General features: G+C 43.1%; 1 protein-coding gene and 1 pseudogene across 1 annotated transcript; both read right to left on the reverse strand.

Annotated features, from left to right (window-relative positions):
- Positions 1-4,866: 4,866 nt before the first annotated feature.
- LOC101113344 (large ribosomal subunit protein eL13) lies at positions 4,867-6,916 on the reverse strand. The gene has a single exon (XM_027975491.3). The coding sequence runs from the start codon at positions 6,880-6,882 to the stop codon at positions 6,247-6,249; it is 636 nt and encodes a 211-aa protein (XP_027831292.1). The 5' UTR covers positions 6,883-6,916; the 3' UTR covers positions 4,867-6,246.
- A 6,519-nt stretch (positions 6,917-13,435) lies between these two features.
- LOC105606875 (keratin-associated protein 10-5-like) lies at positions 13,436-56,202 on the reverse strand (annotated as a pseudogene).
- Positions 56,203-60,427: the final 4,225 nt, after the last annotated feature.

The raw sequence follows: 60,427 nt of genomic DNA on the forward strand, positions 1-60,427 counted from the left end.
GATTTTTCCCAATCCCACATCTAAAATGCCAGGGGAGAGAATTTCCTTGGCCTGGTTTGAGTCAGGTGTCACCTCCATCCCCTCAAACTAACAACACAAACAAAGCTGCTGAGGACTGTGTGTGTGTATGTGTGTGTGTGTGTGTGTGTGTGTGTGTGTGTGTGTGTGTGTGTGTGTGTGTTGGAGGGGGATTCAGGGAGACATTATAATTAGGAAAACACACAATATGGTTTCCAATACATATAGCATTATTGCCATTTTACAGATGAGCAAACTAAGTCACGGAGAAGTTTATTAACATCCCCCAAACAGCATTTTAATGGAGAACCAAGCTTAAACTTCAAAGATAGCGCTCTTCTCTAGAACTCATTACCATCGGGTTAAGTCCAGATTCTTAGAAAATTTCCTCTATGTGGCACAGATAAATGAGCTTTGAGGACACAGAATTCTACTTCACCTCATAGGGAATAATCGTCATGCTTTCATTAGCAGAGCACAGCAGCTCTGAGCTAGAGAAGATTCTGAGCACACAGTCAGATCAAAGGGAGGGTTCATCCGCCTAAAACTGTAACTTTGATTTTAGGAGAGTTGAGGAACAACAGATGGGCCTTATTCGTGGCTCTTCACTCGGTCATTCTGAGGTTGTGAACATGAGACCAATGCTTATACAGTAGTGTAGGTAAGAAAGAGGACTCTAGAGTATGACGGATCCAATTTACATGTGGCTCCACTACCTGCTAGCTGTGTTTTTACCTTGGGAAAATTGCCTTCCTTTTCTGGGTTTTGCTTCCTCATCTGATAAGCAGGCATAGGCAACAACTCCTCATAGGGTTGTTGGACAGACTGATGTGTACGGATTTATATGTATACAATCCTCAGAACTGGCAGCTACTATTATTAATTTCTGTGAAAGAGAATGCATGCCTTTCTATTTCCTATATTAGGGCACCTGCAGACAACTCAGGCCAAAGTGTATCAGTTCATTAAGGAAATACCACTAAAGAAAGAGGAATCAGAATCTTTCCATATTTTATTCTGCTGGGAATTATAGACTGAATCATGAAGAGACTCCGGGGCTTAAGCTGGTATTACTGTCAGCACAGTGACTATCTGTGAGTTCATGATTCTGGTATGGAGGTCAGGAAGCTTAGCAGGTGACCAATTTTTGTCTAAAGAGTCATTAGCTAGAGGAGGGTCAGTTAAGTCACAGACAATCATCATTTTTCCAAAAGATGCTCAAGAGCCTGGCCAGTGTCTGGAAGGATTTGTCCCCACCCAAAGAGTTCCCACTCCCAATAAGAGTTTTCATAACATTATGATCAGCAACAATAGCGGCTTCTAATCAGCAATGACTGTTCCACATACCAGATATGAGTGAGAACTCAATTGAATAATTATATTCAGAACAGTGCCTGGAAGATAGCAAACACCCATCAAATGTTGCTGTTTTCAAGGATTCAAGAGAGTTTTATTTTAAAAAGGAATCTTGCTCGTAACTCAAGGAACCCAGGCTTAATTGTCCGAGTCACCACTGTGTGTCCTTGGATTAACTCATGCCTTCTCTAGGGCTCAAGATTCCTCATCTCTAAGAAGGTTGTTAGTTTAAACCTCCACAGATGTGAGAGCTTTTCTGTTTATTTTTTCATTTATTTTTTTCAGTGTTGGCCTCATGGTATGTGGGATCTTAGTTCCTGATCAGGGATTAAACCTGTACCCCCTGTACTGGAAGCATGGCTTCTTAACCACTGGACCACCAGGGAAGTCCCCAGCAGCTTTTCATTTTAAAGGATGCTTCTCCTTTAAATGAAAGGAACTCTGTATTATTGGTATTATTGGGCATTCATTATGCGCCTGGCAAGACAGCTTGTTGAATACAGATGTGTGCAGCAGCAAAGGAGGCTTGCAGGAAGGGTGAGGAGTGCATTTGGAGGGCAAGAGTGTGAGCAGGCACAGAGCTGGCACTTGAGATGCCCCCCTGCACTTTTTCTTCCTATACAATGTGCCCCTTGATTTTCCCACTTCTTTCCCCTTCTTGCCTTTGTCCTGGGTCCCTGACTTCCTCCTCCTGATGGTAATAGGTAGTTGCTGCTGTAAGAGAAGGGAAAGGGGCATGGCACAACTTTTGAAAGAATGACACAACCCAAGAACACAACAGTATGAAAAGGCAAAAGATAGGATACTGAAAGATGAACTCCCCAGGTCGGTAGGTGCCCAATATGCTACTGGAGATCAGTGGATAAATAATTCCGGAAAGAATGAAGAGACAGAGCCAAAGCTAAAAAAAATGCCCAGCTGTAGATGTGATTGGTGGTGGAAGTAAAGTCCAACATTGTGAAGAACAATATTGCATAGGAACCTGCAATGTTAGGTCCATGAATCAAGGTAAATTGGGAGTGGTCAAGCAGGAGATGGCAAGAGGGAACATTGACATTCTAGGAATCAATGAACTGAAATCGACTGGAATGGGTGAATTTAATTCAGATGACCATTACATCTACTACTGTGGGCAAGAATCCCTTAGAAGAAATGGAGTAGCTCTCATAGTCAACAAAAGAGTCCAAAATGCAGTACTTGGGTATAATCTCAAAAATGACAGAACAATCTCTGTTTCCAAGGCAAACCATTCAATATCACTGTAATCCAAGTCTGTGCCCCAAGCACTAATGCCGAAGAAGCTGAAGTTGAATGGTTCTATGAAGACCTACAAGACCATCCAGAAATAATACCAAAAAAAGATGTCCTTTTCATCACAGGGGACTGGAGTGCAAAAGTAGGAGTAATAGGCAAGTTTGGCCTTGGAGTACAAAAATGAAGCAGGGCAAAGGCTAACAGAGTTTTGCCAAGAGAACGCGCTGGTCATAGCAACCATAGCAACTCCCTTCCAACAACATAAGAGACAACTCTAACATAGACATCACCAGATGGTCAAAACTGAAATCAGATTGATTATATTCTTTGCAGCCAAAGATGGAGAAGCTGTATAGAGTCAGCAAAAACAAGACCAGGAGCTGACTGTGGCTCAGATCGTGAACTGCTTATGGCCAAATTCAGACTTAATTGAAGAAAGTAGGGAAAACCACTAGATCATTCAGGTGTGGGCTAAATCAAATCCCTTATGCTTATACAGTGGAAGTGACAAATAGATTTAAGATATTAGATCTGATAGACAGAGTGCCTGAAGAACTATCGACGGAGGTTTGTGACATTGTACAGGAGGCAATGATCAAAACCATCCCCAAGAAAAAGAAATGCAAAAAGGCAAAAGGTTTTCTAAGGAGGTCTTAGAAATAGCTGAGAAAAGAAGAGAAGTGAAAGGCAAAGGAAAAAAGGAAAGATATACCCATTTGAATGCAGAGTTCCAAAGAATAGTGAGGAGAGACAAGAAAGCCTTCCTCAGTGATCAGTGCAAAGAAATAGAGGAAAACAACAGAATGGGAAAGACTAGAGATCTCTTCAAGAAAATTAGAGATGCCAAGGGAACATTTCATGCAAAGACAGGCACAATAAAGGACAGAATTGGTATGGACCTACAGAAGCAGAAGATATTAAGAAGAGGTGGCAAGAAAAGACAGAAGAACTATACAAAAAGATCTTCATGACTCAGAGAGCCACAATAGTGTGATCGACGTCCTGAAATGTGATGTCAAGTGGGCCTTAGGAAGCATCGCTGTGAACAAAGCTAGTGAAGGTGATGGAATTCCAGTTACGCTATTTCAAATCCTAAAAGACAATGATGTTAAAGTGCTGCACTCAATATGCCAGCAACTTTTGAAAGCTCAGCTGTGGCCACAGGACTGGAAAAAGTCAGTTTTTATTCCAATCCCAAAGAAAGGCAAGGCCAAAGAATGTTCAAACTACTACACAATTGCACACATCTCATAGGCTAGAAAGTCTCAAAGCTAGGTTTCAACAGTACATAAACCAAGAACTTCCAGATGTTCAAGCTGGATTTAGAAATGGCAGAGGAACCAGAGATCAAATTGCCAACATCATTGGATCATAGAAAAAGCAAGAGAGTTCTAGGAAAACATCAACTTCTGCTTTATTGACTACACCAAGGCCTTTGACTGTGTGGATCACAACAAAATGTGGAAAATTCTGAAAGAGATGGAAATACCAGCCCAACTTACCTGCCTCCTGAGAAATCTGTATGCAGGTGAAGAAGCAACAATTAGAACTGGACATGGAGCAAGAAACTGGTTCCAAATTGGGAAAGGAGTACGTCAAGGCTGTATATTGTCACCCTGCTTATTTAACTTATATACAGAGTTCTTCATGCGAAATACCAGGCTGGATGAAGCACAAGCTGGAATCAAGATTGCTGGGAGAAATATCAATAACCTCAGATACGCAGATAACACCACCCTTATGGCAGAAAGCAAAGAAGAACTAAAGAGCCTCTTGATGAAAGTGAAAGAGGAGAGTGAAAAAGTTGGCTTAAAACTCAACATTCAAAAAACGAAGATCATGGCATCTGGTCCCATCACTTCATGGCAAATAGGTGGGGAAACAGTGGAAACAGTGACAGACTTTATTTTGGGGCGCTCCAAAATCACTGCAGATGGTGATTGCAGCCATGAAATTTAAAGACGCTTGCTCCTTGAAAGAAAAGTTATGACAAACCTAGACAGCGTACTAAAAAGCAGAGATACTGCTTTGCTGGCAAAGGTCTGTCTAGTCAAAGCTATGGTTTTTCTGGTAGTCATGTATGAATGTGAGAATTGGACCATAAAGAAGGCTGAGTGCAGAAGAATTGATGCTTTTGAACTGCGGTGTTGGAGAAGACTCTTGAGAATGCTTTGGACTTCAAAGAGATCAAACTGTCAATCCTAAAAGAAATCAGTCCTGAATATTCATTGGAAGAACTGATGCTGAAGCTGAAACTCCAATATTTTGGCCACCTGATGCCAAGAACTGACTCATTGGAAAAGACCCTGATCCTGGGAACGATTGAAGGCGGGGGAGAAAGGGATGACAGAGGCTGAGTTGATTGGATAGCATCACCAACTCAATGGACATGAGTTTGGGCAAGCTTGGGGATTAGTGATGGACAGGGAAACCTGGCATGCTGCAGCCCATGGGGTTGCAAAAAGTCAGACACGACTGAGTGACTGAACTGAACTGACTGAAGGACACAACATACACCTATTAGAATCAAATGGGTCCAAAATGGCAGACAAGTGGACTTTGGTTAGACCTTGATTTTCAATCAGCAAGCTACATGACACACCCGGAGGCACCATGACAGTTCCAAGGCACTGTCAAAAGGCCAAGTAGTGGGCAGTGGCCCAATTCCTGGAAATCTCCACCCCTTCCCAAAAATAGCTGGGGTAATCTCCCACTCATTAGCATATGAAATTACCCAGCCTATAAAAACTAACCTGCCACACTCACCCTCTGTGATGACCCACACTCTGTCAGTGGAGTGTGCTCCTCTCTAAATCTGAATAAATCAACTACTTACTTATCACTTTGTCTCTCACTGAATTCTTTCTGCAATGAGACATCAAGTACCTGAGCTTCTTTAGCTCCTGAAACCAGGAACAAGGTGGGGTTTTGGCTGGGTTTGAGTCCCAGTCATGCGGCTTCAAGTCCCAAGCAGGATTTTGGCCGGGTTCAAGTCCTGGCTGCTGGGACCAGCCCAACAACAAACTGACCTGAGGGAGTGGTGCCACGGAAGAATAAGGAAAAATAAGACTCAAATAAAAGTGGGGATCAGGGGGCTGATGCCATTCACAGGTAAATCCCAGATCCTAATCCTTGCATGTCTTTTATTGCTAACATCTACTTCCTTGTTAATGCTCTAGAGACATCTGTTGTTTACAATCTCAGATCAGAGATAAAGATATACAATGCACAGTCCTCAATGTCATTTCTCAGCAACTCCCTCAAGGCTCTGGTTACGAGAACAGTTACTAATGGTTTTCCATCAGTCACATCAATATGTCAACATCTTGTTTTCAAGATGTCTTTCTTTTTGTTTGTTTAGATGTGAAAATAATATTTTAATAGTAACAGGAACACGCAGCACCTCCTGGGCTGGAGGGTCCAGACAAGAACACTAAGCACAAGCCTCCCAGGTACCAAAGCTGCTTCCCTCACGGCTCTGTTGCGACAAAGGTCATACACACCCCAGGTCTCCCTCAAGGAGGGCCCCCCCCCCCCGGCCCCGCCCCAGGCCCTGGCTCCTTACACAAGGAAGGTTACATGGACACTGCAGGTTTATTATAAGTTGCCAACAGCACTTTATTTTTTCCTTTCAACATCCTGTTCTGCGGCTTCCTTGGCTCTTTTGGCCTGTATACCGAAGAGCCGGGTGTTGGCACGGGCCATGCGGAGACTGGCAAATGCCTTAAAGTTCTTCCCCTCCTCTGGGATGACTCTGGCTTTCTCCTTCTTATAGACGTTCCGTATGGGCATAACAGGTCCGGTCAGCTGAGTGGCCAGTTTGAGCTCTTCAGCAGAGCTGTCTCCCTTCCTGGGGGCCGAGGACTTCCTGGGGAACAGGATAAGTTTGGAGCAGTACTCCTTGAGCCGCTGCACATTGGCCTGCCCGGACTCCGTGCACTTGTTCCGCCGCCTCGGGTCCACCGAGATCCCAATGGTCGGGGCCACCTTCTTGTGGATGCCGGCCACGCTAAGCTCCTCCAGGCTGAAGCCCCTGCCGGCACGAACCTTCCTGTGGTACCTGACCGTTGGGCCTCTCACCACCGGCTGGAGAGGACCGGACGTGGGGCACCGGGCGATGCGGCGCGCCTTGGCCTGCCGGGCCTTGCGTCTACGGATCTTGCGAGCTGGCTGGTTGAACCATGTGGCCACGCACCGCTGCCAGTCCTTGCGGAAGTGGGGCTTCAGGATCAGGCCGTTCTGGCTAGGCGCCATGGCTGCGGCCGGAAGGCCTCCTCCGAGGGCTCACGGCCAGGAATAAAAAAGCCAAGATGTCTTTCCACGATGTACATTTTACTGCTCCCAGCCCTTTGACTGGAGGTGATGAGAAAGTCGTTCTTATTTTTCAAAGAAGTCCTGTTAATTATAGTACAGGCCTGTGCATAGCATATTCCCTACACTGGCCACATGGGTTGACGTGCCAAACAGGATTTTGGTGGAGTTCGAGTCCCAGTTTAAGGGTTCAAATCCCAATCTAAGGTAAACAGTTTCACTGCCAGGACGCCCCAATCACCTTGAGTGTTTTGAGGGCAGGCCCTACAGCTCTGTGTTGATGGTGGGGAGGATAACAGGCTGGAACCCCAGCATTCACATCCTGCTGCTGAGTGGACTCTCCTTTGAGGCTGCGAGTTATACTCATTCTCTCTGAGCTCTGGGTCATGGAACCTGGATCAGGACACAGGTAACTGCAAGTGTAATCCCTGATAGGCAGCTGTCCTTTCTGGATTAATCAGACCTGGGTTTAGCATTGAGTAATGTTGTTCTTTCAAATAAGCTCTCTGAGGCAAAAGAAATAGCTTGTTCTGCCTAATCATCAAAACCACTCAAGAATGGAGGCCACTTTGAGTGACAGAGGAAAAGGAGGTGGGAAGAAAAGGACCTGATATACACTAGGCACTTCTATGTGCCAGATTTTATAAATAGATGCACAATGATACATATATGTATTTTATTTATTTATTTATTTATTTGGAGGCTAATTACTTTACAATATTATATTGGTTTTGCCATACATTGACATGAATCCCCCAGGGGTGTACATGCGTTCCTGTATTTTAAATGCATATAATTGTGTGTATGTGCTCAGCTGATCAGTCACGTCTGACTCTGCAACCTCATTGACTGGGCCCTGCCAGGCTTCTCTGTCTATGGAATTTTCCAGGCAAGAATACTGGAGTTGGTTGCCATTTCCTATGCCTGGGGATCTTCCTGGTCCAGGGATAAAACCTGCATCTCTTACATTGGCAGGCAGATTCTTTAATACCACGCTACCTGGGAAGCTCCAATATATATACAATTACATGTTCATATGGTGACTGCAGCCATAAAATTAAAAGACGATTACTCCTTGGAAGGAAAGTTATGACCAACCTAGATAGCGTATTCAAAAGCAGAGACATTACTTTGCCGACTAAGGTCCGTCTAGTCAAGGCTATGGTTTTCCCAGTGGTCATGCATGGATGTGAGAGTTGGACTGTGAAGAAAGCTGAGCACCAAAGAATTGATGCTTTTGAACTGTGGTGTTGGAGAAGACTCTTGAGAGTCCCTTGGACTGCAAGGAGATCCAACCAGTCCATTCTGAAGGAGGTCAACCCTGGGATTTCTTTGGAAGGAATGATGCTAAAGCTGAAACTCCAGTGCGAAGAGTTGACTCATTGGAAGAGAGTCTGATGCTGGGAGGGATTGGGGGCAGGAGGAGAAGGGGACGACCCAGGATGAGATGGCTGGATGGCGTCACAGGCTCGATGAAACATGAGTCTGAGTGAACTCCGGGAGTTGGTGATGGACCGGGAGGCCTGGCGTGCTGTGATTCATGGGGTCGCAAAGAGTTGGACATGACTGAGCGACTGAACTGAACATGTACATATAATTATATATATATACACACACACACATATTATCTTCACTCCTTTTCAAGATCAAAAATACTCTTTCAAGGGTTATCTCCATTTCGCACATGGGGAGATAATCACTCTTCCAGATTCACACAACTTCTTAATTACCCAAGTCTTTCTGACTTCAAATCCCAAGCTCTCTCCTCCACCCGACACTGTTTCTGCCTTTTCCTTACATATTTCCACTCACTAGATTCTAGACCCAAATATTAATTCTACAGGGCTCAAGGCTTGACCTAAGAGTGGGCGCTGGCACCCTCTCGTTTCCCCCAGCCTCCATGGAACTCTAGAATTCCTTCCTGAGTCACATAACCTGAACTTCTAACAAGGAGACATTCCCTTTGGTAAGTTAAATTTCATGCCATGCTCAGGTGAAAGGAAAACCCCATCTGAGTATAATAGCTGTTTTCCGTCCTTCTGCCTTGTACAGAATCCTCACGCCCCCTTTTACCACAGGTTCTCAGAGATGTGGACCTAGTTTTTCCACCTGCCAATGCATGAGACATGGGTTCAATCCCTGGTCTGGAAAGATCCCACATGCTGTGGAACAACTAAGCCCATGGGCTGCAACTGCTGAGTCTGCCCTCTAGAGCCTGAGAGCCACAGCTAGTGGGCCTGAGTGCTGCAACCGCTGGTTCCTAAAATACCACTTGGAGGAAAACCTGCCTGCTGCTCAAGAATACCCATTTTTGATTTCACATAGATGATGAAGAAACATAAGTGAGTTAAGCCAGTAAGATTTGCAGATTTATTTGTTCTGACACCTATTTAATACACTGTGAACTCTAATTAGTCACATCACTCTTTTTAAATTTTTGTATTTTGATCACATGACATGCAGGATGGTTCCCCGAACAAGGATCAAACCTCAGCCTCTGCAGTGAAAGCGCTGAACCGTAACCACTAGGCCACTGGGGACCTCCCCTGTATCACATCACTCTTGACAAATCCATTTAATCTCTTGCCCCATCCTCCCCGCCACAATTCCCCTCAACAGTCGACATACACACACACTCCACTCCCAAAGATATTTGAGGGGGAGTGGAAATTTCAGTTTCTTGAAGTCACTTATTTTTTCCTGAATAATGGTGGTAGTGCAGCCATTATGGAATACTGCATTCTTATTGCACTTAAGACATGCCAGCCTGTGCTATAATTCAGATGTGATTTCTTTCCTTCCTTATAGGCTATGAGGCTAAAGACTTTGGAGTGACCCCATTGTGCATTTTATTGGCCTAGGAGAGGGAGTATTTGTGAGCCCTGGGATTTCAGCTTGAGATTGAGAAAGTGAAGCTCAGTAAAGGGGAGAAAAGGGTAAGGTAGACAAATATTTTGGAATTGGCACAGCTGGAAATAAGTATAGATTTCTGGGCTACCAGTGACTTTCCATTGCACAAATCCAAATGTACCAGCCAGCAAGCAGCTGCTTCTCCAGGTAGCATCGCATAGGCTTTAGGCTCCAGGGACTTTGCAATCCACTGTCAACTGCGATGGTGCTATTCTCTCAACCCATCGTTAGAGGTTCCCTCTCCCTCCCCTCCCCGCATCATGCAGCATGTGGGATCTTAGTTCCCAGCCCAGGGATGGACCAGCACTCCCCACAGTGGAAGCACTCGAAGCATGGAGTCTTAACCCCTGGACTGCCAGGGAAGTCCCAGAGGTTCCCTCTTTATCTCTGAAAGTTTCAGGAGAACCCGGTACCCATACCCTTTCTGTTAGGGACTGTTTGGTTATCTTTGCCCTGAGACTATGTAATTGCTCCAGATCTTTCAAGCTCTGATGCCTTTCCTGATAGCTCGGTTGGTAAAGAATCCACCTGCAACATAGGAGACCTTGGTTAGATCCCTGGGTTGGGAAGATCCCTGGAAAAGGGATAGGCTACCCACTCCAGTATTCTTGGGCTTCCCTTGTGGCTCAGCTGGGAAAGAATCCACCTGCAATGCAGGAGGCCAGGTTCAATCCCTAGGTTGGGAAGATCCCCTGGAAAAGGGAATGGCTACCCACTCCAGTATTCTGGCCTGGAGAATTCCATGGATTGTATAGTCCTTGGGGTCGCAAAGAGCTGGACGCAACTGAGCGACTTTCACTTTCACGTTTCAAGCTCTTGGTGGCCCAAATGGTAGCACCAGTCCTGTAGCAAGTCAGTAACCAAGTGTTAATGAAACTCTGCTGTGTCAACTTCTAAGGCCTCAAACACTATGAGTGCTTCCTGCTGTAGGAGTGTGGTGGGTACAATAGCTTTCCAAGTGGTTGGTTGGAATTAAATTTCCAGATTGACAGGGCAGACTGGCAGGCTGCAGTCCATAGGGTTGCACAGAGTCGGACAGAACTGAAGTAACTTAGCACACACATGCATCCAGCATTTTTGAATGTAGTATAGTGAGAATCCCCGTGGACAGAGGAGCCTGGGGTTGCAAAGAGTTGGACACGACTAAGCGACTAAGCAAGCACAGCACAGCACATAGCATAAGAAAAAGAAGGAGTTTTAGAGCCACTAAAATCTGGATTTAAATGCAGGTTCTACCACATCCTGGCTATATGACCCCGACAATCTCTCCACGTTTCTCCATCAAGAATTAGAGGCTCAGCATACTCAACTCATGGGGTTGTTGTAAGGATAACGAAATAACATTGGAGAAGTATCTGATGTGAATAATATACCAAATAAAATATTTTCCTTCTCCTCTAAATGTTTCCTTACGCTCAGTTGGATTTTAAACCCCCAAAGGCAAGAGGCTATCCTTTGCTACCTCTCTGGAGCATCTGTTACCATGAAAAGAGGCACAAGTTTGAGAGCTGCCCTGAGGATCTAGGCTTGGATATCCAATCAGCCATTAGCCACCCGTGGCAAGTGAGCACTTGAAATGCAGCTTGTGCAACCAAGGAGCAGGAGAGTTTTACCTTTATTTAGTCAGCTGTTAAGTCGTTTAAGTTTACTTTTAGAAGCAGATATTCAGCTTAGTCACTGGAAATATTTAAGCACGTTTGGAACAAATTTGGTACTTGAATCTTCTTTTTCAACTGTACAGTTTATGAAATCTCAATACAGTTCAAGAATTTTTGATGAAAATTTAAAGCCCAGATTGAGATACACTATAAATGCAAAATACACACTGGACTTCAAAGATTTAGTATGAAAAAAGAAGGCAAAATCTCTCATTAATTTTTTTTTTGCACTGACAACATGTGAATGTTGAGCTAAACGTTAATTTTACCTATTAAAAGAAAAAGAAAAGAATTTCATTGTCAGTCACTGCTTTGGGCATCACCCTCCAGACCAGGGGTCCAACAAGGCCCTCGACTACTCTACTGTCTCCAGAGATCATTTGTTTTGGAGTGTGCTAGCTTTCCATTTTGTGTGCCCTGCTCAGAGGGTCCCCGTGGGAAGTGCTATTTAGGCTATAGGACTGGCCTCATCCAAGTTTCAGTGTGTGTGGTAGACCACAGGAACTTTGGTTGGAGTCCCAAAGTGAGGTGAGATGGGGCTTGGAGCCAATCCCTAGGAAGCAGGAGGCATGCACTTTGAGGAGAGAAAGTGGGTGGGGACGGTGGCGAGGAGGTAAAGAAGTCAACATAGATAGACAATGGTAGCTGGGATGTCATCTGTGGGTGATGGTAGCTGGATTGAAATATGGAGTCACAGGACTTCCCTGGTGGTCCAGGGATTAAGATTTTGCCTTCCAGTGCAGGTGGTACACTGCGGATCCCTGGTCAGGGAACTAAGATCCAGCATGCCTTGGGGCCAAAAAACCAAAACATAAAACAGAAATAATATTGTAACAAATTCAATAAAGACTTTAAAAAAGGGTCCACATCAAAAAATCTTTTTTAAAAAAATCTCAAAAAAAAAAAAAAAAAAAAGGAAATATGAAGTCAAGGCATAGTTACGTGACAAGTAGAGAGATTCAGTAGCAAGGGAGAAACCCAAGTAGCAAGTGGGTAGAAACCCACTGGAGATAACAATTAGAGAAGTCTTTGATGCCTAAGAAGGGGTGTTATCCAGACTGTAGGAGGAGGCAAGTTAAGCGTTAGTTGTGATTGACTCTTCGTGACATCGTGGACTATAGCCGCCAGGCTCCTCTCTGTCCATGGGATTCTCCAGGCAAGAATACTGGAGTGGGTTGCCACTTCCTTCTCCAGAGGATCTTTCTGATCCAGGGATCAGACCCCCATTTCCTGCTTGGCAGGCAGGTTCTTTACCACTGAGCCACCAGGAAAGCAGGAAAGCCCATAAAGCAGAGTAAATGGGTACAAATATACAGGGATAGAAAAGGAGGGAATTTCTATTACAAGTAGCAAACTTGCCACTTTTTTCTTTCTAAAAAATATTGGTGTATTTTTGGCTGCATCAGGCCTTAGTCGTGGCTCTTGGGTCTTTGTTGCAGCCGGTGGGCATCTCTCTAGTTGAAGCGTGTAAGCTCCAGAGTGGCATGTGGGACCTTAGTTCTCTAACCAGGAATTGAACCCATATCCCTCACATTGGAAGGCAGATTCTTAACCACCAGATCACCAACAAAGTCCCACAGCTCTTTTCTTAACGAACGATGTGGCAAGAAAGATGGTGAGATGGAAATGGTGGAGGTTGGAGTAAGAGGTAGATGACATGGGTGTTTGAAGAAAGAGAAGCGTGACATTGTCATCTTGGTGGTTGAGAGAGTGAATTTCCTTGGGGGGAAGTGTGGATAGATATCCAGGCAGTATTGAGTGCCTGGGCTGGTCTCAGGAAAAAGGATGAGGAGAAAACAGGCCATGAATTGTGATGGATAATGAAAAAGAGAGAAGGTCTGTGGACTGGGGTTAAATACTCTTTTTCAGTGGAGGTCTTAATGTAAGTGAACTAGAAATCTTACATAGAAAGAATGACTAAGGTTGGATAATGCCACAGAAATCATTTTATTCAGAAAAAAGATAATTTTAGAAGCAGTCATGCTATGAATCATCAAATAATTGCCCAAATTCAACACTTAAAAACTGAGTTATTTTGGATCCACATCCTGTGATCCTGGGGTTCCAGAAAAGACAGTAAGAAAGCACAGATCTCAGAATAAAGATGACATTTGGAAACAATTACTGAAGGAGGCCAAGGTTCATTTATCATCCAAATGGATAGTGAGGCCCAGATCCTAAAACACAAAGATAATTATGTTACTTTCCAGAAATTCCTGCTCTTTGCTACCAATCAGCTTTCTCCACATGCCACCCAGACTCCCACAAGCAGAGGGGCAGCCGGAGTCCTTTCTGGGCTGGCAAAGGCCAGCAGGGACTCAGCCTCCCCGTAAGTAGCTCCGCTATACTCACAGGGACTTGGCAAGATTTTCCACAGCCATTGCTGCAGCATTTTTGGCCCGGGGGACAGGATCCATCTCCTGCGCACGTTTCAGCACAAGTTCTAAACGTTCCTTCTGGCACCCTTGGACACGTTCCAGGTCTCTGTTCCGCTAAAAGACAAAACAGACTTTCCATAACCCAGGCTGGCTCTATAGACGGCAGTGGGACCCAGTGCTGAGAGATAGAGAGCTTAAGACCTCACTTCCTGAGGGACTTTCTTGATGTCCCCAGTCGCCCCCCTTTCTCAACTTTGGAGGCACACAGGACTGCTTTGTCTATGGGAAAACACACTGATGACCAACTGCTGTAGCGTCTTGGGAGAAGAGGAGAGAGCCTTGCCACTAACCCCCTTCTTTTTGTTCCAGTTGAAACTAGATAATTAAATCCCAGATCACAAACAGTGCCAGCTTCCCACCAATTCTACACGCCTCCAGGTGCCGACGAACACTTGAGTCCCACAGTGAGAAAAATCATCAGGCCATTAGCAGCATCATTCTAGAACAGGGTTCTGATGACTGGATTTGGAAAGAAATAGCAGACAAAAGGCAAAAGGCCAGGTTTCCAGTTTTTAAGAGGGAGCTCCCTGGCAGTCCAGTGGTTAGGACTCGGAACGATCACTGCATGGCCTGGTTTCAATCCTTGCTCAGGGAACTAAGATCCCCAGTCCAGTATCCAGTGCTACTCAAACTGGGTCCCATGACCCGGCAGGATCAGCATTCCCTAGGAGCTTGTTAGAAATTCGATTCTTGGGCCCCACCCCACACCTACTGAAACTCTAGGGTTAGGGCAGAGCAATCTGGATTCAACAAGCCTTCCACCCAGGTTATTCTTACACATGTAGATATTGGAGAAACTCTGCTGTATATCATTCCCCAAAACAGTCTACCCTATTGAGTTTGGGGCATGGAAAATGCAGGCTGGATATTACTCTTGTGCATCAGGTGAAATGGGGGTCAACAATTCTCTACTCCGTGTTGGGCAGAGACCTCCTTGATCTGTGGGATTCCCTTACATACTCCTCCATCACACACACACCCCCTAAAAAACATCTAAGTGTGGTCCTTGAGCCCAAGACGATGGAGAGGTGTGTTAGCAAGCTGTTCTTTGGATTATACATGCAGTCTTAACCCTACAGCTTCCCTAGTTCCCAGGCCAGTTTACTTGTTTGTTGGTTGCGCTGCATAGCATGTGGGATCTTAGTTCCCTGACCATTGATTGAACCTGCACCCCCTTGCACTGGAAGCTCAGAGTCTTAACCACTGGACAACCAGGGAAGTCCCTCTCAGGCCACTTTGATTCACCCACCAAAATTACAGCAGCAGTGCTCGACCCTAGCCTTCAGTCAGGAAAGTAAGGGCATTGAAGGTTCTGCGGGGAAAGCGCACCTGCCCGCCACTGCTGGCAAGTATCAGCCTGGATCATGAGGTAAATGGGACAGTGCGCAGAGTAGTTTATGATGAGCTTTAGTCACCAAGATGTGTTAAAATAGAAAAATATTAAAATAGCTGCGTTGAGAAAAATCACAAGTTGCAGAATAATACATGTGGTGTGATATTTATATGACAGTATGTGTAACTCTATCATGCTCATGAAATCACATATATGTATAAACATAAAAACAAGCAAGAAGAGATTAAAAATCAAATAAAGTTCATTATGAGCACTGGGAAGGGAAGAATGAAATGGGGAAAAAGATACTTGTTCATGTGGTTTCAAGTGTCTTTGAAATGTTTATCTATCTAAAATAATGATATGAAGCAAATATAGAAAAATGTTAAAAAAGAAAAAAAAAAGAGAGAGAATCAGCCTAGGCAGGTGTACATACTGGTGGACTGAATGAATGGACCTGAGTGTCACACCGGCGTGTTTGGGTGTGAGACATAGGCTAACTTGTTCGTATCCGTGTTCTTTCCTGCCCTTGTGGAAGAATAATTTGGTACGTGAACGTTATTTCATTTTTGTGTTAAAAGTATTTCCAGCCTTTTCAAGTTTTCAAATACTTCTAGAGCAAGATATTATCAATCATCTGTCTTCATGGTCTTCCGGACTTGGGAGACAGGGCATCTTTTCCTACTCTGTCAGAGGCTCTTTTGGCCCCACTATAGCAGCCTCCTCTCTCTATGTGCAGCGGGTCTGATAGCCATTGTCCTAGCAGGGCTGAGCATTCAGTGGGTCAGGGACGTGGAAGCCTTGCAGCTCTTACCTCGCCGGTCCTGGGTGGGTGAGCAGACACGGCCACATCCATTGCTCACATCGGCTTCCTGCTGGGCAGTCCCGGTGTCCTTGGCATTGGTCCAGGCAGATACCTACCCCTAAAGAAAATTCAGCTGAAAACTGTTAAGCCCGGCAGGATAGCAGGGGAGGGCTATGAGAAGATTTGCTTGTTTTAAACTTTTATTCAATTCAAAAAATATAGACAAGCTATCTATATATTTTGCATGATCATGAAAGGAGTACATTTCAAAAGTTTTAAAACAAAAAGTACTCAACTATATAAAGTAAAAAGGAAGTCTCTCTTTCCCCCAACCCGTTCAGCCCATTTCCCAGGAGATATCGCCTATTTCCTGTAGCTCCTTCTGGAATCTTCTCTGTGCTTTTACAAATATAAAGGCAAAAACACCATTAATGCCCAGATGTACACACAATGTGAGGAGATGTTTGTCTGTTAAATTACAAATATGTGGCGTGAGACTATACGTATTTTTGGTATTGAAAGATGTCTTCATTAGGCAGTTTAGCAATGTATATCAAAAGCTTTCAAATGTAATTTGGCCCTTTCATGTTTAGGAATTTATCCTATGAAATGTGATTTAACTCAAGGGCATTTATCTTGTACTTGTTATTAAAAAGGAACTCAAAGCGATAGATTATCCAATTCTTCAACAGTAGAATAGGGCGTGGAAATAAGGCATATCCACATACTGGGAAACAATGAAGCTTTTTAAAATGTGTGATAGAATTGTGTTTATTGATTAGGGATGGTCTATGACACCATATTTGTAAAAATCATATATCCTGGATTTTTGTTGGTTTGTTTGTATGTCTGTCTTTGCTACTATGAGACCTTTAAAGATGAAGATCTCTGCTTTGCTATCACCCAGCACTCAGCACGGTCCCAGGCATGCAGTAACCACAAAAATCAACATCTACTCCCTGTGAAGTCTGAAAAAAATATATGTGTGCGTATGAAATATGGAAGCTTTTATTGTAAATGCTAACATGGTTATCTGAGTAACAGGATCATGGATCACGTATCTTTCTAATTAGTAGTATTTCTGAGTTTTTTTTTTTTTTAAATAAAAAACATTATAAGCTGTATAACAAAATAAAAGAAGAAGTTTCAAAAAGTTAGGACACAGCTCTGAGACATGCTTTTCCCTCCGGAAGGACAAGCCTGAATGTGGAGACCGTGGGAATTAACCATCTAAGGAGGGAAGTCGGGGCAGAGCTAAGCACACAGCCTCCCTGGGTGGTGTGGGGTCTGGGGACCCGGGCAGGGCTGGGTGTTTTTACCTGCTGTGCGGACTGGAGAGCAGACGCGACTGCATCCCTTCCTGATACATCGTTCTCCAGCCCCACAGTCCCAGTTTCCTCGGCAGCGTTGCACACAGATTCCTAACATCAGAAAAGGATCAGCGAGTTGGCGGGAATGTAAATTGGTACAGCCACTGTGCAGAACAGGACGGAGGTCACTGTAACCAGTGGCCTTTGGGTTCAAAGGAATGTCTCCTCTTTAAGCGACTTGACTGAATTTGCTGCTTGTGCTTCTAGAGTCACGTGGCTCAGTGGTAAAGAATCCTCCTGCCAGTTCAGGAGATGCAAGAGACACAGGTTTGATCCCCGGTCAAGGAACTAAGATCCCACATACCTTCTGGCCAAAAAAAAAAAAACCCAACAGAAAACAGAAGCGATGTTATAACAAATTCAATAAAGACTGTAAAAATGGTCCGCATTTAAAAAAAAATCTTTAAAAAATAATTTAAAAAAGAAAAAAATCACTCAGAGGAACAAAGATTTGATCTAGGGATCTTGCCTGAGGGAAAAGTAGGGGAACAATTGGGGATGTAACTTGTTAAGGGACCTCTCAAATTTTCTACTGATCCAGCTGTGCAGAGAATTGAGCAGAATGGTTGCTAGGGAGATGGTAGGGGGCAGGATAGGATACCCTGAAAGAGTGAGCCAAATTAAAGAGAATGAGCAACCAAAGCCTTTTCAGGGTATGGGGAATGGGGCCACCCTGCTGTGTGCCCCAGAAGAGGCAAAGGCAAAGAAGGAGGAAATGTCAAGTCCCGGAAACCTGCAGGGAAATGGACATCTCTGATCAATAGTGAGGTTGGCACTGCTGTAGCTTTGAGAAACCAAGCTGATGTGGGCACCAGCTCACCTCCAGTGAGTTTGGCTGGGAGACCTTGGCTTGGGGTTCTGGTCAGAGGCCCCCAGGCCCAACAGGAGGAGAGTTCAGGTCCCAGGTTTCCAGCTCCTGGCTCCTGTCTCGAGGATGGTCTAACCCTGCACACCCTAATTCTCTGGTCTGGTGGGACTGTTCCATGAATGAGCTCATCTCCTGTAAGATTTCCAGAGCTTTGCCATTAAGGGAAGAGAAGAACAAGTAATTCCTGCAAAAGCTCTGCAAGCTGAGCGTGTGTGCTCACACCAGCTTCCTGTAGCATCTATTTCTTCTCCAGGATAGATTTGGCGTCTGAGATGTGGAGTTTCTTGCACAAAGAAAGTCATCTGAGAGTAGAGGCTGATCCGTATCCAACAGACTATGTGTCAAAGCTGAGTCTCATCTGTTCCTTTCCAGTTTTTATTCCATTTCCCTCTTCTGGGTGACCTGAATTAAATTAGCCAGGTTTAGAGGGATAAAAGGTATAGGTGGAGTGGACACTAAGATTCTTTTTGCTTGTCCCAGCTCCCATGAGTTCTGGCACAGGGTGGCCCCATGCAAGGAGTCACTGGTTATCTGAGCACATATGCTTTGCCAGAAGTTTATACTGTGAAAATGTGTTAAGGAAACCTAACTCAAAATCAGAGTGGGGATGGGAGGAGAGATTGGGGGAGAATGAATTCATGCATATGTGTGGCTGAGCCCCTCTGCTGTCTACCGTAACATTGCTAATCAGCTATTGTGTTGTGTCGGTCGCTCTGTCCTGTCTGACTCTTTGCAACTCCACGGACTATAGTCCTCCACGCTCCTCTGTCCATGGGATTCTCCAGGCAAGAATACTGGGGTGGGTTGCCATGCCCTCCTCCAGGAGATCTTCCCAACCAAGGGATCGAACCCAGGTCTCCCGCATTGCAGGCAGATTCTTTACTGTTTGAGCCACCTGGGATTCCAATCAGCTATACTCTAATATAAAATAAAAAAGTTCAGAAAACAAATAGAGTGAGGAAACCACGAAGGGAGGGCTCGCACACAGGTACCACTCAAGGCAGCTTGTATTCTCCAGCAAGAAAGAGGAAGATTTCCTGTTGGCTGGCAACTGGGAGCCGCCCTTGCCTGCAGCCAATGAGAAGCCACCACCACTTCAGACTCTCACTTTCCTCCAATGAACTGTTCAGAACAACCATTCCCAACTTTCTCCTGTCCTCTATAAAAATGCTGCTGTCCTTTGCTCTCCTGACTTGCCCCTCGTTTACCACATTTTTCTTGTCTCCAATTTTAAGTCCTCTGCTATTCTCAAAAAAACTTGATTTTGCTGGCTGAATTGCTTACCATTTTCTTGTTCAAAGCTGACAATGCTGTATAAATTCATATATTTAATTTAGTCTTCACACGATGCAATAACAGAGATATCATTTTCTGGGTTTCCTTGATGCGGAACTGAGGGTAATAAAATATTACATGCGGGCTTCTCTGGTGGGGCAGTGGATGGGTGTCTGCCTGTCAACGCATGAGATATGGGTTCTTATCCCCGGTTGGGGAAGATCTCACATGCCATGGAAAACTAAGCCCATGCGCCACAGCTGCTGGGTCTATGTTCTAGAGCCCGGGAGCCACCACTAATGCACCGGTGTGCTGCAACTGCTGAGGCCTGAGCACCGAGAGCCCCTGCTCTGCAACAAGAGCAGCCACGACAACGAGAGGCCCGCACACCACAGCTGGAGGAAGCCCATGCAAAGCAAGGAAGACCCAGCGCAGTCAGAAATAAAATAAATAAATTAATTAAAAAATTTTAGAAATTACACACCTTCCCCCAGTGTCCTCAGAACAACATTTTGAAATAAATTCCTAATTGCATGAGGTGTTGCCTCTTACTGACAGTGTTTCCTGTTACTCCATTCTTTCCCCTATTGTTAATTTTTTTTTTTTTGAAAGTATGTGCTATGGTTAGGACCAAATACAGATCTACATGAGTTCATTGAGCCATCAGCATATCCTCTGACATAGGTGTTGACCCATATAACAGCAGAGGAACTTGAAGTTAAGCAACTTGCCCTGAACCCCACGTTGGTGAGCTGCAGAGGCAGAATCTGAAGTTTCTGGAGCCTTGCCCTCCACCTCCTTCAATGCCAAAAAGAGACCTGGGGTCAATCCTGACTCAGCCACTCACTGGCTTTATAACCATGAGCAATTCACAGTCACTTAGACCCAAGAAACTTCAGTTTCTTCATCCAGTATAATAAGGAGGTATGTAAAATCTAGTGAGAAGAACCAGCATTGAAGTATTGCTTAGAGTAGCAACTGTAAACAAAATCCCACCTGAAATGTCCACTAGAAGGTAAGTTACTGAGGTGATGTAGTATATTCTACATGGTGGGATAGAGGAAATTTAGTTAAATGAATTTATTGAATTTGGTAAATAATATTAATAATTAATAAATGCAAATAATAAGTATAATGCCGTAGAAATGTTCATTATTTTCTCGGCAGTCAAAATATTATGATTATATAAGCATTGTGAGAGAGCTTATTCTTAGGTAGATTGATAAGAAGTTCGGGGCTCTCCAGGAGGAGAAAAGGACAAACTTTTTTTTTACATTTCTGTGTCTTAGTCACATAAGATGTTTTTTCTTAACCTCTAAGATGTTGTTTCTCCTAAGACTAACTTTCATTAAGCCCAGAGCTAATGGTTTTTTTGGGGGCTCCAAAATCACTGCAGATGGTGACTGCAGCCATGAAATTAAAAGAGGCTTGTTCCTTGGAAGAAAAGTTATGACCAACCTAGACAGCCTATTAAAAAGCAGAGACATTACTTTGCCAACAAAGGTCTCAATGCTATAGTTTTTCCAGTAGTCATGTATGGATGTGAGAGTTGGACCATAAAGAAAGCTGAGTGCCAAAGAATTGATGCTTTTGAACTATAGTGTTGGAGAAGACTCTTGAGAGTCTCTTGGACTGCAAAGAGATCCAACCAGTCCATCCTAAAGGAGATCAGTCCTAAGTGTTCATTGGAAGGACTGATGTTGAATCTGAAACTCCAGTACTCTGGCCACCTCATGCGAAGAGCTAACTCATTGGAAAAGACCCTGATGCTAGGAAAGATTGAGGGCAGGAGGAGCAGGGGACAACAGAGGATGAGATGGTTGGATGGCATCACCGACTCGATGGACATGAGTTAGAGTAAACTCCGGGAGTTGGTGATGGACAGGGAGGCCTGGCGTGCTGCGATTCATGGGATCGCAAAGAGTCGGACACAACTGAGCCACTGAACTGAATGGTTACACAATAGCACATCTCGCTCAAAGGATGTTTTTTCTTAAGCTCTGTACTTATGATTGTATAAAACAATGTATCTTGCTTGAGGACAGGTTTCTCTTTCTTAACAAAAACCTTCTGACTGATCCTGTTCTCTAAAGATGCCTGTTGTGGAAGTGAGTCTGGTAAGACCTTTCTATTGTTAGTAACCAATGCAAAAAAGTATATAAAGCCCCACCCAAACTAGTAAGCGGGACACTCTCTACCCGCTTCTGATGTCTATGTCAGAAGCTTTGCCTACCACTTTTTCACTGTAATAAAGCTCTGCTACACAAAAGCTGAGTGATCAAGCCTTGTCTCTAGCCCTGGATTGAAATTCTCTCCTATGGACGCCACAAATCCGACACTGTTCACCATAAGCTATCAATTGTTCAGTCACTAAGTCATGTCCAACTCTTTTTGACTCCATGGACTGTATCCCGCCAGGCTCCTCTGTCCTGGGATTTCCCAGGTAAGAATAGTGGAGTGGGTTGCCGTTTCCTTCTCCAGGGGTTTCTCCCAGACCAGGGATCAAACACCTGTGTATTCTGCTTTGGGAGGCAGACTCATAAAAGCATACCATATATATATATGTAAAACAATTATATCATAATTATAGTGTGTATATATATGCACACACACATATATAGGCTTATCATTAGTTTCTGATTTTTATATAATGAGTTGACTTAAAAAAAAAAAAGGAAATGATTAAGGGTCTTTTTAAGGGATCTTTATTGATGAGATGCTGGGCACCTGGCCCTCTGACCTGTTTTCCCCCTAGAAGGGCAAGAGTGGAGGAAGGGACTCCAAGAACCTTGATGGGTTTCTGTCTCATTTCTGATCAGCAGCACAGTTTTGAAAAGGCCAGGCAAGGTTAGCTCTGGCACACCTGGTCAGGGAACCAGGCAGGACTCTTCGTCTTACCTATTGATGCTTCTGGTGCAGGGGAGCAGACCCGATTACAGCCTTTGCTGACTCACCCTCTTCCAGCTCCACAGTCCCGATCTCTGAAGCACTGGGACTCACAGATGCCTGCGAGAGAAGAGGCATCAAAAACTTAAGTCTCAGAAGCAGGTACTAGGAAGGGGCTGTAGAAGAGAATAAATGGAACCCTTCTTAAGAGGCACCATCTGCATTTTATCACTTTAACAAATTATGTAATTTACAAAATGTCTACTATCGCAAAAAAGTTCACAATCTATATAGAACTTTACAGCTTTAAGACTGCTTTTACAATCTACAGGACGTAACAGAGATGATATTATTCAGAGATGCTAATCCCATGTATCTTTTTGTTCCTGATTCTTCCTAGTTTCTGGCTTTCCAATCCCCAACCACAACCACCACCTCATGGAGTCAATGGCAACCCCTGCTTTGTGGGGAAGGCACACCAGCCTGAAATAAAAAGGCCAGGGCCTGGCAGTGAGTTTTGAATTAGGCTTTGTTGAATTAGACAACAGGCTCTGCTGAGAGAGAAAAGATTTTCTAAATTTCAGAAGCGCCTCTTTGCTTATACAAGGCTTAGAAATCTGAGCAGAGAGAAGACGCTGGAGATTATGTGAGTTCTCATCCCACAGAAAATAGGAAAGTCCTTCTGGTCAATGAGGAAGAGAGAGTAAGGAAGGGGGTATCAGACAGGAAGGAGAGAGTGGGGAGGCAGAGAGAGGGAGGGAGAAAGAGGAGGAGAAAGGGAGAGAATGTTTATGGCAACAAACATTCATAAACTTGACCTTTTTGTTTCACTCCTAAGAAATGTATTCTACAGGAAGCATTTCCACTGATGGACAAAACTATAAAATCATTTTCATTGTACCATCCTGGGCAACAACAAAAAAATGTCAAGCAAATAAAACAATCATCAAATGGGAACTGGTTAAATGAATTAAAGTAAATGTATTCACTAGTCATCATACAATCCTAAAATTATGAAATCTGTCATGTGGACATGGGAAAATGTCCACAACTCATGTTAAATTGTAAAAGACATGTTCATGCAGGGATTCCTTGGTGGCTCAGATGGTAAAGAATCTGCCTGCAATGTGGGTTCTATCCCTGGGCTGGGAAGATCTCCTGGAGGAGGGCAGGGCAACACACTCCAGTATTCTTGCCTGGAGAATCCCCATGGACAGAGGAGCCTGGCAGGCTACAGTTGTGAAGAATCAGACATGACTGAGCGACTAAGCGTAGCACAGCACATATGTCATGCATGATAGGATACTTTATACAAGAGAATAGGATATAGGCTAATTTGTGCAACTGGAGGCCACAATAGAGGGCTTATTCTAATTTCAATACAGTTCACAGACAGACCCAGGCTCTCTCTCATGGTCTATGTGGCTACAGGTAAGTCTTTTCACTACTGTAAGCCTTGGTTCCCTCATCTGTACAACAATATCTGTTACTACTTCTGAGATTGAAAAGCAACAATCTCAGAACATGCCTGGAAAATAACAGGAACTCAGAATTTGATGTTTCTTCCCACAGTGACTATGTATCTGTCAAGAAATCAGTTAATGAGAGAGGTTGGTAAATCCTTCCAGACACCAAGTATCCTCAAATAGTAGATGCTGCAAGTTTTCAAACACATGTGGGAACTATTGTCCTCAATAAATTACTAAACAGTTTACTAGCATCACTGAGTAAACTGGATAATCAACCACCATGTGGACTGCCTGACACTTTTTACATAATTACAGTGTCTTCATGGGGCAATTTTGAACATTTGAATCGAAATTTAAAGTGTTCAGGTCTCTAGGTTGTACTGAAGGCTTGTTCATTGTCCTCCAAACAGAGACCAAGGTGAAAACAGGGGAGGGCCCATGGCAAGGCTGGGATTTCACCGGAGATTTCTGGGCTCCGGATATCCTGGTTTTTCACAATCACATGAGAGTGATGCTCCCTTTCGATGAAGGGCATCTTCTGAAAGGCGCATGTCTGGCTCCCATGCTGCCAGGGTCTTTTCCTACCATTTGCTGAGTCCTTGTTACTGTGCCAGTTCTAGGCAAGTGACTCACATCTCATTTATCTGTCACAGGATTGCTAGGAGATGGGCCTTCTTAATCTCGATGTACAGAAACCGAGACGCTGGGAGCTTGAGTAACTTCCACAAGACGCCCGAGCCAGAAAAAAGCAGACGCAGAATCTGAGACACACAACTCTTTGAAAAGAAAGATTTGAAAAGAAGCTTCCTCGTTACTGCTGCCGCCTCTCTGTAGCACTAACATCTGTGTTCGCTCATGAACCAGGACGGGAGGACAGCCCCAGAAAGCTGCTTCTATCAGAAGACCTTCTCAGGACGGTGCTGTGGATCCTGACTAAGGGAAGGGAGGGGAGCTGTGGAGGAAGGTGGGCAGCCAGCAAGACGTGGGGGAAATCCCACCGGGACAGGGCTCGCTTGCTGCCGTTGGGACTTTCAGAGAAAAGAACAGAACCCACCATATGACAGATGCGGGTCCTTTCTATTCTGCGTTCTGTGCCTTGAGGAAATGAAGAAAGAGACAGAAGTGGCTAAGTGGTGACTCTTGAAGAGCTCCTCCTGCAGGGAGGCTGCAGAAAATTGTTCAGGGTTTTTCAAATTGAGGACACCAGCTTTGCCATGTATTAACAAGTCACATAACTTTTCTGACCTCAAATTTCTATGTCTAGGAAATGATTGTGACATGACAGCTTAAAAAGATGTTATGAGGAATCAAGGCACTCACACTTCCCCCTCATCCACTCCACCCAGAGCTGCCAGGTATGGCTTTACAGGTTGTGCGTAATTTTACAATGATGTCTGGTGACAGGATGATCAGGACTGTAATCCCTCCCATCTTCATCCTGAAGCCTTCCACCTGGGCACTGCCTCCACCCAGAGAGAAGGGCAATTTTTCCATATGGATAAATGTAGTTGGTCGCCAAACTGAGCACCCACTGGACTCTGTCCACCGCAAGAGGGCTTTTTCTCATTCTCCCAACAGTGAGTGACATTTGAGCTTGTGGTGATTTCCATCCATCCTTAGTGGCCCAGCCAAAAGCCAAGCGGATGTCTGTCTGTGCAAATGCTCCCTCTTGACCAAGGGATCCTCGGGGAAGGCGCACATCTGGCACTTACCCTTCACTTGTTTCTGGGCTACCATTTATTGAGCACTGACTAAGTGCCAGGCACCTGGCTACATATTTAGCAGAATCTCACTTAATCCTTAGAATGACCCTGTTAGATAGGGACTATTATCCTTGTTTTAGGATGAGTAACTTGCAGCCATCTCAGAGCTGGGAAAAGGAGGGGCCAGGGTTTGAATGCAGTCTGTGTGACTGCAAGCCTCCTCATTACCCTCTACTGCTCTGAAGGCTCTCTGGAGCTAGCAACCGTGTTCTCATGTGAGCCAGGACAATGATGTCAGCCCAAGGACTAGCCCTCCCCATCAGAAGCCCCAGGGCCTCCTGTCCTAGCTCCACAGACTGGGGCTGTGCGGGTCAGGAGGGGAGTCCCAGGGGAAACTCCATCAGCCAGCCAGATGTGGCGAAACACCTGCCCTGGGACAGAGGCAGCTGCTCCAGTTGGCCTTGCAGAGAACAGGACAAGAAGATCTGAGCAGGAAGGAGATGTCCTAAGCAGGCAGCGTGGCTGTGAGAATGAGCCAGAGTGTGGCCAGCAGCTGCCACTCCAGGGACACACACTTGTGGCCACTTCATGCAAAGATGCAGGGTGGGTTTTTTCCTTATAGTTTGAATGTGGAGGAAAATACAGGCCACGTGGATAATGTCCCTTCATTGTTACTTCTTCGGGAGGCAGCGTGATCTGGGAAGTACTCTGGCACTGGATATAAAGAGACCGCCACTGCCTTTTATTAACTGCCTGATATAGGAGGAGCACATAATCTCCCTGAGGCCCAGTTTCCAAGCACTTGAAATGCGGGTAATAAGATTTGCTTCTTGAAGGTGTAATGAAGATAAAATGCAAAGGTGAGGTCTACAGACATTTCTACCTTATCCGCTTTAGCCAGCACTATGTTATGAATTTTTTGAGGGGGTGTTTGTTCTAAAAGGTCTTGTAGGTCTTCATAGAACCAGAGTAATAGGCAAATTTGGCCTTGGAATATAGAATGAAGCAGGGCAAAGGCTAATAGAGTTTTGCCAAGAGAACTCACTGGTCATAGCAAACACCCTCTTCCAACAGCACAAGAGAAGACTCTACACACGGACATCACTAGATGGCCAACACTGAAATCAGATTGATTATATCCTTTGCAGCCAATGATGGAGAAGCTCTATACAGTCAGCAAAAACAAGACTGGGAGTGGACTGTGGCTCAGATCATGAGCTCCTTATTGCCAAATTCAGACTGAAATTGAAGAAAGTGGGGAAAACCAGTAAACCATTCAGGTATGACCTAAATCCAATGCCTTATGATTATACAGTGGAAGTGAGAGATAGATTTAAGGGACTAGATCTGATAGATAGAGTGCCTGATGAACTCTGGATGGAGGTTCATGACATTGTACAGGAGACAGGGATCAAGACCATCGCCAAGAAAAAGAAATGCAAAAAGCAAAATGGCCGTCTGAGGAGGCCTTACAAATAGCTGTGAAAAGGAGAGAAGTGAAAAGCAAAGGAGAAAAGGAAAGATATAAGCATCTGAATGCAGAGTTCCAAGGAATAGCAAGAAGAGATAAGAAAGCCTTCCTCAGTGATCAATGCAAAGAAATAGAGGAAAACAACAGAATGGGAAAGACTAGAGATCTCTTCAAGAAAATTAGAGATACCAAGGGAACATTTCATGCAAAGATGGGCTCGATAAAGGACAGAAATGGTATGGACCTAAGAGAAGCAGAAGATATTAAGAAGAGGTGGCAAGAATACACAGAAGAACTATACAAAAAGATCTTCATGACCAAGATAATCACGATGGTGTGATCACTCATCTAGAGCCAGACATCCTGGAATGTGAAGTCAAGTGGGCCTTAGAAAGCATCACTACGAACAAAGCTAGTGGAGGTGATGGAATTCCAGTTGAGCTCTTTCAAATCTTGAAAGATGATGCTGTGAAAGTGCTGCACTCAATATGCCAGCAAATTTGGAAAACTCAGCAGTGGCCACAGGACTGGAAAAGGTCAGTTTTCATTCCAATCCCAAACAAAGGCAATGCCAAAGAATGCTCAAACTACCGCACAACTGCACTCATCTCACTCACTAGTAAAGTAATGCTCAAAATTTTCCAAGCCAAGCTTCAGCAATACGTGAACTGTGAACTTCCAGATGTTCCAGCTGGTTTTAGAAAAGACAGAGGAACCAGAGATCAAATTGCCAACATCTGCTGGATCATGGAAAAAGCAAGAGAGTTCCAGAAAAACATCTATTTCTGCTTTATTGACTATGCCAAAGCCTTTGACTGTGTGGATCACAATAAACTGTGGAAAATCTTCAAGAGATGGGAATCCCAGACCACCTGACCTGCCTCTTGAGAAACCTGTATGCAGTTCAGGAAGCAACAGTTAGAACTGGACATGGAACAACAGACTGGTTCCAAATAGGAAAAGGAGTATGTCAAGGCGGTATATTGTCACCCTGCTTATTTAACTTCTATGCAGAGTACATCATGAGAAATGCTTGGCTGGAAGAAGCACAAGCTGGAATCAAGATTGCTGGGAGAAATATCAATAACCTCAGATATGCAGATGACACCACCCATATGGCTGAAAGTGAAGAGGAACTCAAAAGCCTCTTGATGAAAGTGAAAGAGGAGAGTGAAAAAGTTGGCTTAAAGCTCAACATTCAGAAAACAAAGATCATGGCATCTGGTCCCATCATTTCATGGGGAATAGATGGGGAAACAGTGGAAACAGTGTCAGACTTGATTTTTGGGGGCTCCAAAATCACTGCAGAGGGTGATTGCAGCCACGAAATTAAAAGACGCTTACTCCTTGTAAGGAAAGTTATGACCAACCTAGACAGCATATTCAAAAGCAGAGACATTACTTTGCCAACAAAAGTCCATCTAGTCAAGGCTATGGTTTTTCCAGTGGTCATGTATGGATGTGAGTTGGACTGTGAAGAAAGCTGAGCGCTTAAGAATTGATGCTTTTGAACTGTGGTGTTGCAGAAGACTCTTGAGAGTCCTTTGGACTGCAAGGAGATCCAACCAGTCCATTCTGAAGGAGATCAACCCTGGGATTTCTTTGGAAGGACTGATGCTAAAGCTGAAACTCCAGTACTTTGGACACCTCATGCGAAGAGTTGACTCATTGGAAAAGACTCTGATGCTGGGAGGGATTGGGGGCAGGAGAAGAAGGGGACGAGAGAGGATGAGATGGCTGGATGGCATCACCGCCTCGATGGATGTGAGTCTGAGTGAACTCCGGGAGTTGGTGATGGACAGGGAGGCCTGGCGTGCTTCGATTCATGGGGTCGCAAAGAGTCGGACACGGCTGAGCGACTGAACTCAGCTGATGTTATGACTGAGGAGGTCATGCAATGGTCAGTGACAGTCAGCAGATGGCGCCACCATAGCTCACACTACAGACCTAGCTCCCGAGCCAGGCGCCCCGGCACCGCCCTTCCTGAAGGGGGGGACAACAGCTGGGAGCGCTGTTAAGGCACCCCTTGGTGTCACTGTCTGCAGTGTGAGCCAAGCGACTTAAAGAAGAGGGTGGGCACAAAGCACGGTAAAACGAGAAAGAGGAACAAAATATATTTGGTTCACTTTTAAGTTTCCTCATCCGGAAAATGGAGGTGAGATGGATACCTACGTCTTTCATACCTAAAGTTCTCAAGATTAAACATAAGAATGAACTTTGAAAAGACCTAACACAGAGGGGTTGTCAAATATGGGTTTTCCCCTCTTTTCCTATTCTTTGGGATGCCAACTCATTGCAAAGGATCATTGAAATAATCCCTAAGAACTGTATTTCATAAACATCACTCATGTTGTTTTATAATTGCATGTAGTTTAAAACAATAAACTCATACGAAATTATTATCATTGTCAAACAGTGAAAACTAAACCTATATGCAGCATTTTAAAGTTCATGAAACTTTTGGACCTAAACAATACATCCTTAGAAAAGAAAATTAGCCAAGTATGTTTGAATTTAAAAGAAATCAAGTGAACATACATGCCCTTTGAGTCAGCAATATCACTTCTAGGAATGTTTCCTAAGGAAAGAATCAAGTTATACATGTAAAGACTTAGTTCCAAGGGGATCCTTTGACAGAAAAGTATTAGAGCAGTTGAAAAGCCCATTGATTAAGGATTAGTAAACAAAATGTGGTATATTTACAATAAAAATGCTTTGAAGTCTTTAAAAAAAAAAGTTGTATAACACATGTCCACGCTTGCGGCAAACTACTCACTACATATTATTGAGTGTTAAAAGATAAAGGAAATTTTAAAAATATATTTGTGGAGGGTGATGCCATGATTATTTGGCACCATACCCCCTGAGTATATATGTGGAAGAATATGAATGTACATGTAACTCTGTTTATCTCCAGCTAATAAGAGTATAGGCACATCTTTCATCAATTTGTTCTGTGCAGGCATGCTAAGTTGCTTCAGTCCTGTCCTACTCTTTGCGACCCTATGGACTGTCCTGCCTGGCTCCTCTGTGGGATTCTCCAGGCAAGAACACCGCCTCCGGGGTATCTTCCCAATCCAGGGATTGAACCTATGTCTCTCATGTCTCCTGCATCGGCCGGGGTTCTTTACTGCTAGCACCACCTGGGAAGCACAATTTGTTCTGTAGTTTCTGCCTTTTCTGCAGTAAGTATGTATTTCACGTGAAAAATTAAGATTCAGTAGTGGTCTATGGAGAGAGTCTATGAAATTGCTATATGCTTTGACAATCCACCTGTTAAAAATCAGGGAGGAGAAAGGAAAGAACATACAAAAAGCAGAGTAAGCTTGGTAAGTAACTTAACTTGATTCAGGGCAAATGAAAGGATATTGCTTAAATTCAGCTGCTGGGGGCAGAGGAGTGGAGAGGAAGGAAAGGAGGAAATCAACTAATTTTGTTATGTCTGTAACTCATAGTAGGAAACCTATAGATGATAATTAAAAAAAGAGGGGGACAGAAGAGAAGACTCTTGAGAGTCCCTTGGACAGCAAGATCAAACCAGTCAATCCTAAAGGAAATCAGCCCTGAATATTCATTGGAAGGATTGACGCTGAAGCTGAAGCTCAATACTTTGGGTACCCGGTGTGAAGAGTTAACTCATTAGAAAAGACCCTGAGCCTGGGCAAGATTGAGGGCAAGAGGAGAAGGGGGTGACAGAGGATGAGATGGTTGGATGGCATCACCGACTCAATGGTCATGATTTGAGGAAACTCTGGGAGATAGTGAAGAACAGGGAAGCCTGGCGTGTTGCAGTCCATGGAGTTGCAAAGAGTTGGACACAACTCAGCAACTGAACAATAGCAAAGGGTAGTACTCTACGGTCTTGGTATAAGGTAACTATCAGAACAAAACCCATAAAGCTTTCTAAATGCAAAGCACGCGGTAAGAGACAGGGGAAAGGAGAGACAGATGACAGAAATAAAATAGGCTATATGATCAATGACTATACATCTGATAAATACATTCACAACAGTAAGTAAACTGGAAACCAAAAAAGGTAAGATAAACCTCATGTATCTCTCTCAGAGATATATATAGAAATAATATGTAATAAAATGATGTCTGGAATTTGCTTAAAAATATCAGGGGATGAGGGGAGGTGGGTGGGATTAGATCTGAAAGAAGGATGACCACATGTTGATAATGGTTGAAGCTGGGTGACGGGTACATGGTCTATCATTCCACAATGTGTCTGCTTTGTGTGAAGAATTTCCCAAAATGAAAAGTGACACTGAAATCTGCTTGCTGCTGCTGCTACAGCTACTGCTAAGTCATGTCAGTCATGTCCAACTCTGTGCGACCCCATAGACGGCAGCCCACCAGGCTCCCCCAACCCTGGAATTCTCCAGGCAAGAATGCTGGAGTGGGTTGCCATTGCCTTCTCCAATGCATGAAAGTGAAAAGTGAAAGTGAAGTCGCTCAGTTGTGTCTGACTCTTAGCGACCCCTTGCTTAGGGACGTTCAAAATACCTTAATGAGTAAAAAAATGTGCAATCACTAACATGTCCATACACGGAGAGAGTAAGTGTGGGAAGATTAACAATGATGTTTCTCTGGGTGATGATATTGTGGGTGTCATTTATATGGTTATATAGTTTTAGATGTACAGTCTTGTTTTGCAACCATAAATATATATTTGGGGGGAAGAGGATAAAGAGAAGAGTTGTTCTTAAAAAGAAGTGCCCAGCTGAAAAAAGTTGACTTACGGAATGCAATGAGATTGTGATGGAAGAGTCCAAACGATCTCCTTTTTAAAAATATTTTATGATGAAAGTGTTCAAAACCATACTCAAGAGTTAATTGCTATTGAACAATTATTGAAAGGGTGGGCAGAACAAAGCATATATTCCTGCTGGGACCAGGACATCGGGCAGGGCGCTCAGCCTCACTTGCTTGCGGGGCTGGTGAGCACACGTGGCCACAGCCATCGCCGACGCACTTCTCTCCCGCCGCGCAGTCCCGGTCTTCTCGGCACTGCTCCTCACAGACACCTTCACGGTCAGAAAAGACTGGGCTGAGACTCTTAAGCTAAATAAATGCTTGAATGACCATGGCATAACAATCAGCTATGTATACTTAGATCTAGGACTTCGCTGTTTAGATATGACCTCACATAGAACCTCATCTGACCCTAACAGCAAATAATAGCTGAGGTATTTGCAGGGGTATTTGGAGAAATGCCTTAGGACTGAAGTCTTAGGAAAGAAAGCTGCAAGGAAAGCAGATTAATGGTAACCCCAGTGATCTTTAACCAGTAGGTTTTATTTTCAGTGTTTTATAGATGAGGCCATTGAGAGATTGTCTGGTCCATGGCAGAGTCAGGACTTGAAGTCCGATTCAAGTTCAACCAGACTTCAAGTCTAGTTCTTTGCCTTAAAGCACATGTACATTTTTCTACACAATTCGGTGAAATTAACCTTGAATATAGAGTTGAGCCCCTAAATCCAGAAATTATTTCCAATGCAAGTAGAGGATCTACTGGGTTCTAATCCCTAAAGAGGGTCTCAGTGTGACTTTTTGATACTCATAGAGACAGAATTAAAAGACGGAGGCAGCCCTGGAAGCTGCATCAAAACCTTTGGCAAAAGAATAACATCTGAACCAACAATCACATCACCACCACCAAGAGAATTCTCACTGTGGGTCCTGCCGCAGGGCTGACCTGCTTCTGCCCTGCTCACGATTCATCTGTCTTCAGTTCGCTTTTATCATCTGTACCTGGGTGACTGATGTATGGCCTGGGCAAGGAAGAGAGGCTGCACTAGACAAGTGACTCCAGATACAGTGATTATCATAAACACCTCTGCATTCTGGTTTGTTTCCCTGGATGACCACACAATTGTGCCAGATCAGATCACGTCATGCATTTAACTCTTCCAGGACAGAGCAGGGTGGAGAGAGTCAGGACTCACCTACACTCATCAGCGGGGAGCAGATTCGCCGACAGCCATCCTGGATGCACACTTTTCCTCTCCCACAATCCCTGTCTTCACGGCACTCGATGCTACAGATGGCTGATGAGCAGAAATATGTGGTTAAAAGCTTCTCTTCTCTTACAATCTCAGAATAAATACTTCAAATGCCTTTACAATATCATTCAAAAACCATCAATTCCCTAGAAGTACATCTATCCAGTTATGTGCAGAAAACTATACAATATGACAAAGAAAAAAATTTAAGAATCTTATAAATGCAGGCAGATACCATGTTCATGGATAAAAAGATACAGTGTTTTAGAGATATCAGTTTCTTTCCCAAATTGAAATTTAATACAGTCCCACTCAAAATTATAGAATGGTTGTCCCCAAAATAGACAAGCTGACTCTGAAATTTTATACAAAAGTTCACCAAAATCTACAATTATCAAGATAGGAATGGAGATAAGTTTAGTAAACTTGCAGGACTGAAATGTGGTTGGATGACCTGGGCTCTCTGTATGAAAAAAAAGAAACCTTGTCTCCTGTCTCACACCACACAACAAATCTGTTCAATTGAGTTATAGATCTAAGGGAAAGGTAAAGCTATAAAGCTTCTAGAAAATGCTATAAAAGATAGCTTCAAGACCTTGAGATAGGCAAATAGTTCTTAAATTTTACAGAAATATTACTGACCGTGAAAATAGATAGGTAGATGGAATCTCATTTAAATTATGAACTTTCCTTCATTGAATGACAACATTAAGACAGAGAAGAGACAAGCCTCATTGAGAGAAAAAGTTTGTAATACATACATGCAACAATTTGGATCAGGAGTTCCTTACAAGTCAATAGCAACAATTCATAAACTAGGAGAAAAATGGGGAAAAGGATTCAGCAGACACTCCATAAAGGAGATAATTGGAAGTTGTGAGACAAAAATCAGATTCTGAGACCTTGCTTTTAATTGTGCAGATTGGGATAGTTTTTGAATCTTCTAGAATCTCCCCAGAAAAACAGAGCAATCAAAATAGCACAATTCAAAACACATAGACAACAGATCTGTAGAACAAGATATCCCCTCAAACTCCAAAATATGAGTGGGTGGAAGGAGACTAAACACCACCTTCCAGCAGACCAATGAGGTGTCTGCATCTGAGCAGAAATCCGAGGAAAGCGATGAGGTGACTGGTGGAGAAGCCTGGGGACATCATTCCTCCGAGAGCTTCCTAAGGAACACACTAGAGGTTGACTGTCAGCCAACGAAAGTAGTGGAGAGATAGGAAAACTGAGACTAGCAAGGTCATTAAATACACACTTACAGAAGAATTAAGACTCAATAATGTTCTATGAAGAGAGTCTATGAACCCTCTATGTGCTGTCACAATACACCTATTAAATATCAGGAAGGAGAAAGGAAAACACACGAAAAGCAGAGTAAGCTTGATAAGTACCTTGACATGATTCAGTGCAAATGCAAGGATATTGCTTAAACTTAACTGCTGGGGATAGGGAAGTGGGGAGGAAGTAAAGAAGGAAATGAGCTAATTTTATTATGACTATTACTCATAGTAAGAAATCTATAGGGAATAATAAATAAAGGGTGGGGACCACAGTTAGTACTGTAAGGTCTTGACATAAGATATGTATAAGAACAAAAAGCATAGCGCTTTCTAAATGCAGAACATATAATAAGAGAGAGGGAAAGGGATAGACAGGTTGCAGAAATAAAATAGGTTATTTAATGAAAGACTATGTGTCTAACAAATACATCTACAACAGTAAATAAAATAACAACCAAACAGGTAAGATAAATCTTATACATCTCTTTTAAAGATATATGTAGAATTAATATGTGATAAAATAATGCCTGGAATCTGAAAATAACAGGGATGGGGGAAGTGGGTGGGATTAGACTTGAAGGAAGAAAGACCACACGTTGAGAATGATTGGGTGATGGGTACATGGTGTCTCATTCTACCAATCTGTCTGCTTTGTACATAGATGGCCCGTAATAAAAAGTTTAAACTGAAATGCTCTGAGGGAAGGCTAAATATCTTAGAGTTAAAAATGTGCAATCACTAACATGTCCATACACACAACAGAGTACGTATGGAATGACCAACAGTTATGTTCCTCTGGGCAAAGGGAGTGTGGGTACCATTTATTTGTTTCTATAGCTTTGGTTGTAGAGTCTTGCTTTCCAGCCGTAGATATATATTTGGGGGGTGGTAAAATGAGTGTGCTGGAGAAAATTGAGAAGGACTGAATGCAATGGTGCCGTGATGAAGGAGTTCAAAGAACACGCCATCCTTTGAATGTTTTATGTTGAAAACATTCAAAACTGTACTCAAGATAAATTACTATTGAACATTTGCTGAAAGGTTGGGAAGGACCAAGTGCATAGTCCTTTTAAGCCCAGGACATCGGGCAGGGCGCTCAGCCTCACTTGCTGGCGGGGCTGGTGAGCACACGTGGCCACAGCCATTGCCGATGCACTTCTCTCCTGCCGCGCAGTCCCGGTCTTCTCGGCACTGCTCCTCACAGACACCTTCACGGTCAGAAAAGACTGGGCTGAGACTCTTAAACTAAATAAATACTTATAAATGACCATGGCATAACAATAGCAGCACATACTTTGATCTAGGACTTCGCTGTTTAAATATGATCTCACATAGAACCTCATCTGACCCTAACAGCAAATAATAGCTGAGGTATTTGCAGGGGTATTTGGAGTAATTCCTTAGGACTGAAGTCTTCGTAGGAAAGAAAGATGCAAGGAAAGCGGTTTAATGGCAACCCCAATGATCTTTAACCAGTAGGTTTTATTTTTGGTATCTTGTAGATGAGGCCATTGAGAGATTGGTCCATGGCAAAGTTGGGACTTGAAGTCTGGTTCAAGTTCAACCGGACTTCAAGTCCGGTTCTTTGCCTTTAAAGCACATGTGCCTTTTTCTATACAATTCAGTGAAATAACCTTGAATATAAAGTTGAGCCATAAAGGTCCAGAAATTATTTCTGATGCAAGTAGAATATTTAGTTCAGTTCAGTTCAGTCGCTCAGTTGTGTCTGACTCTTTGCAACCCCATGAATTGCAGCAAGCCAGGCCTCCCTGTCCATCACCAACTCCCTGAGTCCACTCAGACTCACGTCCATCGAGTCAGTCATGCCATCCAGCCATCTCATCCTCTGTCGTCCCCTTCTCCTCCTGCCCCCAATCCCTCCCAGCATCAGACTCTTTTCCAATGAGTCAACCCTTCGCGTGAGGTGGCCAAAGTACTGGAGCTTCTGCTTTAGCATCATTCCTTCCAAAGAAATCCCAGGGCTGATCTCCTTCAGAATGGACTGGTTGGATCTCCTTGCAGCCCAAGGGACTCTCAAGAGTCTTCTCTAACACCACAGTTCAAAAGCATCAATTCTTCGGCGTTCAGCTTTCTTCACAGTCCAACTCTCACATCCATACATGACCACTGGAAAAACCATAGACTTGACTAGACGGACCTTATTCTGCAAAGTAATGTCTCTGCTTTTGAATATGCTGTCTAGGTTGGTCATAACTTTCCTCACAAGGAGTAAGCGTCTTTTAATTTCGTGGCTGCAATCACCATCTGCAGTGATTTTGGAGCCCCCCAAAATAAAGTCTGACACTATTTCCACTGTTTCCCCATCTATTTGCCATGAAGTGATGGGACTGGATGCCATGATCTTCGTTTTCTGAATGTTGAGCTTTAAGCCAACTTTTTCACTCTCCTCTTTCACTTTCATCAAGAGGCTCTTTAGTTCCTCTTCACTTTCAGCCATATGGGTGGTGTCATCTGCGTATCTGAGGTTATTGATATTTCTCCCAGCAATCGTGATTCCAGCTTGTGTTTCTTCCAGCCCAGCATTTCTCAGGATGTACTCTGCATATAAGTTAAATAAGCAGGGTGACAATATACCGCCTTGACACACTCCTTTTCCTATTTGGAACCAGTCTGTTTTTCCATGCCCAGTTCTAATTGTTGCTTCTTGACCTGCATACAGATTTCTCAAGAGGCAGGTCTGGTGGTCTGGTATTCCCATCTCTTTCAGAATTTTCCACATTTTGTTGTGATCCACACAGTCAAAGGCTTTGGCATAGTCAATAACGCAGAAATAGATGTTTTTCTGGAACTCTCTTGATTTTTCCATGATCCAGTGGATGTTGGCAGTTAGATCTCTGGTTCCTCTGCCTTTTCTAAAACCAGCTTGAACATCTGGAAGTTCACGGTTCACATATTACTAAAGCCTGGCTTGGAGAATTTTGAGCATTACTTTACTAGCGTGTGAGATGAGTGCAATTGTGCGGTAGTTTGAGCATTCTTTGGCATTGCCTTTCTTTGGGATTGGAATGAAAACTGACTTTTTCCAGTCCTGTGGCCACTGCTGAGTTTTCCACATTTGCTGGCATATTGAGTACAGCACTTTCACAGCATCATCTTTCAGAATTTGAAACAGCTCAACTGGAATTCCATCACCTCCACTAGCTTTGTTCGTAGTGATGCTTTCTAAGGCCCACTTGACTTCACATTCCAGGATGTCTGGCTCTAGATGAGTGATCACACTATTGTGATTATCTGGGTCGTGAAGATCTTTTTTGTACAGTTCTGTGTATTCTTGCCACCTGGATTCTAATCCCTAAAGAAGGTCTCGATGTGACTTTTTGATCCTCATAGAGACAGAATTTAAAGATGGAGGCCACCCTGGAAGCTGCATCAAAACCTTTGGCAAAAGAACAACATCTGAACCAACAATCACATCACCACCACCAAGAGAATTCTCACTGTGGGTCCTGCCACAGGGTCAACCTGCTTCTGTCCTCCTCATGATTCATCTCTTTCCAGCTCACTTTTATCATCTGTACCTGGGTGACTGATGTATGGCCTCGGCAAGGAAGAGAGGCTGCACTAGACAAGTGACTCCAGATATTGCTGACTATGATAAACCTTTCGATGTGTTTCTCTGGAAGACCACACAGTTGTGCCAGATCAGATCATGTCATGCACTTAACTCTTCCAGGACAGAGCAGGGTGGAGAAAGTCAGGACTCACCTACACTCATCAGCGGGGAGCAGATTCTCCGACAGCCATCCTGGATGCACTGTTTTCCTCTCCCACAATCCCTGTCTTCACTGCACTTGATGCTACAGATGGCTGATGAGCAGAAATATGTGGTTAAAAGCTCTTCTCTTACAATCTCAAAATAAATACTTCAAATGCCTTTACAATGTCATTCAAAAACCGTCAATTCCCTGGAAATACATCTATCTACTTATGTGCAGAAAGCTACATGATACAACAAAGAAAATAATTTAACTATCTTATAAATGCAGAGAGATGCCACGTTCTTGAATGAAAAGACAGGGTGTTTTAGAGATATCAATTTCTTTCCCAAATTGAAATTTGATACAGTCCTAGTCAAAATTGTAGAAGGATTTGTCACAAAACTGGATAAGCTGACTCTGAAATTTTATATGAAAGTTCAACACAACTAACAATTATCAAGATAGGAATCGAGATAAGTTTAGCAAACTTGCAGGACTGAAATGTGGTTGGATGAACTGGGCTCTCCATATGAAAAAATAAGAAACCTTGTCTCCTACCTCACACCACACAACAAATCTGTTCAATTGAGTTATAGATCTAAGGGCAAGGTAAAGCAGTAAAGCTTCTAGAAAATGCTATAAAAGATAGCTTCAAGACCTTGGGGTAGGCAAATATTTCTTAAATTTTATAGAAATATTACTGACCATGAAAATAGGTAGATGGAATCTCATTTAAATTATGAACTTTTCTTCATTGAATGAAAACATTAAGGCAGAGAAAAGACAAGCCTCATTGAGAGAAAAAGTTTATAATACACATACACAACAAAGACAATTTGGATCTGGAATTGCTTACAAGTCAATAGTAAGAAATCATATCCTAAGAGAAAAATGGGGAAAAGGGTTGAGTAGACAGTTCATAAAGGAGATAATTGGAAGTTGTGAGACAAAAATAATGTCAGATTCTGAGAAGGTGGTTTTAATTGTGCAGATTGGCATAGTTTTTGAACTTTCTAGAATCTCCCCATAAAAACAGAGCAATCAAGATAGCACAATTCAAAACACATAGACAACAGATTTGTAGAACAAGATATCCCCTCAAACTCCAAAATATGAGTGGGTGGAAGGAGACAAAACATTGTCTTCCACCAGACCGATGAGATGTCTGCATCTGTGCAGAAATCCGAGGAAAACGATGAGGTGACTGGTAGAGAAGCCTGGGGACATCATTCCTACAAGAACTTCCTAAGGAACCCACTAGAGGTTGACTGCCAACCAACCAAAGTAGTGGAGAGATAGGAAAACTGGGAAGGCAATGGCAGCCCACTCCAGTACTCCCACCTGGAAAATCCCATGGACGGAAGAGCTTGGTGGGCTGCAGTCCATGGGGTCACTAAGAGTCGGACACAATTGAGCGAATTCACTTTCACTTTTCCTTTCATGCATTGGAAAGGAAATGGCAACCCACTCCAGTGTTCTTACCTGGAGAATCCCAGGGATGGGGGATATTTGTGGGCTGAGGTCTATGGGGTCGCACAGAGTTGGACACGACTGAAGCGACTTTTGTAGTAGTAGTAGTAAGGTCATTAAATACATACTTACAGAAGAATTACGACTCAAGAATGTACTGTTTTTTAAAATTACTTTTTCATTATTTACACTAGCAAAGTAATGCTCAAAATTCTCCATGCAAGGCTTCAGCAATACGTGAACCGTAAACTTCCAGATGTTCAAGCTGGTTTTAGAAAAGGCAGAGGAACCAGAGATCTAATTGCCAACATCCACTGGATCATGGAAAAAAGCAAGAGAGTTCCAGAAAAACATCTATTTCTGCGTTATTGACTATGCCAAAGCCTTTGACTGTGTGGATCACAATAAACTGTGGAAAATTCCGAAAGAGATGGGAATACCAGACCACCTGACCTGCCTCTTGAGAAACCTGTATGCACGTCAGGAAGCAACAGTTAGAACTGGACATGGAACAACAGACTGGTTCCAAATAGGAAAGCAGTACGTCAAGGCTGTATATTGTCACCCTGCTTATTTAACTTATATGCAAAGTACATCATGAGAAACACTGAGCTGGATGAAGCACAAGCTGGAATCAAGATTGTCAGGAGAAATATCAATAACCTCAGATATGCAGATGACACTACCTTTATGGCAGAAAGTGAAGAAGAACTAAAGAGCCTCTTGATGAAAGTGAAAGAGGAGAGCGAAAAAGTTGGCTTAAAAGCTCAACATTCAGAAAACGAAGATCATGGCATCCAGTCCATCACTTCATGGCCAATAGATGGGGAAACAGTGGAAACAGTGGCTGACTTTATTTTTTTGGTCTCCAAAATCATTGCAGATGGTGATTGCAGCCATGAAATTAAAAGACGCTTACTCCTTGGAAGGAAAGTTATGACCAACCTGGACAACATATTAAAAAGCAGAGACATTACTTTGTCAACAAGGTCCGTCTGGTCAAGGCTATGGTTTATCTAGTAGCCATGTATGGATGTAAGAGTTGGACCATAAAGAAACCTGAGCACTGAAGAATTGATGCTTTTGAACTGTCATGTTGGAAAAGACTCTTGAGAGTCCCTGGGACTGCAAGGAGATCCAAGCAGTCCATTCTAAAGGAGATCAGTCCTGGGTGTTAATTGGAAGGACTGAGGTTGAAGCTGAAAATCCAATATTTTGGCCACCTGATGCGAAGAGCTGACTCATTGGGAAAGACCCTGATGCTGGGAAAGATTGAAGGTGGGAGGAGAAGGGGATCACAGAGGATGAGATGGTAGATGGCATCACCGACTCAATGGGTAAGCTCTGGGAGTTGGTGATGGACAGGGAGGCCTGGCGTGCTGCAGTCCATGGGCTCCCAAAGAGTCGAGCACAACTGAGTGACTGAACTGAGTTGAATGTACTATGAAGACAGTCTATGAACTAACTATTTGCTGTGACAATATACCTATTAAATATCAGGAAGGACAAGGAAAGAACATATGAAAAGCAGAGTAGGCTTGATAAGTACCTTAACAAGATTCAGTGCTAATGCAAGGATATTTCTTAAACTTAACTGTTGGGGATAGGGAAGTGGGGAGTAAGGTAAGAAGGAAATGAACTATTTTTATTGTTTACTATTTACTATGGCTATAGTAATATTTCAGAGAAGGCAATGGCACCCCACTCCAGTACTCTTGTGTGGAAAATCCCATGGACGGAGGAGCCTGGTGGGATGCAGTCCATGGTGTCGCTGAGGTTTGGACCCGACTGAGCAACTTCACTTTCACTTTTCACTTTCATGCATTGGAGAAGGAAATGGCACCCCACTCCAGTGTTCTTGCCTGGAGAATCCCAGGGATGGGGAGCCTGGTGGGCTGCCGTCTATGGGGTCGCACAGAGTTGGACACGACTGAAGCAACTTAGCAGCAGTAGCAGCAGCAGCATAGTAATATTTACTATTAACCATACTAGGAAATCTATAGGCAATAATAAAAAAAAAGGGTGGGGATCACAGATAGTACTCTAAAGTCTTGATATAAGGTACCTATTAGAAGAAGAACCATAAAGCTTTCTAAATGCACAACATGTAATAAGAGAGAGGGAAAGGGATAGACAGGTTGCAGAAATAAAATAGGTTGTATAATGAAAGACTATGTGTCGAATAAATATATCTACAACAGTAAATAAAATAACAACCAAACAGGTAAGACACACCTTATACATGTCTTTTAGAGATACATGTAGAATACATGGAGAATGTGGTAAAATAATGCCTGGAATCTGAAAATAACAGGGATGACGGGAAGTGGGTGGCATTAGACATGAAGGAAGAATGACCACCTGATGACAATGGTTGGGTGACGGGTACATGGTGTATCATTCTACCAATATGTCTGCTTTGTACACAGATTGCCCATAATAAAAAGTTAAAACTAAAAAGTGCTGAGGGAAGGCTGAATATCATAATGAGTTAAAAATGTGCAACCACTAACACATCCATACACACAGACAGAGTAAGTGTGGAATGACAAACAGTGGTGTTTCTCTGGGCAAAGGGATGTGGGTTCCATTTATTTGTTTCTATAGCTTTGGTTGTAGAGTCTTGCTTTCCAGCCATAGATATATATTTGGGGGGTGGTAAAGTGACTGTGCTGGAGAAAATTGAGAAGGACTGAATGCAATGGTACCATGATGAAGGAGTTCAAAGAACACGCCATCCTTTGAATGTTTTATGTTGAAAACATTCAAAACTGTACTCAAGATAAATTACTATTGAACATTTGCTGAAAGGTTGGGAAGGACCAAGTGCATAGTCCTTTTAAGCCCAGGACATCGGGCAGGGCGCTCAGCCTCACTTGCTGGCGGGGCTGGTGAGCACACGCAGCCACAGCCATTGCCGACGCACTTCTCTCCCGCCGCGCAGTCGCGGTCTTCTCGGCACTGCTCCTCACAGACACCTTCACGGTCAGAAAAGACTGGCTGAGACTCTTAAGCTAAATAAATAGTTATAAATGACCATGGCGTAACAACAGCTGGCGTATACTTTGATCGAGGTCTTCACTGTTTAAATATGATCTCACATAGAACCTCATCTGACCCTAACAGCAAACAATAGCTGAGGTATTTGCAGGGGTATTTGGAGTAATTCCTTAGGACTGAAGTCTTTGTAGGAAAGAAAGATGCAAGGAAAGCAGGTTAATGGTAATCCCAATGATCTTTAACCAGTAGGTTTTATTTTTTGTAGTTTATAGATGAGGCCACTGAGAGATTGTCTGGTCCATGGTAGAGTTGGGACTTAAATTCTGGGTCCTTTGCCTTTAAAGCACATGTCCCTTTTTCTACACAATTCAGTAAAATTAATCTTGAATATAGAGTTGAGCCCCTATATGTCCAGAAATATTTCTGATGCAAGTAGAGGATTTACTGGATTCTAATCCCTAAAGAAGGTCTCAATGTGACTTTTTGATCCTCATAGAGACAGAATTTAAAGATGGAGGCAGCCCTGGAAGCTGCATCATAACCTTTGGCAAAAGAACAACATCTGAACCAACAATCACATCACCACCACCAACAGAATTCTCACTGTGGGTCCTACCGCAGGGCTGACCTGCTTCTGCCCCCTCACGATTCATCTCTTTCTGGCTCACTTTTATCATCTGTACCTGGGTGACTGATGTATGGCCTGGGCAAGTGAAGAGAGGCTGCACTAGACAAGTGACTCCAGATACAGTGATTATCATAAACACCTCTGCATTCCGGTTTGTTTCTCTGGATGACCACACAGTTGTGCCAGATCAGATCACGTCATGCACTTAACTCTTCCAGGACAGAGCAGGGTGGAGAAAGTCAGGACTCACCTACACTCATCAGCGGGGAGCAGATTCACCAACAGCCATCCTGGATGCACTGTTTTCCTCTCCCACAATCCCTGTGTTCACTGCACTCGATGCTACAGATGGCTGATGAGCAGAAATATGTGGTTAAAAGCTCTTCTCTTACAATCTCAGAATAAATAGGTCAAATGCCTTTACAATATCATTCAAGAATGATCAGCTCCCTAGAAATACATCTATCTAATTATGTGCAGAAGGGTACATGATACAACAAAGAAAAAAATTTAACTATCTTATAAATGCAGACAGATGCCATGTTCTTGGATGAAAAGGTACGGTGTTTTAGGGATATTAATTTCTTTCCCAAATTGAAATTTGATATGGTCCCAGTCAAAACTGTAGAAGTATTTGTCACAAAAATGCATAAGCTGACTCTGAAATTTTATACAACCAACAATTACCAAGATGAGAATCAAGATAAGTTTAGCAAACTTGCAGGACTGAAATGGGGTTGGATGACCTGGGCTGTCTGTATGAAAAAAAAGAAACCTTGTCTCCTACCCCACACCCTACAACAAATCTGTTTAAGTGAGTTATAGGTCTAAGGGAAAGGTAAAGCAATAAAGCTTCTAGAAAATGCTATAAAAGATAGCTTCAGAACCTTGGGATAGGCAAATAGTTCTTAAATTTTACAGAAATATTACTGACCATGAAAATAGATAGGTAGACGGAATCTCATTAAAATTGAATGACAACATTAAGATGAGAAAAGAATAGCCTGATTGAGAAAAAATGTTTATAATACAAGTACACAACAATTTGGATCCAGAATTCCTTACAAGTCAATAGTAACAATTCATATTCTAAGAGAAAAATGGGGAAAAGGATTGAGTAGACACTCCATAAAGGATATAATTGGAAGTTGTGAGACAAAAATAATGTCAGATTCTGGGAAGGTAGTTTTAATTGTGCAGATTGGGATAGTTTTTGAACCTTCTAGAATCTCCCCAGAAAAATAGAGCAATCAAAATAGCACAATTCAAAACACATAGACAACAGATCTGTAGAACAAGGTATCCCCTCAAACTCCAGAATATGAGTGGGTGGAAGGAGACAAAACACCATCTTCCACCAGACCAATGAAGTGTCTGCATCTGTGCAGAAATCCGAGGAAAGAGATGAGGTGACCGGTGGAGAAGCCTGGGGACATCATTCCTATAAGAACTTCCTAAGGAACCTACTAGAGGTTGACTGTCAGCCAACCAAAGGAGTGGAGAGATAGGAAAATTGGGAAGGCAATGGCAGCCCACTCCAGTACTCTTGCCTGGAAAATCCCATGGATGGAGGAGCCTGGTGGGCTACAGTCCATGGGGCCGCTAAGAGTCGGACACGACTGACGACTCCACTTTCACTTCTCACTTTCATGCATTGGAGAAGGAAATGGCAACCCACTTCAGTGTTCTTGCCTGGAGAATCCCAGGGATGGGGGAGCCTGGAGGGCTGCCGTCTATGGGTCTCACAGAGTTGGACATGACTGAATCGACGTAGCAGCAGCAGCAAAGTCATTAAATACATACTTACAGAAGAATTAAGACTCAATAATGTTCTATGAAGAGAGTCTATGAACTATTTGCTGTGACAATGTACCTGTTAAATATCAGGAAGGACAAAAGAAAGAGCATATGAAAAGCAGAGTAAGCTTGATAAGTACCTTAACATGATTCAGTGCAAATGCAAGGATATTGCTTAAACTTAACTGCTGGGGACAGAGAATGGGAGAGGAATGAAAGATGGAAATGAGCTAATTTTAATATGACTATTACTCATAGTGGGAAATCTGTAGGCAGTAATAAAAAAAAAAAAAGGATTGGGACCAAGGTTAGTACTCTAAGGTCTTCATATAAGGTAGCTATTAGAACAAAAACATGAAGCTTCCTAAATGCAAAACATAATAAGTGAGAGGGGAAAGGGGTAGACAGGTTACACAAATAAAATAGGTTATATAATGAAAGACTATGTATCTAACAAATACATCCACAACAGTAAATAAAATAAGAACCAAACAGGTAAGACAAACCTTATACATGTCTTTTAGAGATACATGTAGAATACATGGAGAATGTGGTAAAATAATGCCTGGAATCTGAAAATAACAGGGATGACGGGAAGTGGGTGGGATTAGACGTGAAGGAAGAATGACCACACGTTGACAATGGTTGGGTGACGGGTACATGGTGTATCATTCTACCAATATGTCTGCTTTGTACATAGATGGCCTGTAATAAAAAGTTAAAACTAAAAAGTGCTGAGGGAAGGCTGAATATCATAATGAGTTAAAAATGTGCAATCACTAACATGTCCATACACACGGACAGAGTACGTATGGAATGACCAACAATGGTGTTTCTCTGGGCAAAAGGATGCGGGTTCCATTTATTTGTTTCTATAGCTTTGGTTGTAGAGTCTTGCTTTCCAGCCATAGATATATATTTGGGGGGTGGAAAAGTGACTGTGCTGGAGAAAATTGAGAAGGACTGAATGCAATGGTGCCGTGATGAAGGAGTTCAAAGAACACCCCATCCTTTGAATGTTTTATGTTGAAAACATTCAAAACCGTACTCAAGATAAATTACTATTGAACATTTGCTGAAAGGTTGGGAAGGACCAAGTGTATAGTCCTTTTAAGCCCAGGACATCGGGCAGGGCACTCAGCCTCACTTGCTGGCGGGGCTGGTGAGCACACGTGGCCACAGCCATTGCCGATGCACTTCTCTCCTGCTGCGCAGTCCCAGTCTTCTCGGCACTGCTCCTCACAGACACCTTCACGGTCAGAAAAGACTGGGCTGAGACTCTTAAACTAAATAAATACTTATAAATGATCATGGCATAACAATAGCAGCATATACTTTGATCTAGGACTTCACTGTTTAAATATGATCTCACATAGAACCTCATCTGACCCTAACAGCAAATAATAGCTGAGGTATTTGCAGGGGTATTTGGAGTAATTCCTTAGGACTGAAGTCTTTGTAGGAAAGAAAGATGCAAGGAAAGCAGGTTAACGGTAATCCCAATGATCTTTAACCAGTAGGTTTTATTTTTTGTAGTTTATAGATGAGGCCACTGAGAGATTGTCTGGTCCATGGCAGAGTTGGGACTTGAATTCTGGGTCCTTTGCCTTTAAAGCACATGTGCCCTTTTCTAATCAATTCAGTGAAATTAACCTTGAATATAGAGTTGAGCCCCTAAAGGTCCAGAAATTATTTTTGATGCAAATATTTACTGGATTCTAATCCCTAAAGAAGGTCTCAGTGTGACTTTTTGATCCTCATGGATCCAGAATTTAAAGACGGAGGCAGTCCTGAAAGTTGCATCAAAACCTTTGGCAAAAGAACATCTCAACCAACAATCACATCACCACCACCATTGTGGGTCAATGATAAGTCAATAGTAACAATTCATAACCAAAGAGTAAATTGGGGAAAAGAATTTAGTAGACACTTCATAAAGGAGATAATTGGTAGTTGTGAGACAAAAATAATGTCAGATTCTGGGAACTTGGTTTTAATTTTGCAGATTGGCATAGTTTTTGAACCTTCTAGAATCTCCCCATAAAAACAGAGCAATCAAAATAGCACAGTTCAAAACACATAGACAACAGATCTGTAGAACAAGATATCCCCTCAAACTCCAGAATATGAGTGGGTGGAAGGGGACTAAACACCACCTTCCACCAGACCAATGAGGTGTCTGCATCTGTGCAGAAATCTGAGGAAAGCGATGAGGTGATTGGTAGAGAAGCCTGGGGACATCATTCCTACGAGAGCTTCCTAAGGAACCCACTAGAGGTTGACTGTCAGCCAACCAAAGGAGTGGAGAGATAGGAAAATTGGGACTAGTAAGGTCATTAAATACATACTTACAGAAGAATTAAGACTCAATAATGTTCATGAAGAGAGCCTATGAACCCTCTATATGCTGTGACAATATATCTATTAAATATCAGGAAGGACAAGGAAAGAACATACGAAAAGCAGAGTAAGCTTGATAAGTACCTTAACAAGATTCAGTGCAAATGCAAGGATGTTGCTTAAACTTAACTGCTGGGAATAGGGAAGTGGGGAGGAATAAAGAAAGAAATGAATTATTTTTATTATTTACTATTGCTATAGTATTATTTTGGAGAAGGCAATGGCACCCCACTCCAGTACTCTTGCCTGGAAAATCCCATGGACGGAGGAGCCTGGTAGGCTGTAGTCCATTGGGTCGGGAAGAGTCAAACACGACTGAGCGACTTCACTTTCACTTTTCACTTTCATGCATTGGAGATGGAAATGGCAACCCACTCCAGTATTCTTGCCTGGAGTATCCCAGGGACGGGGAAGCCTGGTGGGCTGCTGTCTATGGGTTCGCACAGAGTTGGACACGACTGAATCGACTTCGCATAGTGTTATTTACTATTAGTCATAGTAGGAAATCTATAGGCAATAATAAATAAAGGGTGGGGACCCCAGTTAGTACACTAAGGTCTTGATAGAAGGTACCTATTAGAACAAAAAACATAAAGCTTTCTAAATGCAAAACTTATAATATAAGAGAGAGAAAAAGATAGACAGGTTGCAGAAATAAAATAGGTTATATAATGAAAAACTATGTGTCCAGTAAATACATCTACAACAGTAAATAAAATAACAACCAAACAGATAAGATAAACCTTATCCTCTCTTTTAGAGATACATGTAGAATACACATAGAATGTGATAAAATAGTGCCTGGAATCTGAAAATAATAGGGATGGGGGAAGTGAGTGGGATTAGACAAGAAGGAAGAAAGACCACACATTGACAATGGTTGGGTGATGGGTACATGGTGTATCATTATACCAATCTGTCTGCTTTGTACATAGATTGCCCATAATAAAAAGTTAAAACTAAAATGTGCTGAGGGAAGGCTAAATATCTTAATAAGTTAAAAATGTGCAATCACTAACACATCCATACACATGAACAGAGTAAGTGTGGAATGACCAACAGTGATGTTTCTCTGGGTAATGGTGGTTTCTATAGCTTTGGTTGTGGAGTCTTGCTTTCCAACCTAGATATATATTTGGGGGGTGGTAAAGCGACTGATGCTTTTGAACTGTGGTGTTGGAGAAGACTCTTGAGAGTCCCTTGGACTTCAAGGAGATCCAACCAGTCCATCCTAAAGGAGATCAGTCCTGGGTGTTCTTTGGAAGGACTGATGCTGAAGCTGTAACTCCAACACTTTGGCCACCTCATGTGAAGAGTTGACTCATAGGAAAAGACCTTGATGCTGGGGGGTTTGGGGGCAGGAGAAGAAGGGGATGACAGAGAATGAGATGGTTGGATGGCATCACTGACTTGATGGACATGAGTTTGGGTAAACTCTGGGAGTTGGTGATGGACAGGGAAGCCTGGCATGCTGCTATTCATGGGGTCACAAAGAGTCAGACATGACTGAGCAAATGAACTGAACTGAAAGTGAGTGTGCTGGAAAAAATTGAGAAGACTGAATGCAATGGTACCATGATGAAGGAGTTCAAAGAACACCCCATCCTTTGAATGTTTTATGTTGAAAACATTCAAAACCGTACTCAAGATAAATTACTATTGAACATTTGTTGAAAGGTTGGGAAGACCAAGTGTATAGTCCATTCAAGCCCAGGACATCAGGCAGGGCGCTCAGCCTCACTTGCTGGCGGGGCTGGTGAGCACACGTGGCCACAGCCATTGCCGATGCACTTCTCTCCTGCCGCGCAGTCCCAGTCTTCTCGGCACTGCTCCTCACAGACACCTTCACGGTCAGAAAAGACTGGGTTGAGACACTTAAATACCATGAATATTTATGTTGTAAATGACCACGACCTAATAACATCAGAATACACTTTGATCTAGGTCTTCATTGTTTAAACACGAACTCACTGAGAAACTCATCTGACCCTTCCATCAAATAATATCTGAAGGATTTGCAGGAATATTTGGATTTCAATTCAGAGACATTTTCTTTTAAAGCACATGTCCTTTTTGCTATACAACTCAGTGAAATTAACCTTGAATACAGAGTAGAGCCCCTTAAGGTCAAGAAATTACTTCAGATGAGAATTTATTGGATTCAGATTCCTCAAAAAGTCTCAGTGCGGCTCTTTGATACTCCTGGAGACAGAGTTTAAAGACGGAGGCAGCCCTGGAAGCTGATCAAAGACTTGGGCAAAAGAATAACACCTCCACCACGAGTATATCACCACCACCAAGAGAATTCTCACTGTGGTTCCTGCCATAGGGTTGACTTGCCTCTGCCGTCACATTATGAATCTCTTCCAATCTCACTTTTATACTCTGTAAATGGAGGTTGTCTGGTGTTGTGGTTTGAGCAAGTAAAGAGAGGCTAGTAGATGCTGCTGCTGCTAAGTCGCTTCAGTCGTGTCCAACTCTGTGCGACCCCATAGACGGCAGCCCAACAGGCTCCCCCGTCCCTGGGATTCTCCAGGCAAGAACACTGGAGTGGGTTGCCATTTCCTTCTCCAATGCCTGAAAGTGAAAAGTGAAAGTGAAGTCGCTCAGCCGTCTGACTCTTAGTGACCCATGGACTGCAGCCCACCAGGCTCCTCCATCCATGGGATTTTCCAGGCAAGAGTACTGGAGTGGGCTGCCATTGCCTTCTCCGGCTAGTAGATGAGTGACTCCCAAATGTGGCCGATGATAACAAGCATCTTTAAAATGAACTACGGATAGTAGGACCTCTTCAGGCCTAATTACTCAGCTTCTCCAGGGTTGAGCCTGTACTTATATATTTTAATGAGGGCTCCAGCTGATGCTGATGCTGAGATGGACTAGAGATTCTTCCAGAGCCAGTATGTCTGACATTTTAGGATTTAATCAGCTTTTACCAATTTGTGGAGGAAAACTAGGGAACCACAACTCTACGTCAATATCCAACCATTCATTCATTTGCTCATGGTTCATTTACTCATTCATTCATTCCCTTGTTTCTAATTCATTAACTTATTCTAAGAAAAATATCAACTCTGTGTAAGGAACAGGACTAGATGTTTCAGGAAATTGGGACGTTTAGTTTTCAGATCAACAGGGCAGATTAAAACTCGGATGGGAAATCAAGTTTGCTCTGAAATAGCCACAGTTCACAACACTATGCGTCTTTAATAATAAGTGACAAGAGAAAGGGACTGCAAAGACTAGATAGGAGTGGTTTAGTGATTACTGTGCTAGAGAATTAGCTGGGATTTGAACTCACAAATACAGTCACACACGATGACAAAGACCATCCAATGGGGAAAGAATGGCCTTTTTAATAAATGGTGCTGAGAAAATGGACATCCACATGCAAAAGAATAAATTGGGATTACTGCCTCGAATCATATGTATACATACATACACACCTATAGTATGCGCTTCCCTGGTGGCTCAGACAGTAAAGAGTCTACCTGCAATTTGAGAGACCTGGACTCAGTCCCTGGGTCAGGAAGATCCCCTGGAGAAGGGAATGGCTACCCATTCCAGTATTCTTGCCTGGAGAATTCCATGGACAGAGGAGCCTGTTGGACTATAGTCCATGGGGTTGCAAAGAGTTAGACACGACTAAGTGAGTAACACACAGCCATACAGTATACACACACATATGTACAAAAATTCACTCAAAATGGATCAAAGACCTAAATGTAAAAGTTAAAACTATAAAGCTCATAGGAGGAAACATGGGTATAAATCTTTGTGACCTTGGATTGGGCAATGGTTTCTTAAATATGACACCCAAAACAAAAGCAAAAAAAGAGGCATATAAGTTGGCCCTCAAAAAATTAAAGTCTCTTGTGCATTAAAGAACACTGCCAAGAAAATGGAAAGAAAATCCACAGAGCGGGAGAAAATATTTGCAAATCGTATGTCTGATAAGGGTCAAATGTCTAAAGCATGCTTCTAAGGTGTCTCAGTGGTGAACGATTTGACTGCAGCGCAGGAGACATGGGTTGGTTCCCTGGGTTAGGAAGATCCCCTGGAGAAGGAAATGGCAATCCACCCTAGTATTCTTGCCTGGGAAATCCCATGAACAGCGGAGCCTGGTGGGCTATAGTCCATGAGGTTGCAAAAGGGTCAGACGCATCTTAGCAACCAAACAATGACAACAATCCAGAATATATAATGAATTCCTACAGTTCAGCAAGAAAAGGACAAACCCTCCCATCTTGCAAAGGGAGGGCTTGATTAGACACTTCTTGAACAGATTACATACAAATGAACATTAAGCATATGAAAAAGCACCCAATATCATTAATCATATTAATCACTAGCAAAATGCAAATTGAAACCACAATGAGGTATCACAGTAAGATATCCCACAATCACTATGATGGCTATAATTAATAGTCAGGTGTCAACAAGTGTTGGAAAGGATGTGGGAGGGTTGAGAACTCTCACAGATTGATGTTGGGTAAACTGGTACAGGCTCTGTGGAAAAGAGAGCTTGGCAGTCCCTCAAGAAATTAATCATAGACTTGCCACATGACTCAGCAACTCTACTCCTTGCAAATCCACCCAAGGGAACTGAAAGCATGTTCACACAAAAATTTACACACAAATGCTCATGGCAGCATAACTTGCTTACTAGCCACAAAGTAGAAATAACACAAATGTCCATCAACTGATGAATGTATAAATCACACCTGGTAGAGCCATACGATCCAGCCATAAAAAGGAATGGAGTACTGATATATGCTAAATTTAGATAAATTTTGAAAATGTTGAAGAAGCCAGACATAAGAGCCCACATTGTTATATAATTTCCTTTACATGAAATATCTAGAATAGAAAAATGCTTCGCAGATGGAAAGTGGATTAGAAGGGGGTGGGGGTGGGGAGGAAAGAACAGGGAGTTTGACAATGGGTATGGGCTTTCTTTAGGGGGTGATGAATGGTCTGCAATTAGATGGTGATGGCTGCACAACATTGTGAATATATTAAAAACCACTGAGTGGTACAGATTAAAATGGTAAATTTTATCTCAGTAAACACACGCAAGCAAACACAGAGCTTGAGACCTCAGAGAGCCTGATTTAATTGGTCCAGTCGAGGGTCTTGGCTTTTTAATACACTTCTGGGGTGATTCTAAAGTATTGGCAGAGCCTCTTCCTACCCAAAATGTGGTCTGTAGGCCAGCGTCATCAGCATCACTTAGAAGCTTGTTAAGAATGCAGAATTTTGGACTCCATCCCGGACCTGAATCACAGTCTGCAGTTTAACCGGATCCTTGGGTAATTCCTGTCATATTAAAGTTTGAGAACTACTGCCCTAGTCTAGAAGAAATGAGTGTGTCCATTATGTTTATGATGGAAATAGTACACTGGGACTTTCAAGGATTAAGGAGATTTCCACAGTCTGGGGTTGAGGAGGTTGTCACATAAGAGAATATATTTACATTTTGAGGAAATCAGTCGCCTGATTAGAGCTGCACTTTGGGAAGAACAATCTCACATTCAAGCGTAGAGTTGGCTGGAATTCAACACACATGTGTTTTAGAGGAGAAAGAGTTCCAAGAGTATTGCAAGGGTCCAGGTATGTAACTAGGGTGGTGGCAATCAGATTGCAAAGGCTATAAGAGAAACTGTGAAAGAAGCTTTGACAAAGTCTGGTCATTGCTTATATGGGGGGAGCAAGACAGCCAGAGAAATCATCTTTGGCTGTGGAAGTGTAGGAAAAGAAAGCCAAAAGCACAGAAAAGGAAGAGCAAAGACAGAAGCCACGGAAGACAGATTCAGATGGAAAAATCATGAACAATGTCAGATTCTGCAGAAATACCAAGGAGGTTGACTATTGAAAAAAATTATTAGATTGTCAACCAGGAAGAAACTGATGCTTTGGGAGAGTGAAGTCGGGGGATAATTGGTGAAGGGGGGATGTTGGTGGTGATTGTAGTGGTGGTGATGGTTGAAGCGATGTTAGAAGGGCTCAGGTGGGATTGGTAACTGTCAAGAAAGACAGAAAACGGAAGTGGGTTCAGAAGCATGTTTCTCAACAATGCAGAAATGTATTTGTTTGTAGGTAGAAGCAAATGGAAAGGAGAGGGTAGAGATACTGGGAACATACCCAGAAGCTGATGGAGCAGAGACAGAGGAGGAGGTGAGGGCAGTGCAAATGGAAAGCTGGCCTCTGGAGAAAGGGAGAGAGGAGGTCGGCAGACACAGAGCGATGCTGGCATGGGGACTCGTGGGGAAAATCGAAGTGTGCCCCGGTGTCTCCTCATGCGGACTGTTCTCCAGGTTCACCCGTCCCCGCTCCACCCCCTCTTTAGACTGCACAGGAGTGCTAGATTTTCCCCTTTCTGACTCTCTTGTTCTGAGAGGTGGGACGAGACTTACCAATTGCCTGGAGTCTTGTGTTGAGGGTGAGGAGAATGGCCAGGAGGAAGAGGCTGCCCAGCTTCATGTTGCTAATTGAGGACATCGTGTGCAGAAGATGCAGCAAGGCCCAGGCAGCTGAGATTTATACGCTGCTGGACAGAGATCCTGGCCTGCGTTCAAGGCCACCATCAGCACTTAGGAAACTTGAAACTTGGACCTCTGCCAAGCAGCTGACTTTTCTGGAAAAAAAAGACCCCCCCCCCAAAAAAAAACCCCTCACAAACTCTATGTGGTGTTGGGCAATGTTTGTTTTCCAAGCAAGTTCTTTGAGACATGGTTCTTACTGTAATTAAAAAAAAAATCTATCAGATGAGAAAACGAGAGATGTGAGAGTGGGTGAAGAAGACAGTGATAGAAGATAGATGAATATAGATAGACAGATAGACAGATATATAGAAGCCATGCCGTGCCAAGTGGCTTCAGTTGTAAGCAACTCTTTGCTGCCCCATGGACTGTAGCCTGCCAGGCTCCTCTGTCCATGGGATTCTCCAGGCGAGAATACTGGAGTGGACTGCCATTTTCTCCTCCAGGAGATCTTCCCAATGCAGGGATGGGAATCAGAGTCTCATGCACTGTAGGCAGATTCTTTAGCATATGAGCCACGATGGAAACTCATAGATAGAAGAGGTAACTCAACAACCTCTGTGTGCAAAGTGCTTTCCTCTTTAAGCATCACAACTGAGGTACCACAAGGTTAAATAGCTTGCTTGAGGTTACAGAGCTACTAAATGGGGCTCAGACTCAGATATTATTGGCTTCATATTTCATGACTCCTTTCCTATAACTCTCTGTCTCTACATCAGCACCTGGGTCTAAATATTGTATTGCATCTTATGATACTGTTAAGGGACCCATCTTTCTCCTTCTTCCCTAAAGGTGGTGCTAAATATTTGTGCATCTGTATGCTTGTAGATGTATGTGGATGTGGATTGATAGATGCATGAGAGTGCAGAAAGCTTCTGGAACAATAACCTCTCAAGTAGTACCAGCACTCCCTTCCTGTTAGGAATAACAAAGTGAGTTGAGGGATTTAGGTACTCAAGAGGTCTTTAGTGTCAACTGAAATAAGACTAAGGTAAGGAGAATACATTGACATATTACTTGTATAATTAACAATGAATGATGGAAGAAAGATAAACTCCCTAAAATATGGAGACTAGATTGGAGAGTTGCAGGACTAGTGTCAGGAAGTGCTGTTCAGTTCAGTTCAGTCGCTCAGTCGTGTCCGACTCTTTGCGACCTCGTGAATCGCAGCACGCCAGGCCTCCCTGTCCATCACCAACTCCTGGAGTTCACTCAAACTCACTTCCATCGAGGTGGTGATGCCATCCAGCCATCTCATCCTCTGTCGTCCCCTTCTCCTCCTGCCCCCAATCCCTCCCAGCATCAGACTCTTTTCCTATGAGTCAACTCTTCGCATGAGGTGGCCAAAGTACTGGAGTTTCAGCTTTAGCATCAGTCCTTCCAAAAATCACCCAAGGCTGATCTCCTTGCAGATCCAACTCTTGAGAAGACTCTCAAGAGTCTTCTCCAACACCACAGTTCAAAAGCATCAATTCTTTGGCGCTCAGCCTTCTTCACAGTCCAACTCTCACATCCATACATGACCACTGGAAAAACTATAGCCTTGAAGTGCTGGTAGGAGGGTTTATTAAACATATCATACTGCAATATAGAGAAACATATCTATCCAATCTGTCTTCCATACCCCTGGCTTTCCCTAAACTCTTTGATACTGTGTTTACCCTACAGGACTTAAGAATCCACCAATTAGTGCTCCTTGTGATGCTGGGAGAGAGATGAGCAGACCTGTCCCTGGATGCCAAGCCCTCTTTCTGCAGTCTCGGTGCCACTGGAAGGCATTTACTCTCTCTTCTCACCTTCAAAAATTCAGAAGAAATAAAATTGGAATCCTTCTTGTGCAATCAGTGGAAAAAATAGCTGAGCCAAGTCTCATGCATAAACAAGTTTTGGCTCTCCCATCTTGCCCCAGCTGTCCTGCACAGAAAGTACCATGGTGGGGTCAGAACTCCTCAGCTTTTGCTTTCTGTATCTGGGAACATGGGACACAGGGGAGATGAAAACCCAGATGTTCATTCTAGTAAATCACATGGTTGTAAATCAGTGCAAACTCCTCTCCGCTTTCAATTTCTCTTTCTAATCCCTTTAATACCTTGAAGTACCCTCACTCTGATCTCTGTCAATAGCATCTATTGGCAAAACCTGCACTGTTGGAGACACTTATGGACTTTATGCTTCCCCGCACCAAAGTACCACCCAGCAGGGATGGGTTCCACCATAAATTCATGATCAACAGCTTCAACAATGCCCTGCAATTTTAGTACAATTTCAACACAAGCTCCCACTCTTCATAAAGTGAATTGAAGTAAAAGTCACTCAGTCATGTCCAACTCTTTGTTACCCCATGGACTATAAAGTCCACGGAATTCTCCAGACCAGAATACTGGAGAGGGTAGCCTTTCCCTTCTCCAGGAGATCTTCCCAACCCAGGGATCGAATCCAGGTCTCCTGCATTGCAGGTGGATTGTTTACCAGCTGAGCCACAAGAGAAGCCCATTCTTCATCAGGATTATTGAAAATCTTGTCCATGCTTCTCAAACCTCAGTCTCTTCCAGTCCTTCATACTCAGAAGTTGACCTTGACTCCTCCTTTACAGGAAAAAAATTTTAACTACTAAATCAATTTCTTTAAGAGATATAGGACACTTAGTAGCAAAGTGCCTCTGTTAAGATACCTTTTGGTGAACAATTTTCCCACCCCTATAGGGTGGATTTCTGTGGGTTCTGTGGGTGCAGCACCAAACTGATCATGATCCCATGAATCTGATCTTGCCTTCTCCAAGAAGGTCCACATCTCATCCCTGGGGGTAAGGATGCCTTGGGCACACTGAGTCCTAGAGTTAGTGGCTGTTCCTTGCATCTGCCACCCTCATACTCTTTAGAATTCTCTTTACTCCTGCTAGTCAATCCCTCAGTCAACAAGAGAGTCCAAAATGCAGTACTTGGGTGCAGTCTCAAAACCAATGATCTCGGTCTGTTTCCAAGGCAAACCATTCAACATCAGAGTAATCTAAGTCAATGCCTCAGCTACTGATGCCAAAGAAGCTGATGTTGACCAGTTCTATGAAGACCTACAACACCTTCTGGAACTAACACCAAAAAAAAAAAAAAATGTCCTTTTCATCACAGGAGATTGGAATGCAAAAGTAGGAAGTCAAGAGATACCTGGAATAACAGGCAAGTTTGGCCTTGGAGTACAAAATGAAGCAGGGCAAGGGCCAACAGTTTTGTCAAGAGACCATGATGATCATACCAAACACAATTTTCCAACAACACAAGAGATGACTCTATGTATGGACCTCAGCAGATATCTGGTCAACATGAAAATCAGATTGACTATCTTCTTTGTAGTCAAAGATGGAGAAACTCCACACAATCAATAAGTACAAGACCTGGAGCTAACTGTGGCTCAGATCATCATTTCCTTATTGCAAAATTCAGGCTTAACTTGAAGAAAGTAGGGAAAACCACTAGGCTATTCAGGTGTGATCTAAATTAAATCCCTTATGATATCACCCAGTAGAGGTGATGAATAGATTCAAAAGATTAGATCTGATAGATAGAGTGTCTGAAGAACTATGGACCAAGGTTCATAACATTATACAGGAGGCAGGGACCAAAACTGTCTCAAAGAAAAAGATGTACAAGAAGGTGGAGTGGTTGTCTGAGTAGGCTTTACAGATAGTTGAGGAAAGAAGAGACGTGAAAGGCAAGGAAAAAAGGGAAAGACATACCCAACTAAATGTGAAGATCCAGAGAATAGCGAGGAGAGATAAGAAAGCCTTTTTAAGTGAATAATGCAAAGAAATAGAGGAAAAAAAAATAGAATGGGAAAGACCAGAGATCTCTTCAAGAAATTGGAGATATCAAGGGAACATTTCATATAAGGGTGGCTACAATAAAGGGCAGAAAAGGTAAGGACCTAACAGAAGCAGAAGAGATTAAGAAGTGGTGGCAAAAATATTCAGAACAACTATACAAGAAAGGTCTTATTGACCCAGATAAACTCAATGGTGTGGTCACTCACCTAGAACCAAACATCCTACAGTGTGAAGTCAAGTGGGCCTTTGGAATTGCTACTACAAACAGAGCTAATGGAAGTGATGAAATTCCAGCTGAGCTACTTAAAATTCTAAAAGATGATGCTGTTAACGTGCTATACTCAATATGTCAGCAAATTTGGAAAACTCAGCAGTGGCCACAACTGGAAAAGTTCAGTTTTCATTCCAATTCCAAATAAAGGCAATGTCAAAGACTATTCAAACTACCATACAATTTTTCTCATTTCAATGCTAACAAGGTTATGCTCAAAATCCTTCTAGCTAGGCTTTAGCAGGACATGAACTGAGAGCTTTCATATGTACAAGGTGAGTTTAGAAAGTGTAGAGGGACCAGAGATCAAATTTTCAAAATTTATTGGACCATGGAGAAAGCAAGGAAATTCCAGAAAAACATCTACTTCTGCTTCATTTACTACACTAGATCCTTTGACTGTGTGGATCACAACAAACTGGAAAATTCTTTAAAGAGATGAAAGTATCAGACCACTTTACCTGTCTCATGAGAAACTTGTATGGGGCTCAAGAAGCAACAGTCAGAACGAGACATGGAACAACTAAATGACTGGCTCAAAATTGGGAAAGGTGTACATCAAGACTGTATATTGTCACCCTGCTTATTTAACTTATATGAAGAGTACAGCATGCAAAATGCTGGGCTGGATGAATCACAAGTTAGAATCAAGATTTCTGGGAGAAATATCAACAACCTCTGATATGCAGTTGATACCACTCTAATGGCAGAAAGTGAAGAGGAACTAAAAAGCCTCTTGACGAGGGTGAAATAGGAGAGTGAAAAAGCTGGCTTGAAATTCAATATTGAAAACTAAAATCACGGCATCTAGTCCCACCACTTCATGGCAAATAGAAGGGGGAAAAGTGGAAACAGTGACATGTGTTATTTTCCTGGGCTCCAAAATCACTGTGTATGGTAACTGCAGCCAGGAAATTAAAAGATGCTTGCTCCTTGGAAGGAAGGCTATGATGAACCTAGATAGCATACCAAAAAGCAGACATATCACTGCCAAGAAAGGTTCATATAGTCAAGTTCAGTTCAGTTGCTCAGTTGTGTCTGACTCTGTGACCCTGTGGACTGCAGCATGCCAGGCTTCCCTGTCCATCACCAACTCCCAGAGTTTACTCAAACTCATGTCCATCGAGTTGGTGATGCCGATGCATCCATCTCATCCTCTGTTGTCCCCTCCTCCTTCTGCCCTCAATCTTTCCCAGAATCAGGGTCTTTTCAAATGAGTCAGTTCTTTGCCTCAGGTGGCCAAAGTATTGGAGTTTCAGTTTCAGCATCAGTCCTTCCAATGAATATTCAGGACTGATTTCCTTTAGGATGGACTATGGTTTTTCCAGTAGTCATGTATGAATGTGAAAGTTGGACTATAAAGAACGCTAAGCACCAAAGAATTGATGCTTTCAAAATGTGGCATTAGAGAAGACTCGAGAGTCTTTGGACTTCAAGGAGATCAAACTAGTCAATACTAAAACGTATCAACCCTGAATACTCGTTGGAAGGGCTGATGCTGAAGCTGAAGCTCCAATACTTTGGCCACCTGAGGGGAAGAGCTGACTCATTGGAAAAGACCCTGATGCTGGGAAAGATGGAGGGTAGAAAGAGAAGTGGGCAGCAAAGGGGGAGATGATTAGATAGCATCACTGACTCAATGGACATGAATTTGAGCAAACTCTTGGAGGGAGAAAGTGGAGGACAGAGGAGCCTAGCGTGTTGCAATCCATGGGGTCTCAAAGAGTTGGACACAACTTAACATCTGAACAACAACAAAGTAAATCCTTTGTTACTCTAATCCCTCTTACAGTTCATTTCAGTTCAGTTCAGTTCAGTCGCTCAGTCGTGTCCGACTCTTTGCAACCCCATGAATCGTAGCACGCCAGGCCTCCCTGTCCATCACCATCTCCCGGAGTTCACTCAGACTCATGTCCATCAAGTCCGTGATGCCATCCAGCCATCTCATCCTCAGTCGTCCCTTTCTCCTACTGCCCCCAATCCCTCCCAGCATCAGAGTCTTTTCCAATGAGTCAACTCTTCGCATGAGGTGGCCAAAGTACTGGAGTTTCAGCTTCAGCATCATTCCCTCCAAAGAAATCCCAGGGTTGATCTCCTTCTTTATATTAAAGTTACTCTATTCAAGTGACTGAATGGTCCCTTTCTCCTGGTTGAATCCAGATTGGCACCCTACCAAAGCTAACTCAAGAAGAACTAAATAACCTGATAGCCCTATATTTCTTAAAAAATTGTACCAGTAGCTTAGATGTTGTCGTTGTTGTTGTTTTCTGTAAAGGGGGAGGCAAGGACATCTGCCAAGTGTGAGGGACTGAAAGAGATTGATGTTTGAGAAACACAGACAAGATTTTCAATAGTCATTTG

The sequence above is a fragment of the Ovis aries genome, chromosome 11 (genome assembly GCF_016772045.2).
Source record: "Ovis aries strain OAR_USU_Benz2616 breed Rambouillet chromosome 11, ARS-UI_Ramb_v3.0, whole genome shotgun sequence".
NCBI classification, from domain to species: domain Eukaryota; kingdom Metazoa; phylum Chordata; class Mammalia; order Artiodactyla; family Bovidae; genus Ovis; species Ovis aries.

What these genes read in the sequence shown, in the direction of transcription:
- LOC101113344 (XM_027975491.3), bottom strand. Translation starts at nt 6,882, where the DNA reads ATGGCGCCTAGCCAGAACGGCCTGATCCTGAAGCCCCACTTCCGCAAG.